Source organism: Rhamphochromis sp. 'chilingali' (assembly GCF_963969265.1).
Source record: "Rhamphochromis sp. 'chilingali' genome assembly, chromosome: 11".
NCBI lineage: Eukaryota > Metazoa > Chordata > Actinopteri > Cichliformes > Cichlidae > Rhamphochromis > Rhamphochromis sp. 'chilingali'.
In genome coordinates, this window is record NC_137938.1 from 11,340,568 (window position 1) to 11,412,656 (window position 72,089).

Genomic DNA, 72,089 nt, shown 5'->3' on the forward strand with positions numbered 1-72,089 from the left:
ATGTGGTGCTGTGCATACGCATTTGTTTTCATCCAACACAGAGGTTTTTGAGCACGTAATTCTTTTATTTGGTCCTTTGTGTGAAATTGTTGATATTGCCTTTTCTGTTGATGTTCCCATAGGTTTTTCTCACATAGCAAATAATAACAGGAGAGTGATTTGGAGCTGGAAATCCATCGCGCACACATACACACTCACGTATTTCTGCTCAGTCCACAAGGGGCCCATTGGAGCTCCATTGTAAATGCTTCTGTTTTTTGAGGAGTGCAGATGTAAATCCTCACATTCTCTGTGATATGTCTTTGGCATCCTGTTGTCTCTATCTTTGATCACCTATCTTGTGGGAAATGATGAGTGCTGAGAGCCAGAAATCTCAAACAACAGACACATTCGGCCACTTGAATTTATACCCATCCAGAAACAAAGGACCTGCGTCGGGGCGATTGTTCACCCCCCCCCCCCAAAAAAAAAAAAAACAAACAAAAAAAAACAACTCAGGGAAGGCTTTGAAAAATCCCCAAAAAACAAAAACTTGTGTTTCATGCAAGCCTGTCCCATCTTTCGCCACCATTGTTGTTCTTCTTTGATAACAGGCTTGAACAAAACCCCACGCTAATCTCACATGCTCTCATTCATTACAATCCTGGATCATAAAAATGGACATTTTTGCATTGTTATTCGACTGAACTCGTGCTTTTCTCGTGCCAGAAAATTTGGTGTTCATTCTTTGCTGTTTGCTGTATGGTTATCACTGCACAGTAGGTAATAGGTGTTGTGAGAAAGGGGCCTTTTCTCACTTTGTCCTTGGAGGGATCAGTAAAATGATCTGTAGGACGCACTCACCCAGGGAGAGGAGACAATGAACAGAGTAGATTGTCTTGTGTACAACGATAAACTAAGAGGCTCATTATTATCTGCAGAGTGATAAACCACATGGATAGTTCAGATATAATGCTTATACATCTGCAGTGCGGTTTGGTCTCATCCTTCAGTCGGAACATATTCCGGTGGATTAAACATGAACTTTTCTTCTGAAATAACTATAATAATTTTCATTGTATGCACATAACAAGCAGAAAAAGGACTTTTAATATAGCTTTACAACATTTTTGTCTTTTATTCCTTTTAAGGTAAAAGTAAAAAAATATCCCACCCCTATGACTTGTGCTTGATTTTTGTCTTCCTTTTACCCTATGGGGCCTACAATGTTTTATTTTAACACCTATAATGGTGTTTCACTTATTAAAACTTTGCCTATTTTTTAAAAAATACCACAAATAATGGGCACACATTCTTTCAGGCACACAGAAAAATCCCCCAAACAATAAAACATATTTCCTCTCGTCTTGTTAATCCTACATTTTTTGGAAACACTCCAACTGATCTGAAGAGTTGTGTGACTTATTTACCTGTTCAGCCTCTCTGTGTACAGCGTTGTCAACAAGATGTTAGCACTCAAAGGGGAAAATAACTGCAAATATAAACATGCTGAGGTACATCTTGAGCTGGAACAAACCTGCTTTTCTGACAGCTTGACAGTCACCTGAGGGTGAAACAGATTCTGAAATCACTGTCCAACCCAACACACATTGTCTTGCTTTGTCTAACTTATACACACACACTCACACAAACACACACACACAGCTGTCCGCACAGGGGCCAAGCCGGAAAAGAGGCCATCTCTGGCTGGGCAGCTGTACGGTCAAGCAGAAATATCTAGATGTTTCCCCTCCAGCAAACTGCTAGTATCACTGGTGACAGATAGACAGTCTGACAGGCAGTTTCTTTCTCTCTCTGTGCCTCATACACACACAGAAACATGCACAAATAAAGCACGGTGATTGACAGAGAGATGGTCAAACTGACAGACAAAGAGGCAGATTCTATAGATTGAATGTCGGATGGGAGATGGACACGAAGACACAGATTTCCTTGAGACACACACATGCACATGCACAAACAGGGAAACACAAGAATTAAGCTTCCTCCTACTTTTTATCCTTTAAGGCACAGACTTCAATATAAAAATCTGGGTGCTATTAAACCAGTTTGCATATACATTTGTCAAATGGTTTGGATATTCCAAAAAATAATAGTAGATGTTAAAAAGTTTACGCTACAATTATGGCACTTTGACCAGCTTGGACACCTAATGCCAGGTTTTAATTCAGATTGTCCAACTTCCAATTATGTAATTCTATTTTCAAACCACAGAGGTCACTGTTGCTTTATATACTACTTAGATTTGATAGGGTCAATGTAAACCTCTTCCCATCCCATTAGAGGTATCTGAGGTATTTTAGGTTTCAAATTCACTCTGGAAAGAGACTGAATTGCAAGGTGGCATTAGTACACAAAGCCTAACTTTAAACTAAACCCAACCACTTTATACTGACTTTGTGTGGTTCAACCTACTACTAGGAATACTGCTGTTTTCCAGGAATACCAATCAAAAAGAAAAATATAAGTTTTAACATTAATTTTCTTTTGCAGCTAAATGCAAGAAGTCCAAATTACAAAAACTGCAAAACAGCAGGCAAAGCAAATAGATTTAATAAAAATATTACAGTAGCAGCTACTTTAGCAAATGGCGAGTAGCTTACACTCAGTAAAGACTGCTGAAGCCCTTGCAATTAACTATTATCAGATCATGTGTACAAAAAATGCATAAGCTGCTTTAATGATATCAAATAAAAGGGACCATGGTATTATAAAATATTTTCCTATCTAGCTGACAAATATAACATGCTCACAAATATGTTTTTTACTGTAAGTTTTTTTTTTTTTTTGCTACTGCTTAGCTGAACAAAAAGAAAAAAAGAGCTGATCCAGTGAGATCAAACACAACCTTTGAAAGACATAAACACAAAACCACTTCCCAGTATGCTTTGCTTAGACTGAAGCAATGGGACACACAAGTGTGTGTGTGTGTGTGTCTGTGTGCGAGGCCTCCATAACTCAGACATGCTGTTTAAAAGTATACAAAGTGTGCAAGTGTCCATGGGACATGCTAAGCAAGTTCAACACACCTCTATACACGCTGACAACCATGCCCACATTTAACACATGAACTGCTAGTGCCAAATGTTCAGGCTCTGCTGGCTTGTTCTGGGGGTTTGCGCCCACATGGGCGCACACACACACACACACACATACAAGTGTACACACACAGTGTCTCATGGAGAAACTCACTAGAGACTCTGTGGCTTGGCATTCGGCCTATCAACATTCTATTTCCTTTCTGCCCCTTTATCCTGAAGTCTCATTTCCATCGCCTGACAAACACAAAGGCAGTATCCTCCCTGCCCAGTGAATCTGTTTATATAAATAAATAAATCTCCAGTCTGCTGTACATCAATTAATTATCTGTTTCACTGAGTGGCAGACTGTCTCTACCTTACTTTATGTCTGCACGTTTCCTTGCTCATGCACAGACCCATAGAACACACACAGACACACACAGAAACAGTGTCATAGAAAGGGAGGAAAGCAAAAGAGATGGCAGACTGCCACAGTGGCTTTCATTGTGAACTTGTTTAGTCAAAATAACGAGTCGGAGGATTATAAAAGTCTGTAATTAGAAGTTGCAGAGCAGTTGTGCAAAGGAGTGAGTGACTGCATGGCACACTCCTGACTTACCTTGTTAAAAATCCTTAGGGTTAGTTGGCATGTCATTCAGGCTGCAATGCCTTACACCTAGCAGGGGAGTTTTAAGTCATTTTGGCATGTAATTATCAAAGGAACACTTTGTGATAGATGGCAGAGTCTGCGACAGAGAGATCAAGGGAGCAGGAGGAAAAGTAAGCTTGAGACACCTAGTCTGAACCTCATCACAATTAGAGGATTTCTCTGACTTTGATCCAAAGGAAAAGGGTTTTCTTAGCCTTTCCGAAATGATATATTCTAACTGTAACTTGGACACATATGCGCACCTGTCAAATAAACAATTCTAATGAGATGTCAAAGGAAAAACTGAACGCTAACCTTTGGTGATGACAAATGATGGCGTGCTTATGTCAGTGTGCACGGAAAAGGCACAAATAAAGCTTGTAATAGCGGTAATCCTTTACTATGCCGCAATGAGTTATTTACCCAAAGTGTAAAGTTGAGCAATTCCAACAAGTGCTACATGTAAAAATCATATTTTCAGCATGTGTTTACTCAAAATTCATGATTTCTAAAATTCCATGATTTCTTACTGAGAAGGTTGAAAACTTTAGAGCGAAAGTAAAGTTCATTTGTGTCTCTTTGATAAATGTAGTTCTAGAAGATCAGTGACATAGATTTGCCTGTCAATTAAGTCAGTTTAAGGAATAAAGTTCCAACTTTTTGAAAAGACATTATCTGTCTCATAAGTGCCAAGAAACTACTCACTTTTGTGTAGCTCTTAAATACAGTTTTGGCTCCAGATAAATCACGATAACATAGTAAAATAAAACAGTTTGAACACATGACAAGATTTCACAATAATCTTTCAGGGAAAGTTTTTTTCACAGTCAAAGAAATTCTAAATCTTTAGCCCTTGTTTCTACTACAAGTGAATCACTGCATTTCTGCATGTAACACACTTTTGAGCCATCTGTAAATTGCAGCTACCAAAAATACGGGATACATTCTCCCTGACTGCGCATTGCACTGATATTATAAAACCCACACTTTAGTTGATTGTCAATCAGACATATACAGAAAGTCTGCTTTATTCCTGTTAGACTCTTCAATCCAAGTTACAGTTCCAGCTGACAGCCTTTTTCAGAGTGTTGTTTTGTGTTTTTGAGCTCTTTGTCGTCTATAACAGCAGCTTGGCAGATGGTCTGTTTTGGACTAATTTTTACTTGTCACGAATTTCTCTCTTCTATTGAAGCACAGCATGTTTCATGAGCTAGTTTAAGTAATGCTATTAATACTAAAAACACAAAAAAATAGCATAGAAGCTAGGGTGCTGTTCTGGCATTACAGTAATATTGTTTCCAAGAATACGTGATATCTTATGTGCTGTCAAATGAAATGCTCTTCAGTAAAAATTTCCATCAAATTTGAAGTTGGTGTCTTTTCAAGCATAACCATGATCAAGGCAAATCACTAGCAATGAACTGATATAGAAATGTTAGTTTTCAATGCTTTAGTCACCCTTCTTTTACAAGCAACAATATTTCAACACTGTTGGTTCCCTGCACACATATTTCAACTCAATCAGCATCTCTGCATTGTTATATGCCCCTTACTTCCTGTTGTGGTGCTATCATTGAATTGCTGCCATGCAGAGGAAAGGGCATAATGATTCAACTCAGAGATGCCAGCCAAATCTGTTCTGTACATATGCATGGCATTCCTGTTTAGAGGATGAGTAAATATAGGACAGAGGTTAGTGCAAACACAGACCCTGTGCAACCTTTTGCTCTGATCTGCAACATTTTCACTGAGCGAGCGAGAGCGTTGACAATTCAGTTCAGTTAATACAAATCAGCCTGGGTTGTAATATGTTGCTCCACAAGAGCCCATAACTGGAACTTGTACAGCCAAATATTTTTACCTTTACCTTATAATGTAAACAGAGATTGCTTCCTTTATGAATTGGCTCCATATAAATAAAATGTATTTTAAGAGAATTCCTTCAGTGCAGTTTCCTTTCCTTTCCCTTCCTTTCCTGTTTTATCCTCAAACAGATAAATCCTCAAATTCTGTTTAGAGGAAATAGCCATTTAATGTCAGGATTTATTTAGAATTAAATACAACAAAGACTTTTCTGGGAACATCCCTTTAACAATGCAGGAGAAATGCCAAGCCACACAGAAATACAATACATTACGTTCTCTGAAAGCGATGTGCCAAGGGACAAACACTTACTACTTTTTTCTTCATCCAAGTCATATTTATTTTATTAGGTGTATTCTCCATAGGCTTCATGGTGGAAGGATAGCCATGCACTCAGACACTCACTCACATGCACACACATACACAGACGCACACAACAAGACCCCAGATCTCCACTGGTGCATGTAGTGATTCTATTTTTTTCCTTTTGGAGTTTTTCTTTCTTTCTTCCAAGCAGGGAAGATAACAACCACCAGTAGCCAGACATAATTAGTATTGGAGAGGACACAAAGAGGAGCTCCTAATGACTACAAACATCTAGGTGGTTGACTTTTGTGTATGTAATTGAAAGGGGTTAAAAATCAATAGTATTCAATGAAAACTAATTGCAAGAGGAGAGAGTGGCGAGCTATGAGGCGTCTATTAGGACAGGCAGCAGCACACCACTGTGATTCGTCAGTTGGTTAGAAAAGCGCTCTGAGCAAAAATTGGGGTGAAACTGTGCGTAAAAAATGGCTGAATAAAATACACATAATTCTTCTATTATTTAGTAACTTTCAGGCGACGTGGAGTGATGGGAAGCAGATGGAAAAATAATGTGAAGCAAAAGTCATTGTATCTGAATTTCTGCAGTTAGTGCTGAAAAAGAAGTGATGTCGAACAGGAAATTATTTAAACTTGAACTCTGTTTTTAAAATAAAAAGTAGGAGGCATTGCTATTATAGGAATGTCAGCTAAAGGTGATTTTAAAAATCGTTATCCTGCAGTAAGAGATTTGCATCATCAGATTAGAAGCCTTTTTGTTTAGTTCATTAGTAAAACAAACAGATTGGAGAAGAACCCTTTACATCCATTGCATCCTTTGCACATTCTTTGTATGCATGCGCAAACTTCTTGTAGTGTTTTTGAAAGTGAGCATGTTAAAATTATATAGAATTACATACCAACAAAGTGTTGGAAAACTCTTCCGACCTACAAACCTACAAATCCTGCAGAATATCAGACATTTACTGAAGTGATTATTCCTATGCAGACTGAATAAACAGGATATCGATGTAGTCACAGTCAAACACTCGGGCCATCAGGAGGATAGATACTAGCTACAGACATCTGCCAAGTTCACAGGGCTGCGTGTTTACACTATGACTGAGTTTAAAGTCTGGAGTAACAAAGGGCTACCACTGGCAAGCAAATTAATGCACTCCTAATCATGGAAATCTGCCATTTTTCTTTCGCGCGTGTGTTTACATCAGTAATTGTATTCTTATTAGGCGTTAAATTATGACAAACAAAACTATATTGGCTAATTGTATTCATTTTTTTCAGAGACTCCATATTTTCATTACTTGGTATCCTGGCTCTGTTACACTTCAAACATCACCTGTGGACCTGTACACACATACGGATACATGCAGAGATTATAGGGAGGCCACTGCACAAGAACCATGGCCAGCTCACACTGACCCACTAACATGCACACACAAAATGTCAGTTGGCCATGGTTGTTGGCAGTGGCGTTGCCATAATCTCTCTCTAATTATATACACAGCCAGGCTTACTGTTTTAATGCAGAGACCTGAGAAAATACAACCTGCTAATCTTATTTGCACATAGCGGCAATAACCTGCTGGGAGAGGAGAGGAGAGGAATGGCGATGATTGATTACTGAGTTTATGTCATTATAGTCGGATTGGAACAGTAACGATTAAACCATGAATTTTGGAATTTAAACTGTATATGTATATTTTCTAATTATTTCCCATCTTTTCTTGTTAACCTTTTGAACAGCAATTTGGCATTTCGGAGGATCTTACAAGATCATAAATTCTGCAGCACTTTGTCAATATGTTATGTTTTTATTTCTATTTCAACATAGTTTAGTTATAAACACTAGAGGGCTACATGCAACATCAAATCTAGCATAAGAGAAAGGGGAACAGGTCTTAGGTGACAGGCTTCAAGATGGACATTTATATATATTTTTTGATCTCATATCTCCATACATCTCTCCCTTTAATCTGAAACACTGTAAATATAAAATATCTGCACAGTTTTCTCTATACTTTCATCTTAAATGCTATCAACTGTTTTGACCCTTGTTCCTAAGACTTGATTTCTGTTTGACTGCAAGTGTGCATTAGTATGCACGCAGTACAAAAACACTGTTGATGTCCACTAATTAAGTTGCATGTTACTGGTTAAAAGTAAGTAAAGTAAATTTCTCCTGCCCATGTCAGACATAAAATATGATTGAATATCTCTTCTTTATTTACAAAAAAACTTGTCCTTGCCTCTTTACCTAAATTCTGTAAGGTACGCTAATTACTTTTAACAATATTATGAATTAAAGTGAACTTAACTGCACTCTGTCTGCTATTGGTAGCTTAGCAATGCACAGCTAAAGTACCAGAGTACTTGTAATTCCTTTCTTTCCAGTCCTAGTTAAGTATAGTGTCAATGACAATATTTCCATTTCGACCGTTCTATATGGAGAATGGATGAGTCTTTGTTTCCACTTGAATGCTTTGTGATAGAATATATTCCTTCTCCAAAGGAGGTGCATTACAGACAGGGTGTCTCTCTGTCTCTCTCTCTCTCTCATACACACACACACACACACACACACACACACACACACACACACACACACACACACACACACACACACACACACACTATGTAAATAATGCATGTGTCTTAAAGGGTTTTACCCCACCACAGCTGGCCCACTTCAATTAGAATGCTTTGCACTCATCTCCCCCTCCTCCTGTCTTATGTGTCCTTTCCTCTGCGTTCCTTGCTCATTCCAGTATATTTGTTTTTCTTCAGTTTGTACAGTATAATTGATTTTCTCTATATGAGTTCTCCATTGTACAGTATCTGTTTTAATTCTATGTTGTGGGGGTCATACATGTAATAATATTTACAGTTGAGAGCATTGTTACAGTAACATTAATTTTCTAATGTTATAAAGTGTTATAAATGATGTTAATGACCTGACCGAAGCACGTGCCTGACCGTGCTGGTATGTGTTTCACTCAAGTTCATTAGTCCTGTGTACCTTAGAAGTAAAACAATATTTAAAATTAAATTACTTTCTTCCTTGATCTATTTCTGCTTCTCCTTTTTGCCAGAGCTCCTAAATTTAGCAGCAGCCTTGTGTGATCCTTGTTACTCAGTCACACCACCCTCCTCTTTGACTGTCCCCCTTCCTCCGTCTTTACTTTCACTTATCATATGTGGAGACCTTGGCCTGGTCTAGATTCTTCCAAACACATCTAATTACGCCAATGCCAAGCATTTCCCATCCATCACATAATCTTTCAGAGACAAGGTATTAGCGCTCCCCGTCCCGTCAGCCAATTACTTTCTGCCTTCTGCTTGAGTCACCTGCATTGCAAATGTGACCTTTACTTAGAGGGCTGATTGCATGTTTCCTTGAGTGTGTAAGAGAACGCAGGCTTTTGAAGTGTGTGTGTGTATGATCTTTGAAAAAATGTGTTAAGAGAATGAAATTGTGCTAGTGCATGTGTGTGCATATGCATGCATATGTTAATACATAATAGCCAGCATAGGCTGCAATTGCATGACTTCAGGTGTATTAAGGTGAGTGTAATGTGCAATGTGCATCATGTTTGCATGTTTGTGCAGGTCTGAAAGGTACAGCTACTTTGTATAGCCGTCTGTTTGCATGTGTGTACCCTGATGCGTTTATGTGTGTGTGCGTTTGTGCGTATGTGTGTGTGTGTGTGGGAGTGAGTGGGCTGGGGCAGTGAGCAGACCCTCTCAGACACCCTTCTGACCCCCCTCACCCGCCCTCATGTGATGGGCTGTCGTGAATGTTAATGTTCTGTGATGGCTGTGGAGCAAATAAGTGTTTCTGACACAGTACAGGCTCCCATTACAGGACCAGGCCAAATGGGCTCGCCAGTGCCTTAATGAGCAGACAGATCAGTCAGCCGCAGCCGCTGTACCAGTCCAACACACTGCTTATGCAGGGACGGACCTCAACACCCTTGACCAGACCCAAGGAAAAACTGACTTTAGCTTCTGCCATCTGAAAACCTCCTCAGTTCAGTGTGTTTCTTTAAAACTGCTCACTTAGAGGCCAGAAAAAGTTCTCTGACTCGAGACGAGTTTGAGATGATAAAGGCCTACTTTGTGGAAACAAATACCAGCATTCACTGATAAGTATACTTCTTATTAGTCAATAGCCCATATTGTAAGAAGTGTACTCATCACTGCTTGGGAGTTGGAGTTGAGAGAACTGCTGCTTTGCTGCTACCTTTATGGGAGCTGTGGCTCAACAAATAAATTCAATTTTGGGATTTAGAAAACACTCCTAGATAATCTGATCCATCTCTAGTTTTGCGCTAATTGCTCTATCTAATTTTGCTCTATTTAAATAACTAATGTTTGGATTGGTTGTTCAAAAAGTTTACAGCTGATGTGTACAATCAGGTACACTCCATGTGTTGTACACATTAAAACAGTCACAAAGATCCAAAGATTCCCAGTACTTCTGTGTCCTATAACAGACACAAAATTCTTACTGAACCAGTCTTCCACTTACTTTCTGTCACAAATGTTATTTACAGATTTTATGTCATCTGTATTCCTTTAAAAATATTTATGTATATTAATCTTCAAAGGTTATCCATGCATTTTGGTACGGAGGAAATTTTGATGTCAGTAGTGTCAAATTTATAGAACAGGGTACAAAAACAGAAATTGGGAATACTTGCAAAATATTCCACTGAAAGGAAAACTAGGACTCTTGTCCATTGTGAAGTCCCAGTTAGCTGGGCAGCCTATGGACACAGTCACAACCAGTCCACTGCAGTTACAAGCTTGTGAACAAAGACACTGTCTCTCTCTTCTCCTTCTGGGTTGTCAGGAGAAAGTACATCTTGTAAGTTGAGTCAAACAGTTATTTCAGAGGAAGGTGGAAAACACATCGCTTGGCTGACTCATCACAATTTGGATAGAAAATGAATCTACCCTTCTTGCACTTGAGGAAAGATCATAAAAAAAAAGAAATGCTTAGAGGAAAGAAGGAGCAAAGGGTAAAGATGGAGAAGCCAGGAAGCAGACATTACACTTGATTGAGACGCATGGCAGATAAAGAATCACGTAGCGCGTCAGAGCACATCCTCACAGTTGGCCGGGCTGTCTCTCAAAACTCTCCAAATAGTCTAAAGTCGACCTGTTGGAGTTACTGAGTCGTCACACTACATGTTGTAGCCCAGGAGCAATGGGCCCGCAAAGGTGTCTCTTTTCCTCTCTCTGTGGGACTTGTTAGAGGAGCTATTTTGGAATCCACCTGCCTTACTCTAAGTGCTGGAAACACATTGTGAGATTTAGCACACACAGTATTTCATACAAGCCTAGTTTCCAGTGAAAAGCAAAAAGAAACATTGGATTTGAATGTTAAACATTTAAATGCTTTTTCAAAGCAGCAAGTGCAAGAGTAACAACTGGTTTTCATTCATAGCCACAAAGTTACACTTTGTATTGGTGTTCATACAGCTCAGACCTATGCTGTCTTCAACATGTACGTCAGAAATGGCTCCCTCAGATATCTACAATGATAAGATGCGTGTGGTTTGCATGTGAAACGCTGTTGCTTAATGTACACACTTATTGCTCACACACAGAAAAAGCTGGAGCTACTAAAGGATTGTTTGGAGATTTGTGATGGAAATGGAGTGAGAATTTGAAGAAATCTTACTCTGTAAATGGGCCGATTAATTGTTTATGCTTTCCTGCCTGTACCTTAGCCTTGAGGTAGAGGCAGACCTTGAAAGATTCTTCTTGAACTTCTGTAGAACATTTAACTTTCTTCTTCTTGAGAACAACAGCTTCTGCTGAGTGTCAGACAACACTCTCTTTTTGCAATACATGCAGACAGCTGTATACGTTACATACCGGGTGCAGTAGGTCTTGCAGAAAACTCTTCAAATGTTAGCGTAAGAGAAAACAATTCTGAAATGTTCAAACAGAGACAGACCAGCAAAACAGTACTTCACAGTCTGGTCTTAAGTTACTTCTGTTTGGGAAAAGCTCATGATTAAGGCACAAAAATTATTGGTAAGGTTGGGCAAATGAAAGTTTGTAGTTGGAATTGCTGATAAGGCAAGCAGTATCCAGAGGTCTCTGACAGCTGATGAACTCCATGCTATAATGGATAATATGTAATAACAATGTATATTTCCCAACATGCCAGTCTGACTTATGGGGCACTTATAGTAGCACTTAAATACAGGTGTCAGGTGTGCACATTCCCATACTGTAGCCAGACATTCAAGTTAAGATATGTGTGTTCACCAGTAATACTGTAGCAGATATGCATTGGGTTAACTTATTTTCAGCTGCAGTCTACACACCATTTGTTTAAACAATGTGTAAACACTAAGATGGCTTTGGACTCCTGCAGGTGTAGATATAATAATGCATTATACATTACTAGTGAAATTATACTGAAAGATTGTATTGTTTGAGATGAAAAAGAGAAAATTAACAACATATATTCAGAGTGAACATCATTGTGACTTGCTAAATGTATTTAGTTAACTACTGTGTGTTACCTCAAACTGCATAGTAAACATGGTGATGATAATAAGCAGTAGATGTTGGTCAGTCTGTAACAACAACAACGGCCCAGCAGAGCGGAGAAATAATGAGATATAAAAATATCCCACACTTTCCACAGCTAACACTGGCCCGTTACTTAAAAAACAAAGAAAGAAAACAACAAAAAAAGAAACTTTTCTTTCCAGAGAAACCTGAGGGCCTCATTTATATGTTTTGTATGACCTCCTGAACACGATGGAAAATGGAACCAAAGGTCAGTGTTAAGTCTCCCCTGGCTTTTGTTCTTTAAAACAACAATATTGTATTGATCTGTCCTGAATGATAAACACAAATGTCTTGGTAAAACACAGCCTCTTTTGACCTTTAGCAATTACTTCTACATGGCTTTAGTGGTACTGTAGATGAAAAAAATAACAATGTCCAACTCATTTTCTTTTGTTTTTGTGTGCAACTACACCTACACCTTACCAGAGTGGTAAATTTCACAGAAGCTGCTACTTCCATTATACATGAGAAATGATTGAGATGTTGCAGGATATTTACATTTAAGTCGATTAAATATTAGAGCTCTACTTACTGCTCACCACAACATTGTCACAGCAACAGGATTCCTGGTTCTCAGCTGGGGGAGCGATGTGTGAAGTTTTTATGTTCTCTATGCACTTCAGCTTCCTCCCACAGTTTCGAGACATGCATGTCGGGTTATAAGTGATATCAAAGTGGTTGTGAATATGAAGCACAGAAAATGCTTGAAGTTTAGAGAATACAGTGCTGCATGAACATTTTGTAAAAATGTAACTTCTATTCTTGGGGGCTTTGAGCAAGACTTATTTCAATGCAGTGACACAAAAAACCAACCTATGTGTATATAAGTTTGATTACTTTTTAACTTGTGCTTAGTAAAAATATAAAATATACATGCATGTTCATGGTGACTGGTGACTCTTTCTCGATTAAACTAAGAAAGCTGCCTTAGTAGCTTGACTTTTATGAACAAGATTTCCACTATAGAGATATTGGACATCTCATGAAACTGAGATCTGTTAGGCTTATGCCGGGTTATAAATAAAAATTGTGATTCATCCTCAAGAACTCAGGTGCTTGCATGTAAAATATCTGTTATCTAGTGGTGAGCCTAACTGAGTCTCACTTGTCTGACAGAGTCAAAGTGTGTTGCAGTGACCCACGATTAGATCCTCTTAACCTTTCCTCTGACCTTAACGAGTGTGAGATTACACCCCTGGACTTTTCTGTGGGCGGCTGCAACCATTGCTAAGAATGGTAATGCAACCAGGTAAACCTCCAAATCAGCTCTGTACAATTTATATACTTATAAATAAATATATATCTCTATAGATATACTGTATAGTGATTCTAAAATACATTGAAGAGTAGAGAGTATTATATACCATGATTAGTATTTTTTCATTCATAAAAGTAGTGAATATGAATTTGGGAAAGACAGTTCACCCGTGTCGTCACAGACAGACAGCAGAGATGATGATGAAAAGCAATGCACCTCAGGCTGGAACCTCTTGACCTGTGGAAAGACTGCAGGGAGGTGATGGCAGCAAGGGGCTGATAAAGGGCAGTCACTGGGGCCTAAAGGCACATCCTGGACATGTCGTTTTGGCAGTAGGGGTCTTGCCACAAATACACAAACAATCACACACAGACCATATCTCCAAGCAGTGAAGAAAGAATAGTAGGTGGCACTTCAGCTCCTAAAACAGTGGAGCGTGTGTGTGTTGGGGGGTGGGGGGGTGGGGGTGGGGGGGGGGGGTATTCTGCACCTCACCCTTGTGGCAAGTGAGAGATGACAAGACAAACAACTCTTGGATTTAGTCCTGTCATTCACCACCAAACATGGAGCTTCTGGATCCAAACTAATTTCTGCACTACTCTGACTCAACAAACTTCTTCAGTGCATAGCTCTGTTCTCTATCAATATATTAATTTGCTAAGATCAACCATGCCAAGCGTTCACACCAACTGACATTTAGATGTAATTTAATCCTAATAAAAAATGTGTTTTTTGGAATCATATGATTACACACCGACAGGCTGTTTTGTTTATCGTGGCTTTGAGAGTACCGCTTTAATATTCTTCATTATAATTGGAATTAAAGGCCATTGCATTGATTCTTAAGGGCTGCTAAGGCAAAGTCCCATACTGCTCATATTTGTATGTGTGTGTGTATGTGTGTGTGTATGTGTGTGTGTGTGTGTGTGTGTGTGTGTGTGTGTGTGTGTGTGTGTGTGTGCACGTGTGCCATTTCTCCACGCTACCCTTTGTGTGTGGTCATGCTTCACATTTTCATTTAAGCTTTGATCACATTAAAGCTATTCTCACCATATTAATGTTAGTCAATGAATAGATTAAATATTCAATTAAGCCTGATGCAGGCATGTGTGGCAGAGGTTTTGAGACTGACTGTGTGTGTATATGTGCGTGTGTGTGCTTGTGTGTATGAGATACAGAGAGAGAAAGAGCGACAGTGAAAGAGAGAGAGTGTGTTTAAATGTGTATGTTGATGTGTAATGATGTGTAAATATATTTATGGCTCAGGGTCACAGTGGTATTAACCTGACCCAGGCTGGTTTTCTCTCTGGGGAAACTCCACAACTGCTGATTGTTCCGAGTTTCTGTCAGCTTTTGTGGGCCTTCTAGCACTGTGGACAGAGCAAGAAGCCCCTTTGAGCTATGCAGGAAGGAAGATCATACAAAGATGAGTAAAAAATGAAAATAAAATAAACAACAGATGCTTCCACAACTTTTATTTTGTTCTGTTTTTCATTCGTAGCTTTGGGGAGGGGGGGCAATATCTTACAACTATCCAGTTGTTTAAGACTCGTGGGCATTTTTTTTTCTCATAAAGTGAGATAAAGCTTATCCCTTGACTCGCCCACCTCACAGGACGACTACATACTGTGCCCAGTTAAGTGCTGCTTTTACCAAGTGGAGAAGGCATTCAGTAAAATGTCCCATCAGCCAGGCATATGCCAAAGGCCTACATCTTATTCAAGTTTTAAACCTCTAATTGGAAACGTTTAAAAGGCGTTTAAGAGTGCCCTTTCTTCCCTCTTTTCTCATTTCCCATTTAATGTGTTGTGTCAAAGTCTATTACCTCAGTTGGACGTTTCTGTCCCTTAAGTTGAAAAAAAGGGAAAGGAGAGAGGGGGAGGGGGGAGTTGGGAAAAAAAAAGAGAAGCCATCAGCTGAGGTTTGCCAGGTCGATAAAGCTTTTTAGATTTGGAGATGTTTTCAGGGGGAGCCCATTTCCTGCGGCTAAGAGTTGTTAATGGAGCTTAAGGAATTATCTTATGACTCTCGGGTTGAGAGCAGTTTATTTCAGCCCGGGCCCTGCTCCTGTGTCGGAGTGGCTGAATATGCTGCTGTCAGAGCCGCTTAATGAAAAGTAACGCGTCGCTGATTACAGTTTTATTTGGTCTCTATGTAAAAAGCTCCTGTTAATTTACCATCCCGCTCCCTCTGTGCGTTCGTATTTGCCATGGCTGAATGATTTAGTTATAGGTGGCCCCTCTCTCTCACTCTCTTTTTCTCTGTCTCTCTCTCTTTGAGTGCACTGTGCGCACTGGTCTCTCTCCCAGGACACCCCCCCTCCCCCCCACTCCCTTCTCTCTCTCTCCCTCTCTTCTGTCTTACTTCATGTCTCTTTCTGTCAAATAAAAAGCCAGTTGGTTCAGAGGTCTAATAAAATCTGTCTTCATGGTAAATTAATTAAATGTCGGGGCTATCTGATCTTCGGGGATTTTAACTATGCGCTAATTTTCTATCAGAGGCCATGAAAATTTAAATGCACCATTTTGTATGTAGGTTAAACAGGTGTACGTCAAGTCAAATAGGAAAGCATTTTTTTCTCCCCTCCCTCCCAAGTAAAAAATAAGCACCCTCACAACATGTATGCCTTTCCTTGATTTTTATTCTGAGGTTATGTCAACGTTGCTACTCGAAATGCTGCAGGCAAGGTTTTTTTTTTTCGGCCCAAGAAAGAAAATAAATAAATAAAAAATACAAGCGGTATATAGAAAATTTCTTTTGTCCGCCGTTGCACTTTCTTTTAAAGGGGCGCGTGGAGGGCGGGGTGATCTCGATCGTTGGTGCTTTTCCCATTAAAATTCATCACCGAAGCCCCTCCACACCACCACCACACCCCACTCCCTCCTCACAGGACAGAGTCCTCGGAGAGCTCCTCTTTCGCCATTACTGTCAAGTACCCTTGACTCCTTTCTTTTTGCCCTTTTATCTACAACAACTAATTCGAGTTCCTTTGCCCTTTTCACTTCCAGACGACGTGAGTGCCTCTTTCGTAAAAGCCCTTTCACTTTTCAGCGGAGGAATCAGCATCCGCGCTGTTTTTCTGCCGGATCCCCCACCCCTGTCTCCAGGAAAATCGAGGGGTTAGTGTCAAAGCGAAAACTCCTCACTTCAAAATTATTTTACGGGCCTCCGTTTTGAACCCATTAAAGGACGTATGGCGAATAACTTACCCTTCTGACAGCCGCATCATGGAAGATGTTGAAATATTTCGATAATATTATCAGAGAGCAGAGAGGGGAAATCAATAGCTCGACATGAGATATGACTGTGAACATCCCAATTACAGCCTGTTTAGAGGGAATTAATGAGGCAGATCTTAGATACTGATATTGTTCTGTCTTGTGGGGATGAGCTGCCTCATTTTCTTCCCGTCATTGCACAAGAGTGAGTGTTTTCTGGGGGGGGGGGGGGGGGGGGGGAGGGTGTGAGATGTTAGATCGTGAGAGTATTTTATGGTTTAGGAGTGATGGGAGTGCTGTTTTAAACTGCAGGATGCTTTTTAAAAGGTTTTCTCCCCTCAGCCTTGCAGCAGGCCCCATATTGCGGGGGAAGGGTTAAGTCATTGTTTTAGATAAAAGCAAACGCAAAAGTAGAGCAGAAGGGGGAACGGCCTGGTTCAGCACCATAGACAGCAACTCTCACCATTAACCCGACATCACAAGCGCTCTTCAGAAACCGACTGTTTTTATTTTTCAGTGAACAAAGTTGAAACGCTCTCATCCACTCCCAAGGAGAGCAGTGCATTAGTGAGACTTATTTTTCTTTTATTGGTGATACTCAGCTGCTGAGACCTAAATAATATTCAATTACATTAGCATGCGCATATATTAAAGAAAAAAAATTAAAAGGAAAAGGCTTAGGCCTACATTTTTTTGTTGTTGTTTTTTTCCCAAGATGTAAACTTTGTTATACATTTTTGTGCGTGCGTTGAATCGAAATGTTTCCCTTCTGTAACTCGAGTGTAACAGTTTATGGCTACAACTGTTTTAATAAAGAATAAAACATAACAAGGGAATCATAGACACGCAATAGTTCTCTCTCTCTTTTCTTTTCTCTTCCATCCGAGTTTTAGTCACAAAAAGTCTTCCACTCTCTTTGCAAGAAAGGATCATTTGGTTTTGTTAGGAGCAGAAAAGTTTATTGATAGTTTTTGGAAAACTCATGGCACTGTCTTTGGAGGAGTTTTGATGCTGCTGCAAGGCCGACGTGCTTCTCTCAGCCTCCAGAATTGTGCCTTTGGTGTTCGTGGTCCAAGAGACGGTGGTGTTGGTCAGGGCTTGGCTCAAAGTGCTGTGCCTGAACAAGGGGTCGTGAAAAACCCCGTCCACCCAGTTTCTCAGGGTTGTGACCGGCGAGTCCTGCCTGTCCAGGCCGGTCACGGGGGAGGTAGCGGCGGGGGACGGGGTGAGGGAGGAGGGCGGGGGCTGGCACCTCAGCATACAGGATGGGTACTCTGTTTGGTTCAGAGACGTCGCGGTCTGCGCCAAAGACCAGATCCGAGGTTTGCCGTCTAATATCTGGTGCCCTTGCTGCTGATTATAGCACGCCTTTTCCTGCTGTCTGCTGTCCGACTGGAAGCCGTCGTTATGATTCGTTTTGAGACAACTCTTGCTCAAGTCCTGCTCCTCACCGAGAGAAACGGGGATGGAGAGTTTCAGAGACGCGTCCTTGAGGAGGTGTTCGCCTGGGCAGTCGGTTGTCGTTGTGGTCATATGTGTGTTCATGTGATATCGGTGCTTCAGCTCACACTCAGAGCTTTCAGACTCCAGCGTGTCGAAATCGTCCAAGTCGCTCAACTGGAGGTCCTTGTCGGGCCGGCTTCTGGTCTCTGGAGAACAAGAACAGAAAAGAAACGAGGGGCGTGTCAGTCAGTGTCACACAGCAGGACAGAAAATAGGCTTCCAATCAAAGGTGTAAATTAATGTTTCACACCTGCAAATTATAATGTTTGGGGAAAATAAAGGTTCCCTTAAGCTAAAAACAAACAAACAGAGTTTTAATTCCAATGTATTCAACTCTATCACAATTAACTGCTTAATCTGATATCAAAACTCCAGGAGTCTAAACTTATTTATATATCTGACTCTTTTTTAACTCTGACTGAGGCCTGTCTCATGTTCCTCCATTAGTAAGTTCTTAGTGTTGGCCCAGTCTGATGGCAGGCCTGTGCAGCATAGTTCAAAAATAATGTTGCTGCTGACAGGTTTCACGTGTCATATAGTAAACGTGATTAAGCCTATAATGTGGCACAGATCATTGGTAAACCTTTCAGTCAAACAAATTATTTATTATCAGGATGTAGTGTCTATCTATAATTACAGTATAAAACCTTCTATTAAAAATATATTTCTTTGTAAGAGATGTCAGAGTAAACTAAAATATGAGTGTGGTCAGGTTTTATAGGACTATCTGTACAGTCTGGTATGGAATTCAAAATGCTGCAGAATGCTACAATTTGTAATTTAAGGAAAAGTCTATTTATTAAGTGTCTGTCTATAGCTGTAAAGGAGCAAATTATTTATTTAGTCTTTATAAAAAAACTAAATAAAAAAAACATAAATCTCATCTTTGTTATTGTGAACTATATGAAAAGTCAAAAACTTCCCTTAGAAAGAGTTCAGCTTTGGAGTTTTACAGCTTTACTTTATCCTTGCAAAGCACTCTGACACTAACCATCGTCATTGTTCTCGCTTTTTATCTGCTCCTCTTGAGATCCATCCTCATCATCGTCATATCTTTTCTCCTCTGAGCCCTTGTTTCTCGGCGGCCATGTCATCTTGTTCTCCTTCTTGAGCCTCCTTCTAGCATTTGCGAACCAGGTGGAGACCTGCGTCAGGGTCATTTTAGTGATAATGGCCAGCATGATCTTCTCTCCTTTAGTCGGATATGGGTTCTTCCTGTGCTCCTGTAGCCAGGCCTTCAGTGTGCTGGTTGTCTCTCGTGTAGCATTCTTTCGTCTTGTTCCCCCATCCATGGAGCCATATCTGTTAATGAGAAGAAGGCAAGCAAAATACTAATGAGAGAGTAAATATAGTATGTAACGCTTGTTGCTTGACAATTTTTAAAGCACTGTCCTGGCAGTTTCTCTCCTTACAGCCATGACAGAGCCATCTGCATCTTGGAATTTTTCTGAGCTGATGCGTATCATGTTTTATAAGCCTTGGAGTCACACTCCTGCCTTCGTCAGCGCAAATAAAATTTAAAACTGAATATCAGAAGCATGTTTCACTTAAGAGATATAATTCCGAAGCTGTAGCGAAAGGCATGCAAGCAGAAGATCATTACCCTGTCAAAGGTTACATACTGTACACGCTAATATTTCTTAGAAAGCTGCAAAGTCATGTGAAGTCCACAGAAAATGCTTTATAAGACTGAAGGCATCAAAAGCAACAGAGACTCTGACAACGTCCCTAAAACCCCCTCAGATAATGCAAAGCTCTCACAAAGTTAATATGCTATTACTGTCATTTAAAAAAATATAAGCTTAGTAAAGATGAAGAGTGTAAATTATGGTAAGCATTCTTTTTTTCTGGTCATTTTTGTTGTGCCACCTATTAAAACCATTCTTAGCACAGGCTACAGCTCTTTCCCTACCCTCACCTCTCCCACAAATATCAACCATAAGCCTACATTTAAAATGCATGCTGTTGATTTTCAGTCCGCAGTGAGCTGTAAAAGTCCTCTTGGGAGGCTTTTATGAGGCCTTTATTGCTCCGTATAGCTTAGAGCAGGTCATGCACTGAAAAGGGAATCAAAAGGAGACAAGTGCTGCACCTTTCCTTAGCCTGTGTTGTTCTCAGATAAAATAGACTGTAAAATTGCTTTATTGAGTGTAATGATGAGCCCTCAGGTAAAAGATGAGTGCAGACAGTATGGTGCTGCTGTTGGCCTGCTTGCTCATCTGGGTGACACAGGTTATTTAGCTTTTTGCAGTGTGTGCACTTTCGAGCATCTTTTGCCCTTTATGCGGTATTAAAAGTGATTGGCAAAAGCACTTGTCGCTTAGGTTTTGGGCTACATGTTGAAAAGCTCGAAGTCTGCATAAGACATCGAGTACCGCCAATACAATATCGAGTGTGATCAACGAATGTGCAATAATAATAAAAGCAAGCATGTGGTATCACAATGCAGTTCTGATACCGCTGCTAGGTTCTGTTTTAAGGTAAATGCACAGTCACATATGAATCACGTTCACACGCTACCTTTTCACCACATCACAGACTTATTGCGGATGTCAGCTGATTATTGGGAAGACCTTTCAATATGGCAGGCATGCTCTTCACAACAGTGTACAGGCCTTATGTTTTGATGAAAGGGGCATGGGTCCTCTGAGGCAATTCACCCCATCAGAAAAGAAATGTGTCATGAGATGAAGGTGATCACCCAGTGTTGCTTGACGCGATGAGAATGGCCTTGACCCCTCAGGAATGATTGATTTAATGCCAGGAAACTGACCCTAAACTACAGCTCAATATTTACCTCTCGCTTTCATTTTAGTTACATCTTGTGTTTGTTGCTTAAGAAACCTGGGATAAGTTTTCACTTTTTTGGGATAGCAGACTTAAAGCGCATAGTTCAAAATTATTTCTGATGTAACTGACTTCCCTCTGTTTTTCTGCCTGTACCACATTTTACTCAAGCAGGATATTGGGTCTACATCAAGTGGTCTGTTGTTTGAACTGATAATGAGCTTTTTTAACATGTCAAAAAAGAAAAATCAGCTGTCACAGAAACCTACCTGTCATACTGATACTGCCCCAAGGTAGGATCATAGGGGTAGTAAGCTGTGGCCTGGGTTATTCCCGCATGCGCAGAAGCTGTGGCATCTTTAGTATCAAATGTACCCTGCAATCATACAGCAAGACACATTTTTAGAAGAGTGACACACAAAAAGGGGAAGGTATTGCAGCATTTTAAACAATCAACTTGACAAGAAGAGATGCGCATTGGTTGTACTTTTAGGTTGCCATCAACAAGGATAATGATTCCCAAAGAAATCCAAACTATCACAAAAACAAAAGCCCAATAATACAATACAACAATAATGTTCTGCTAAAAGTGAAGAAAAAATCCATCTCATATTTTGTGTACATATAAATATGATTGTATACCAACTGCAGGGACAAGACTTTTTTTAAGGACTGAAAAGTTGGAACTCTGATTATTTTTAAAAACAAATCAGACAAAATAAATAATTAGAATTCACAGTTGTAGGTAAAATAATGTCTAAGAAGATTCCAACCACCCCTTTACTGCCAACAGTGATTCCACTACATGGAATTTTATATGAAACCAAAATGAAACAAGCAATACTTTACTTTATATGAGCATGTCTTCCTTTTAGAATCATTCAATTAAAATAAAAAAAATTAATTAAATAAAGAAGTTATTTGCACTCATGTTCTGACAATTTTATCAGGCTGAGTCTTCAAATTCACTTTTGCAGAGATGAAACAGACTGAAAACGACGGAAATCACATACGTTTAAAATTAACCTGCATCAACACAAGCTGATACGAAGTGTGTTATTCTTTGGAGTGAATTTTTAATTTCCTTGAAACGGTTGTCGTGAATATAAGAATGCATCTTCTGCATTTAAAGGCTAATGTTTTGCTACGTAGAACATTAAAAATGAGAGGGAGAAGAGAGGTGTGCCTGCTTCAGCTTCTGAACCTTGCAGGTCCATAAATCAATGCCAAGAGGGATCAGATGAAGGGCTTACCAGTGAGTAGAAAGCGGATGCGTCCGTGCCATATGTAACGTAATTCCCATAGCCTTGACCACTGGTGTAAGGGCTCCCGTACACTCCCAGCGCAGCGGCTGAGCTCAGCTCGTGTCTCGCCGTGGCCAGCAGCCGGCTCTCATACACGGGACAGTAGACAGGTGTCTGTCCGGAAGCCGCTACTCCGGAGTCGGCTATGGATCTGCCGGTGGACTCGCAGCAAGTGGTCAGAGAGTTAGTTGTCATCAGGAACTGGGTGGAGATCAAGAGAAAATTCATCGGCTGTTTTTTCTTTCTTTCTTTTTTTTTTTTTTTAAATTAGAACATAGGCTGCTTAATTTAATGTTGCACTGAAACAGAATGACAGGTGACGAAGTTAGTTTAAAACTTGTCTTAAAAATTGTCTTGATTAAAAAAAGTTCTACACGTTTCACTTTCACAGATCGCGAAATTAAACTTGGCTATAAAAAAGTTCGTTTTTAAAATTATACAATTTACTTCTTTTGAAATGATCTACATTGTCTGCCCCTTTTTTGTGGATTGCCCATTTAAAAATGGCAGATCTATTGGCGACTAAAATAGATCAGAGCAGACCAGATCTAAAGTCGAACGCCACAACTCTGTTCGCGTGATAATATGCGCGTAAAACTGTCCAAAATGTGCCGTCTAACAGGCTTGATTCAAAATCAAAATCCATGCCTTGCAAACAGATACATGCTTTTCCCAGAGATTGCTCGGTAATACCTAAAGTAAAGAGCCAAACGATTTTTCATGGCTCACAGCCAAAATAAAACAGCTGCTGTTATAGCGCAAAACACACATGGCGTGTGCTGAACAAGTTGCCATGTGTGTTCCAAAGCAGATAAACATATGGTTAACATTACACAGCGGCTATTATCTTACAGAAATCAGTGAACAGGAGGTCGGGGGTCTCGATGGTTTCTGGATACCTTCTTTTCACCCCCTTTCTTTCTCGCTTTAGCTACACAGGTACCACTGGCTGCAATGCAATACCTTTCCGGTGCCCGAAAAGACATTAAAAGTCTCCCGGAATCTTGGCTAAAGTGCGTAAAGGGATGAAGCTTAAATCGATGAGACAATCACCCGTTGCGACATGAATACCACAGCATCCTATAAACAAACGTAGTTACACGAACTTACTTGTGGAGCAGACGAATAGGGATATCCAAATTGTGGATATGACATGGTAGAGAAGTCCCCCAATATCCAGAAATAAAGCGAGACTGAAGGTCTCCACTCTAACGCAGGCTGCGGCTCTGTTTGACTGTACCAATTGATTGGTAAGCACAGGCTCCTAGGATGCTTATAGGGCGAAGCAGAGTAGCATGTTTAATTTGTAAAAAGCCCCCACTCAAACGACTTTAAACTGCATTAACTAAACCACCTAAACAAACCTGTCCTTTTCCTTTTTTAAAACTCCACTAACAATAAATAAACGCATTAGGGAAACACGAGCTTCTTTGCCAAGAATAATCACTTTGTTGTCAGATACATATTTTTGCCTATAAAAAGTAGTATAAAAGACGTCAGCAGCAGAGGCAGGTTGTTTTAAACGCCGGTGACTGTGACGTCAGAAGTTTCCCACTCTAAAAATGACCAGACTGTAACTTTAATATGCATTTTCTTTCTCAGGATGACGAGAAAAAAAACTGAAAGCACGATATAAAGAGGAAATGTTTAATAGAGTAAAAGGCACGGAGTACCTTTATGAACACGAATATGTCCTGGAGATTAATTTGCACGAGCAATCAATCAATTAGGCCAATCAGTGGCTTAAATATGCACACGTCTGTATCCGCTTAAATGAATTAGGCCTAATGAAGCACATTCCTATCATTCCTCCGAACAACTTCTAATCACACTGGGAGCTAATTGGTTTCAAATTAATTTGTGAAGAATATTTTCATACTAAAGATAGCAGCCAAAGATGAAACTAATTAATTAACAAAGTGAATGTATTTTATAATACTAACATTCCGTGCAATATCTATCTATCTATCTATCTATCTATCTATCTATCTATCTATCTATCTATCTATCTATCTATCTATCTATCTATCTATCTATCTATCTATCTATCACTTGTGTATTTGTTAGGAAGACTCATCAAACTGCTGTAAAAAACCCCCCAAACTGGCTCGCCACCTTGCCGGTGCGCGTTGCCCTGCTTGGAGAATCCCGGGTTGAGACATGTGGATAGCCCCAGGGGTCACTCCTCAAATTAATGATGATGTACTCCTCCTCCTTCTCCTCCCTCCCTCCTCCTTCCTCTCTCCTCTCCAGCTGGATCTCTGCCTGCCGGTGACAGGTCGATTGAGAGTGATTGATGACTATCTAGGGGACCCGGGCCAACATAATAATATGATTCCGGCACCTTGCAATAATTGCTTGCTTTCATTTACAGATGAAAGAAGTAATAAAGAGCTCTGAGGACGAAGACGTTTGTGCTTCGGTTAAGTAACTTTTGCCTCGTGTCGCTCTTTTTTTTCTTTTTAAATAATTTTTGTGAAGAAGTTGGGTTTCTGTGGGAGGGTGGGCTTTATAAGATGTCTGTTCTCTCATTCATTTTGACAAATTGAATTATAGGGGGTTAGTACCTCCAAGCAAATGGCCGCATTAACACAGTGAACGGGGGGGTCAAAAGGGATCAGCCAGCCCTTTTTAATTTGCATTAACTCTAATGCCAGCTCAACATTAACAACCCGTCTGAACCGCTCAAGCATACACTCACTCACAGCTCTCACACACACACGAACACACACGGAGGGCCTACTGCTCCGTTTTGTCTTAAAAATTTAGACTTTTTTCCTTTATTGAGTTTATGTGCGACGTAGTGCATAAAGGCAGGGCGGGACCCAATTTATCTTCAACATCACACACGGGACGAAACGAAGGAGAAAGTGATGACACCTTCATTTTGGATTGGGGTAAACACAAATACACACGCGCACGCATTATAGACTTACCTGGGCGTCCAGCTTTGTCTGTTTCTATTTGCATACACCTCTACACATGTGTACAGAGGTAAGGAGAGACACATCCACTGAACTATAGGCTACGGCTCACACCTCCTCCCCCTCCCCCTGGGTGTATACCTTTTCATTATCCACTGCGCTACCCAGTTTTATCATGCGCCCCTGATAAAATATTTAGGCGCATTAGTGTATGCCTTTTAGACGGAAAATAAAGGAGGTTCATGCTTGTTTAGCGTTTAAAGATTAAAAGAGGAGATTCTTTTTCCCCTTCCTTCCAGATGTGAGGAAGCAGAGATGCTCTGTGGTTAAAGTGGCGCAAGCAGGGGGAAGATGCTGTTCCATTTTAGGGCAAAGGAGTAATGCTTATGGTCTGGTTGCACTTGTGTGGTTCCTTCCTTTTTTACTGAGGATAAACACGACAATCAGAAAAATATATCAGTTACTAATGATCTAGATTAATGAGCCACTTGAAGGTGGCTTTACTGTACAGATTAGGATAGATAGCTGTGTTCAGTAGAGACCTGGTGTAGGAGCATCCATCATGTTCACAGAGCAACATAAATCAACCCCTTCACTCAAATTAGACTATACATCACTATATTGCAAATTACTCTGCATAAGAATACCCACAGAGAGCTTGAAATTGTGCTCATCCACATCAGATCAGCCCAAATTACTGCAATTTGAATAATCTTTAGTTGCACTTTGAATCGAGCCTGATAACTTGCATTGACTTTCCAATGGAACTCATAATACAAAGTGTCAGTTTCCTGATAATCTGCTGTTGATTAATGAGCCAAGAGGAGGAGGAGAGTGCGCGGGAGATATATGTGTGGGACTGTTTACGTCGAAAGAAATACACACAGGAAAGTGGAGTGGGAGCTGAGTTTACTAAGCGAACTATGTTGTGGGTTTGTTAAAGCCATCTGTCAGTCTTCTGGTTTGAGGTCATATGAGGAAATCTTTAAAAAAAGGAAAGTAGTTTGTCCATATTTAAATCTACATGGTCTGGATCTGTAAGAGCTGGGAAAAAAATGTAATTTACTTGTAATTCATTTTTTCATGTTGATTTTTTTCAGATAAGAATTTTTTTTAACTTTGTGTGAGCAGTTTATACTCCCAGACTGAAGCAGCAGAGGCAAAATGTGTGCGTTCTGCTCACAATATGAGAGCTGACTTAGAACTGAGACAGGAAACTTGTCTGAATCAAGTGTGGTTCAGTGATAGTTCTGATGTTAACCTCTGCCATGTTCAAACTCCCAGACGTGGGTTAAGATCAGGTGAACAAACTCAGTGGATCGTCTTTATGTCTCTTCTCTTCTCTTCTGGAGCTATGAATGAAAACGGAATGTTATCCATAATGGCATGTTATTTCTTTTAAAGGCATTGGTCTTTTTTGTTGCAGTATAGAGTGCATTTTGTCACATTCTGTTTCACCTTATGTGGACAATGCTCCAGTGCTCTGATGTCTTCTGGTCGACTGTCTCAATAACTGTTTTTTCAGTCAGCAGTGTAGAAAACCAACAGTGACCTCAATAGTTGAAGACAGCTGCACAGACAAACTCTCTCTATGACATGAAGCCCCGAGCAGCTCCCAGGCTTTCCAATAGTGTCCATGTTTCTCCTTCTGTAGTCGTGGAAATATGTCTAAGCATTCTTACACACTAGCAATCAAACAGAATGCTTATCCAGCACAACATCAGTCTAGATACTGTCTAGTCTTGGTGTCCCACTGGAACATTGATCTCTAGTGATCTTCTCAAAGTATAGCTTATTTCTCTTTTAAAGTAAATTAACTGTTTTTCCTCAGTTATCATTGGGTTCTAAAGCCTAAGTTTATTTATTTTTTATATAAGTGGAGCAGAAAGCTTGGCTTCTTCAAGAACTTGGTGTAAAAAATAGGAATTCTTTGTTGTTGCTAGCAGTGTCTTGGTGGTTTTTACACTGTGACCAGCAGTCTTTTCAAACTGGAGTTGTTTTTGAAGTTGATTCCTTCAAAGTACTGTTTTTCCAGTTAATTCTAAAAATATCAGTCAATTAGTAATGGATACCTGTAATGGGGCAAGTCTATAAGAGACAAGATAGAGAATAAGCTGGTAAACAGCTATTTTTATAAAGATTTCTTTTCTTTCTTCCTTTCTTTTGTGATTTCCTACTTTATTATTTTTGTTCATAAGAAACAAAATACTAAATATTTTCTTTTACTGCAGGCATTTTTGCTTGTCAGAGGGGAAAGGTAATGAGGGCTCAGTTCCATTAAGTGTCCCATAAGTGGAATTCATTGTGTTTTCCCTACTGTGATAAGTCAAAATGTTTGCTGTGAAAAAAAGTCTACAGATGTTTACTTAATGAATTATAGTATAAAGAAAAGTGTAGCATGCTTTTTATTAATTAAAATGTTTTGACCAGATTTCATTAAAAATATGAGACAATGCTGCCTTATAACGGTGTAATTTCTGGACTGTACAAGCTGTTAATTAAAGCAATCCTTTGTCCCCATTTTGGGGGGTATTTACAGCTGGCTACAATGTTAGACAAAAGGCAATATTTGTGAGATGTAATTTATGGGCTGTAATCAAAAGCATTACAAAGCTGAAAGAACAGATTGTAATTTCTGTTAATGTTGCACAACTCCATGAAGCAACACTTTAGTCACTCAGGATGTGGTGGGAAAGATTTGATATTTACTGCATTATGCATATTATGAAGATGGACTGTGATGAATTATGCAAATTATGCAGAATTAGCACCTTGTATCCAAGTAGGGTGCAAAGCAATGATGGTAAAATCCAGTGAAATGGAGCTTCCACTTTATAAAAGTAACATGATAATATGCTTGAGATGAATGTACCCGACCCTCTATTTCTCAGTTTTCCTCTAGCTCCCATCTCTCCGGGTGTTAGTCTTCTTCAGCCTCTCTAAGAGGTTTAACATGTCAAAGTTCTCTCAGGTCATTCATAATTGATCACCACTACGGCAGCATCTTCGCTGCACTTAGTTAACTAGCTATCTGCAGGTGTTCCCTTAGCAACTGGCCGGGCACTGAAACACGGAAGTACTATATGTAGACTCCCAGGTCCCCAAAATGAGAACCCAATGTGTCTTGTAAATCCTGGTGTTGGTCCTATGTTCACAGGTTGTGTTCTTGGACAGACTTTGTATGTATGCCCATTACGTAGACAAGGATATGAGGGAACACAATAAAATCTCCTGTAAAACAGGCAGCTGTTTTGTTATCCCTGTACTGGAATCCCCCCCCCCAAAAAAGACAAAAATGTTTGAGATCATTTGTACAACATCTGACCTCATTCTATGTTTATACTTATTTAATTATTCTTTAGACATTTCATTACTAGTCATTTACTCTACCACTTAAGTGATAAGATCTTGTCATAATTATTTGACCGCTTCTAGTTCGAAAACATTTATTGTGCTTAAGTGGCTACTCAACTGCTACAGTAATCTTGATATAACATTTTACAATCTAGTGGAAAACTGCAGGGATAAAAAGTTAATGTACCTTGAACTTGCAGTAGAGGCTGTCTCCACAAGACCATCTCGGTGTCTATACAATTCAATTCAATTTTATTTATATAGCGCCAACTCACAAGAACAGTCACCTCAAGACGCTTTATATTGGATGGTAGAACCTACAATAATACATACAGAGAAAAACCCAACAATCATATGAGCAAGCGCTTTGGCAAAAGTGGGAAGGAAGAACTTCCTTTTAACTGTACGAAACCTCCAGCACAACCAGGCTCAGGGAAGAGTGGCCATCTGCTGTGACCGGTTGGGGTGAATGGAGCAAGAGTATACAGTAAGTAATTTTCTTTAATTAAGCTTGTAAATTTAAATTAGAAGAAAACTTTAGGCACTTTCAGTGCCCTAATAACTGACTACAGCTAATTTTGAGTTACTTAACTTTATCAATGGATGATGTGTAGCACACTGGTGTCTTTTGAATTATTTTTAATGCAAATATTTGAAAAGAAAATGTTTAAACAAAACAATGTGGCTTCTTGTTTCATTTACTCACAAAATGACCAAGGAGTCAATTTTTAGTGAAATTCTATTTCATTTGCTGTAGTGGTAGTTATCAGATTTTTGGGCCCATGTAACGTATACGGTACTTATACAAATTTAGCTATTCTTATTCCATTACTGATATCACTTATCGATTTGATTCCCTATCAGTTCTCTTATTGATTCTCATTGAGTTTTCATCGGCTCTGCTTTAAGAGTGACAACCATTGGATTACATGCTGTGTGGTCAAATGTTTGTGCATAGTGGAGGTATTTCCCTCTTTTTTGTGATTAGTGGTGAGGTCATTGAACAAAAGCAATTATTACACATATTACGTGGAACACTTTTCTTAAAAGTAATGCAGTACGATACTTAATTAATCAATTGATTAAAGTAATGTTGATATTCATGTTGTAGACTGCACCACTATTTTCCTGCTCGGACACAACTGTAGGAGTGCAATAAGCAGGGTTGATACCGAAGCAGACTAACAATTCCAAGGAATTGGACTAATCGATTCCCATCCCAAGTATATAGTTTATGGATGCTGCTTAAGCTCCATAAACTGAGCTAACACTAAGCTCGCTAACACTAAGCTCGCTAGTGTTAGCTCTAACTTAGCACAGAAACCACACTTTCAAATATGGTTACTTCTGATTCTATAAAAAAAAGAAAAAAGAAAAAAAGAACGTAGCATAAATCTCTTTATTGAACACATGTAATTCCCCATTTTTCGTAAGTTAAATCTACTCTCATATTTTATTTTCTGTAGCAAAAAAAAATGCATTACGTTGTGCAGTATAGGAGCAACAAACACAATTTACTTTACCCTGAGACCAAATCCACCAAAACAAAAGTTTGTAGTTTATTGTAACATTTTAATTTTGGGGAGTCTTTGGATGCTTATTATATAAGCATATGGTTTTGACTTTAACTATATTACCTTTAAAAATTAATCTATTTGGTAGGGCAAATCTATGTGTACCAGATACACTATCTACATTTACTGTTCAGTGAAAAACTATTTGCTCCCCTGTTGATATCTTCGGTTTTTGCATTTTTTTCACGCTTACGTGTTTTAAATCATCAAACAAATTTTAATATTAGACCGTGAAAACTTGAGTAAATATGAAATGTAGTTTTTAAATGATGACTTCATTTATTAAGGAAAAAAAGATATTCAAACTTGCCTGGCCCTGTGTGAAAAAAATGTCCCCCCTAAACCTAATACTGGTTGTGGCACCCTTGGCAGGAAAACTACAATCCAGTGTTTGCGATAAGTGGCAATAAGTATTTCATATCAATATAGAAGAACTTTGGCACACTGTTCTTTACAGAATTGTTTTAATTCAGCCACTTTGGAGGGTTTTCCAGCATGAACATTCTGTTTAAGGTTGTTATTATTATTATTATTTATTTGTTATTATTATTATTATTTAGAGAGATTCTGAGGTGGACTAGCTGGTGTGTTTCACATCATTTACCTGCTGCATGATCCAAGTGCTTCTGAACTTCAGGGCATGAACTAACGGCTGGGATTCTCCTTCAGGATTTTCTGGTATAGAGCAGAATTTATGGTTCCATCAGTTACAGCAAGTCATTCAAGTCCTGAAGCAGCAAAGCAGCCCCAGATTATCACATGACCACCACCGTGTTTGACTGTTCATTTGATGTTCTTTTTATGAAATGTTATGTTAGTTTTTTTCTCTAGATAACAGGACCAGGATCTTCCAAAAAAATTAACATTTTGTGAGTCCAGAGAATATTTTCGCAAATGTTTTGGGGATCATTAATATGTCTTTTGACAAATGTGAGCTGAGCTATTGGTTTATTTTTGGTCAGCAGTGGTTTTCTCCTTGGAACTCTCCAAGAAGAAATTTTTGCATATCGTCTTTCTCATTGTTGAATTATGAACTCTGATCTTAACAGAGACAAGTGAGGCCTGCAGTTCTTTAGATGTTCTGCATTCTTTTGTGGCAATTTGGATGAGCTGTCAGTGTGTTCTTGGAGTAATTTTGGTAAGTCAGCCTGGGAAGGCTCACCACCATTCCCAGATTTATCCATTTGTGGATAAAGGCTCTAACTGTAGTTTGCTGGTGTGACCTCTGTAACCTTTTCCAGACTGATAAATGTCAGTGATTTTTTTCTTGATTTTCTTTCCATTGTGGAATGCTGTGTTGCTTCTTAACATCTTTTAGCCTGCTTCACTTTGTCAGACAGGTATAGTTTATATTTACTCGGGTTGTCTAATATTAAAATGTATTTTATAATCTGAAACATTTAAATGTGAAAAATAATTTTAAAAAAACCCAGGAAGGTGAAAATACTTTTTCACTGCACCACATCTAATAATGGTAAAGCTTTCTTTGTCTGCCCTTCTGGAAAATACAACCAGCCTAGTCAGCAAAACAATGATTCTTGTCAATCAATCTGTGTGTGTATTCGTGTGTGTGTGTGTGCTTGTGTGTGTGTGTATATCTGTGTCACTAACAGCAGACCATCATGTCATACATTGGAATCATGCTGATCATAGCATTATGCACACAAGGGGCCAGGTGGCAGATTTCTTTGTCATGGCAGACCCTAGACCAGAAAACTGACTTCCTTGACTACTCCAACACCTGCGACCACCAATAGTGCAGCCAACCCATCTGCAGCCATGTGCAGCCACCAGTTATTGAATATATTTTCACCACATGAAATTTGCAATTGTATATATATATGTACTAATATATATATATATATATATATATATATATATATATATATATATATATATATATATATATATATATATATATATATATATACATATATATATATATATATATATATATATATTAGGGGTGCAACGATATTCGTATCGATATTGAACCGTTCGATACAGTGCTTTCGGTTCGGTACGCATATGTATCGAACAATACAACATTTGTAATTTATTTTATCAATTTTCCTTCTGACGATGCTGTCTGTGTTGAGCGCTCAGTGAATCTGTGTTCGACTACTCCGCCTAGGCTGCACTGTCGAGCGCAGATCCACTGAGCGCTCAACACAGACAGCATAGTCAGAAGGAAGAGCGCAGGGCAAGCTAGCGAGACAGAAGTTAAGCTCTCCTTGCAACAGGCAAATTGAACCTCATTCAGATCTGGCGTTTGGAATTATTTTGGTTTTCATGTGACGTATGACCCTGAAGGTAAGCGAGTCATGGACTAAAGTAAAACAGTATGTTGGATGTGCCATGCAATGCTCAATTACATTGGTGTGAACTAGTGTGTTAGCGCAGTTAGCTCGTTAACGTGTTGGCCGTCTAGCCCCATGCTCTGAGCGATCGGCGGTAGCTCGTTAACGGAGATTTGCCGTGTTGTGGCGTTAAGGTCATTTCAACGAGATTAACCTGAAAGCACTAGTGGGAACACAACGAATATGACTGCACATTTACGCCGACATCATCCTAGTGCAAAGACAAGTGGAAGCAGACAAAAAAAAGCAAGCATGCTACTAACTTTAGCCGAGTCATTTAGACAGCTGTTAGCACATGATTCTCCTTATGCTACTGAGAATATAGCCCAGAAGAAGCGGATAGTATAGCTTTTATTTTGGAAAGAGCCATTTCTCTGTAATAAACTCTCTTTTCCAAAGATGAGTGATTCCTCAATCAGATACAGGGCTTGCAATATCGCTAGCCCGACGTCCCGGAGCTAGCGATTTTTTCAGTGGGCTACCAAAATCTATCTCTTCCCTGCCCGTCGGGCTATTGTAGGAAAAATATATGTCAATGCTTTTGCATTCTTTCAGAAATGTAGCTGGGTAATTATGTCATTGGCATCGGTGAGCCACTGTCAATATGTGACATATTGAAATCGCATTTGAATTTGCGCTTGTTTTTTTGCTTTCACTTTGCAATCGTGCGAACTGTGTATAGAGAGCGACAGCACTGATCTGTGAGTGATGATAATTTGTGCACCAATTCCTCTGACATCGTCTTATTAATCGTTAGCTTACTATGCAAACATGACAAGTGAAATCTCCCGCAGCTTAAACATGTGAGAGGTTGATTGCGCAGAGAATCGCTGAGCTTATGTGAGTGTGTGTGTAAAAGCATTTCAGTTCTGCTGAGCCAAATAAGACAGGTCAGGGTGAAGAAGTGACAGCCAAAGAAAAGCTTACCACAAAACGGAGAAGTTATGACAAATCAGACTATAAGGCAAAAAGAAAGTGCAGCTTTATGGTTTCATGGACAAAATAATTTCTGTGGCTGCAATATGATGAGCTAAATAACCAGGGCTGCACATAAGTGGTCCGCAGGTGCGCATTCGCTGTCAAAATAAAAAACACGCACAAGGGTTAGGGTTAAATTTAAAAACTGTACTTTTGAGTTAAAATATATATTTATAATTTTAATAAATGACAAATTAAAAAGGCATGAACATTTTTTTGTATCGAAAAAATATCAAACCGTGACACCAAAGTATCGAACCGAACCGAACCGTGAATTTTGTGTATCGTTGCACCCCTAATATATATATATAAATATATGATTTTATGTACAAGACTATCTGATGGCATTGGTCTTACTGACAAGTACTCTGGATAGTTTGAACAATGTTCAAATAGTCTTAAGAGCAATGTCAGTACATCTGTTTAGACATGTATAAGCTCTGATGTAGTTTTAAAGAAATAATTCCTCTGTCTGGGGTTTCGCTTTCTCCCATTCTCTCTGTCTAGAAATAACCTGAGCAATAGTTACCAGAAACTGCCCTTTTCCATTTTCTTCCACCATTTTCCATTTGTTTCTACTTGTGATGCACATGGGTATTATAAAGTCATGATCCTCTTTCAATATTCACCTACATAATAGAACTAGTACACTGAGTGTAGCTGTGTTAAGGGGCAGAGAATGTGTTGTAGGAAGTGATTATGTTCTTGAAGACAATGCAGCCTATGCAGGCACTTACAATTATTTATTCATTATGCATCCACTAAAACACAAATGCACTTTATTGTCTCATTCTGCATCTTATTTTACCCATAAACCAGAAAATGGGCTGGGTTTCTAATGAAAGAGCCATGTTAATATCAAGGCAGATAAGGGCTGGCATGTGCAGACGGGAGCACAACGTGGAAACCCAATCACAAGTTCTTTCAATCACTCAAAACCAGAACAAGAGAAGTGGATGCATTTGAATATTTTCCTCTACCTGGACATATTAAAACTATACAATTTTAATACCTATTTAACATGCAGCAGCTTTCTGAGCCTCTCATTTTTGCAGTTCTGCACAGAAAACAGGCAGGTAATGCAGGAGTAACTGTGGCAGTTTTGGGCATGACATGGTTTTTCAACCAGGCACTTCTGCAGTATTCCATGGCTTTAATCGCTGCATTAAGATCTTACTCACCAAATGGACTATTCTCTCCAACCAGGTCAATCTTGGCTTTTTTGTGTTGCCTTATTTATGGTCCAAAAATTGGGCCACATAAAGTGTACTTTGCTCTTTATGATTCAGGATTTTATTCCCTTTTTCTGAAATGTTTTTGACATATAAGCAAGCTGCTGTTTTAATCTTTGCAAACAACAAGGAAACAGCAAAGATAATTCACATATGATATTTTCTTATAGCTTTGACAAAGTTAAATCAATATCAGGTGACTTTAGATTTGTTTATATACTAAAAAAACAATACTCTCGACTGATAGCTTCTTCTGTTAATTTTTAAATATTGTAATATTTAAGTTTCTAAGAAGCCATGTAGTCAAAATCTGTGTTTACACCGTATCACCAAACAAGAAAATTCTGGTCTTATAGGTTAAACACCTAATTTTATTTAAGGAGAATCCCTTGATCTGGGGTCTAGAAAAGTACAGTACAGTTGTGTCTACATAGATTTACAGATAATGTCTATACAGTTGATTCACTGGGCATTAGGTATCAACTAACACATCCTTTACAGTCCATCAGTCGAATTAATGCCAATAAATGAAGCCTAAACTTTGCTTTGCTTCCTGTGTGTGCACACATTTAGGCTTGGAGGGGGTAGGGTAAACCTGTGCTTTATATAACTTAATTAACCCCTTGAAACACCCTATTGTTTGTTCCTCCAGTGTTAGGGTCACTTTGAAAAACAAAGTAAAGGAGAAAATGAGTGGCGATATGAATATTATGATGGAGTATAGAGAAGAGGGAAGTCATTCCACCCATCCACGTTGCTTTATTTTCCACTCCGCCGATCACATTTGAATATTTTGAAAGGAGTGCCTATGTTTGCCTTATCATGCATTATTCTGAGGCATTACCTGGGCCTTAACACCGCAATAAAGAAGGCTAGGAAGTCTCTCTCCCTTTTTCACAGAGATGCACAACAATAATAATATTCATACACTAGCCGCCTCTAGAAGAGGGATATTTTGTTTAACTTTATAGTCCTTTTAAATATGTGCATGTTAGTAGCGGATATTTACCCACTATAAATGATATCGAGGTTGTATTTAATTATGTTGATACAAGAGCAACTTTTTGGAGATGAGTGATGTCCCTTCAACTGGGACATGAAATGCCAAACTGTTTGCTACAATTTCTATACTGTGTGATAATCATAAAAAGTGAGGAATTAAAGCATAGAGCAATTTAAACTATGTGCAAGCTGCACTGTGGTGTTTGAGTGATTGGCAGTTTAAAATGAGACTGATTAACAGAATTTGAAATCAAGTATTCAAAGCATGTTTTGCTATAAAAGCAGATGTAATCAAAAAAAAAAAGGAGGAACAAATGTAAATAAACTGACCCCTAAATTTTTCAGTGTTACTATAGAAGCAAAATACAACCTGTAGACAAAGTTCTTCAAATCTCCTTAGGAGCAGTTTTTACTTTAACAATGGCAACCTACAATTATGGTTACAATGCTTTATTCAGTAAAAGCAGTCGAGCATATCTCTGTTGAATTAATTAATTCACCCACGTCTACCTGTACAGAGACACAGACCACCTTCTTGTCTGACACTGCTAGACCTATCTCCACAATACTGCCCAACTCCATAGTCATTTAAACACACACACATTCACAGCAAGTTAGAAAAGGCAGACCATTATTTCTTATCTTTAACTTGCTTCATTAGGATATACAATGCTCTCAACATATGTTTTTTGCCAAAATGATAAAAGAGAACATTCTGCATTCAGTCCTGCCAAGCAACGAGACAACTTAACTTTGGTATTGCATTGTTTTATTCTATAGATAGACAGCCACTTAAAAAGAGGTGCACAGGGAATCTTTGTCCTGCCAGTCAAAGGATCTGTAGAGTAGCAATGTGGAAATCTGGATATTTGCATGTTCATGTGACACAGCTCCCCTATTGCTTCCTCTGTTCTTTTTGCCCCAGTGCCCACAGACAAATAATACGTGTTGCCCTTTGGCCTGTGTCTCAAATTTATTTGAGCTGATACCCCCCCTCTCAAAAAAGTCACTTTTTGTATGGAGATAGCTGAGGAAAATAAGAAAGTGTTCTTGCTGGGTGATAATGTGTGTGTGGGTGAAGGCGGCGGCGGGGGAGGGGGGGGGGAGGGGGGTTTGGTTGTACTTTTACTTTTCCTGAACAAAAAAAAAAATTCTTGTGTGACATTAGTCTTTGAACAAGTCTAGTGCTCTGAAACCATGAATAGAAATACATTCCCTGCTTTCACCCTGACCCTGAGCCCTATAGCCTATGGCCATTGCTGTCACACACCCACAAAGGGTCAGCTCTCAAAACCCCCCAAATAAAACCTTTTCTACCTTTTGGAGAGAAAAAAACAAAACAAAACAAAAAACGCAGAAAGAATCATTCTTTTATCTGATGAGCTGTTGTTTGTCTCTTCGATGTCACCTGAAGCCTTGATGCTTTTTTGTCTAGCCTCTGGACCTGTTTTACTACCTCCTCTCCATCTCTCTCCCTCGATATTTCTCACTCTTGCTCCATCTATTTCCCTCATTCTCTCCATCACTCTTCCTCTGCTGTTTTTCTGCCTTTCTCTCTTTTTCTCTCGCTCTCTCTCTCTCTTTGCCCACTTTTCCTTCTGAAGGCTAAGGATTCCTGCTGCCCCTCTGAGAGAAGTGTGTGAAAATGCACAATGCAGGTCCCCCAGCGTGCCCACCCCAGCACAGAGTGTGAGAAGAGGGCCGTGCATTTGATGCCTGACTGACCAAATCTTCTGCCAGATAGCTAGGCCTTTCTATTCCCAGAGCGCACCGAAAGCGTGGCCAGAAGTGGTGCGGAAGGAGAGGGGAAGGCACAGTAATTGTATCAAAGTCTGTAGAGATTGCCCCACCATCACCCAGACCCCACCACTCCTATGCACACACACAAACAGACACACATACTCCTAAACCGCTCCTGAATCGCTTCTCAGTTAAAAGGAAAAGGGTCCCTGGGTAGCAAGAAGCAACTTCTCTCTAGAATAACCAAAAAACAGTGTGCACTCATATACGAATAACGTTCAATTTATCACATGAAAGCCCATTTATTGAATACAACACCTTGCTCTGTCCCCAATTCCATCTATTTTTCAACACTCCAAAGAAAAAAGAAAGAAATAAGAGCCGAGTTTAATTCCCAAAGTTACTTTTGGATTGTGTTGTGCGCAGGAAATCTATACAGTAAACACAGATTTTTTTTTGTCGTAAAATTGTCATGACAACCACAGCCTTTACACATCTGAGGTTTAGAGCAGGAATTTTATACATTTTGTATTTGATCCTGTGTACCCCATGCTTCTTATTCTCTTTATTCCCTTTTTAAAACACAACAACCCAGTGGTTAAATGAACATTGTAGGTAAACTTAGGGGCAGGACAGGATATGCTACTGCTTCTTCCTGCTTTCGAACACCTTTTGTTTTCACTTTACTGATCATTTTGTTGGAATTTTTTTTATGTTTTCCATTTCCTGTGTTTGTTTTGTTAAACTTTTAATCATTCAAAATGAAAAAGAAAGAAAGAAAGAAAGAAAGAAAGAAAGAAAGAAAGAAAGAAAGAAAGAAAGAAAGAAAGAAAGAAAGAAAAAAACCCTAATTGCAAACAGTTGTAAAAAACACACAATAACAACGCTGGACACAACAATAGGCCCAAGCCAATGACACTTATTTTTTTAACAGGCAGGTATTGTAATGCTAAATATTTCATCAGTTGACTGACAGAGAAGTTCAGAGGCCCCAGGAGAAAATACCAACAACTACAAGAGACTGTCAAAGCTGTTCTATGAGGAAAACATTACAGGATTATACAAAATACCACATTCCATTTCGTTGTACTGTGTTCACTATGAGTGCATGTACAGGAAAAAGTCACTCTATAAGGAAATTAAAAAGGTACAAAAGCCACCTGAATGATCTTTAGGAATACAGTCCCAGAATGCTCAATGATCCATGCCAGCATGTATACACAAGAAAAAAACAAGTAAAACAAGTGTAAATTAGAAAAAGCATAAAACATTTGCAGTTTAACAACTGCTACCATTACACTGAACATAGACCTAAAAGCATTGAAGCTCCTCATGTGTGTGTTGCCTTGTAGCTCACATGTTTTCAAGTAGGGTGTGATGCTTTTGTCATAAACAAAAAAGTTGCTACAAAAATCACAAAGATGACATACATGTGTATATTAAACTAAGCAGAGCATGCAAACGTCTTGCTAAATTGACAGGATAAATGAAAATGTAACAGCACTTCACTCCAGTTCAAGTAGGCTGGCTGACAAACAAACCTCTAACTTGTGTTCTCAAAGTCAGCCCCAACCACAATGCTTACTCTTGGCTTAAAAGATAACAGTTTTTAAAATCCCATCATTGTGTTCAAATACGAAATCTCTGAGAGCCACAGGAAGCTTCCACTGTGTAGCCAACAATATGCTCTTTCTGTATAATGGTGCAAACCAATGTGCATATCCATTCCTATCCAGTGAATAGAGAGTCATACCATTTAAATTAGCTGGAGGATACTCATTTCATGTGGACGAAGATGTTTCAGAGGGTAACTGAGCAGTATTTTCTGTGAACTCCCCATCCATTTCAAAGGGCCATGCACAGCACTGCACATTTTCTGCATCCCTTCCAATTCATTACCCCTTCGCCCACATGTATTATTCTGCCTGCTACTCATTCCCTCTTGTCTCTGGGGGCAAATTTATTGGTTGAAGCATTTTGACTCCATTTACCTTTTAAAAGCTACCGTTTAAAGCTCGATATTTTCACTCTGAACTCTATTCCTCGATAGCAAGGGATCTATAAGTGGCTTCCTTCTGCTTTTATGAGCAGTGTTTTTTTTTTCTTTTTTGTGAGGTTCAGGCACCTTATTTAATAAAGAAAAAAAAAACTTTTTTTAATCAATGGATTAACCAAGTGTTTTAATTTTATTGATTAGATTTTTTAATGTTTATTAGATATCCTGCATTTTTGAATTACAGTTGAAGTCCACCAGACAACCATGTGCAGGCTTAAATAATCAAGTAATGTTATAGAAAGCGACATGTCTATCTCTATGTCTCGCTTTCTCAAAATAGTCAGAGAGATGGCCAACACTATGCATATTTAAAATGGATTTAAGCAGTGTCCTGGGAGTTCTTTAAGAGCCCATCATATTTATGAGGACGACATATTATCGGCATCAGGAGAATGTCACATAAACTTAGAGAGAAGATAACTCAAATTATTGCTGGCATTGGAGAAAGCACTATAGTGGTGCCCATTCTGCTCAACAGGATGATAGCGATGTCTGAGCACAGACTTTTAAAAGAGAAGGGCCGCAATATTCTAACACCCATCACTTACAACATAGGTTCAGAGTTCAGAGCACCATTTTTGTTTACTAACTCAATTTAAATTTAGACATTAACATTTCTGTGCAATGCAGAACATTAGTAAGGCTTTACATCAAAGTATCCCCATGACATATTACCTATTAAATATGATATTGCATATCACCATTTCAAGTTTGTTTATTAAGGTCTGTGCTGTAAAAATAAAATAAAACTATCAGTTACTTAGTCTAAAATGAATTAGACCTTGAAGTCCCTTTTCACAGTTTGCCATTAGTTTGCCATAGTTTTCAGAGCTTTCCATCAGGTCATAGTACCTGGTACCAGGTACTAAAACAGAACCTGCTTGGCCTGAGTTCCAAGCGATCCGAGCAAGTACTGAAACGTGACATCGTCAGACTGCATGCCACCAATTGGCTGGTCAGTGACGTCACTTAATGAGTCAAGAGAACGTCTCTTTCACGAAAATCGAAACCACCATTTTTGAAACCCCACAACAAGGGAAAAGGCTACAAAAAACAACGCTGGTGTCCTCGCGTCTGACGAAAGCCGCAGACCAAGCAGCAGGTATATCGTGGCCTCGACGTTTCATAAATCATGATCTACATGTTAAAGGGGCCGTGTCAAAAATATCTGGAACAACTGATGTGGGCCCTTTTCTCTTCTTTGTGTTATTGCTGGCATTTAACACATTTCATAGCTATGATGGAAGTAATAACATACAGGGTTCTTAAGTGCTACAAGTGCAACAAAAAATGTAAACTTTGGACCGAAGCTATTATTGGTACTTCACATGCTGCTTTTCTGTTTTTGATGTAGTGGAGTGACTTTTATAGAGAACCAGTCTTCCTTCACTATTTAACACTTTTCTTTCATATATGCTGACAGCCTCATGTATCTTGCTGCACACTTCATGGATGTCTTCACCTTTCTACTCTGACAATGATAAGTGGTAAAATATATTTCACAACCTTTCTTTAATTAAAAGTAGCAATACCACTATAAAAATACCTCACCACACACAAACTGTGTAAACTTTTCACATTTTACTTAAAATTTCAAAAATCAAAGCCTTTATTTTGTCAAAAAATACCCCCTAAGGATCATTTGGATCAGTGTAAATGCTGCAGATGTTTAAATCTGAGTCCCGTTTAAATAGTTTATATTGTGTAAAATTTACAGTAACGCATTATGTAGTGGGTAGTGTTGCTGTACTATCTCTAAAAAAGAGCTTTTAAGATGTAAAAGGAGAGGTCACTTTCACTTTGTTGAAATCTATTTTTAGATTTTGCCATGTTTGCCCTGACTGAATGCCATGACTTTGATGCTTTTACACTTCTTTCTCTTCTTGTTTGAATTTGCTTTCTGTGGTCACTATTTCTGGTCAAACCCTAGAAAACCAATTAATGGGGTGGTCATTTTTGAGTTTTTCTGCTCAGGGAGAGAAGTGTCCCAACAGAGCGGTGTTATGCATTGTTAGTTAAAGTGCATAGTTCATTGTTTAGCCAATTCAGAAGTTTAACTCTCCCAAGACATGTCCATGAGTAAGATTACAAGTTTTCACACACTCATATACATTTACTCTCATACACATAAGCACACACAGCAGGAGAAAGCCGAGACTACAGCAGTGCATTGGCAGGACAGAGACATAAATCTTGGTGCCCCGAGGACAGGTGTTGGAACCAAGGAGGGAGAAGTTTAAAGGCCCCCACACAGCAGCTTTGATTCATTGTAATTGTCACAGTACAGTGGAGAACAGCACAGTTACCTCTCTACAGAGACCACCCCTGTTCAAACATCCTAGAAAGTTTATCTTTTGTTCCCATTGTTCAATGGGATGAAGTTGAAATGAAATGAATCTGTTCTGATGTTAAATAAATGCATTAGTGGAACTAAGGTGAGAGAAACATATTTTGTCATTATTTTAGTGGTGAAAGTATTTTAAATTCATTTTACTGAGTCTTTCCTATAATAATAAGTACGTTTAGCAAAGTCTGGCAGTAAGACCGTTTTGCACCCACAGGGTTGTTGCAGTCATTAAGAAATAAACTGAATTCCTACAGTAAGACAAAAGCGTCAGTTGCTGAAGCTGTCATATGTCCAGTGACAAACAGCATTTTTGTGTACCTTTTTCTAAAGAATTTGAAAAATAAACCAAAGAGGGAATAAGCCTACAGGAAAAGAATAGTAATAATAAAGTAATAATATACATGAATTCATAAACTAGCTTCATTATTCATGTTTGGTCCTTGTGATGAGTTATATCCTGGAGATCTATAACGTGATTGACATGCAGGAACGTTGGTGAACAACGCTGAATTTGTCCAAGCAGGCCCCGATTGCATCAGTCACACCTGGTGACTGCCTTGGGCTTACCAGCCTGTAATTTCATGGCTCAAAAGTACAATGTCTCATTCTGTCAACATTCACTCCTGATGGAGGCTTGCACCTTTCCTGTGGAATCTAGTATGCCCTCCTGCTATTTTTGATTCAAGGAGAATGTTGCACAATTTATTTACAGGAACTTTAATTTTGCTTAAGTTTTATCTATTATGACAGGGACAGAAAGAGACTTTAAAGTGTTCTACATTATTTTGGAGACTTAAATTATTAAGATTTAATCCAGCCTCTTTTTTCACTCTCGTTCTCTCCCCCTCTCTCTCCCTCTGTGTGTGTTGATTGTATAGTATATTACTGTATTTACTTTCCACAAATGAAAATACAACCCCAAGGACTCTACAAGAACACACTGCTTCATGCATCATAAACAATATACATTTATCACCACTTTTTTTCTCCTTGCATAGCAATTAAGCTTTACCGACTGTCCCATCCTACTATCGGTATCTAAGAAATAATTAATTATAAGATATGCCTCTCTTTTTTCAATCATTGTGTTAATGGTTTTCAGATAATCAATATGCATATAGTTGTACATTTAAATTAGGATCAATATGCTTTGCATAAGTAATACTTTATGCTAACAAGACATGTCATTAGGTAATTTAGGAACGGTGTTTAAGGATCTTGACAAGTTTAGTATAAGGACCTGAGGAATTCACGTGATTCAGATAAGGGTAGGTAACAACTCATTCCCCTAGAAAGAGTGAGCTATTGCACTCTTACGATGAGACTGAATCCCATATGTTGAAAATAAACTAACTTACTCTTTTGCTGTAAACATCATTATTTGTTAAATTTTTCATCAACCAATGCATTTGCTCCCATGGGGTTTTAATCAGTTACTCATGGAAAAACAACCGTTTAATTGCTTTCAAAACATGAGAATGTTCATATTTGTCTGAATGTCATGTTGGACTTTACAATTCACAAGTGGCAAAGAGCCAGGGGCGACAGTGGCACGAGTTCAAAGGTTAGGCAAAGTGCGGTGCTTTATTACTGGTGAAAAAGTAATTTTCTATCAGTCGATTTCAAATGATCATAGACCCCAGAGGGCAGCGATGCTTTATTATCGTCTCCTTCAAACCAATTTAAGAACACAAGTAAAAAGAAAAGACAAAAAAACAAAAGGAAACTACATAATCAGCATTTAACTGAGTTTATGGATTCCTCTCATTTAATTGCTTTGATGGTGGATCAAATATTTAAATTAGAAACAAAAATAATAAATAAACAAGTAAAACTATATTGTATAAATCCTTTTTGACGAAAATATACCTTATATAACGACTCATTCATGCATATATTTTTTTTGATATAGTCCTCTGCAAACTTCCCTGCTGGAAACGCCCCCCCCCCCCCCCCCCCCCCAATAATAAAAAACAAACAAAAAAACAGGTAGGTGTGTGCATAGTAATGCAAAACCATGTGTGAGCTTTCAAGAATATGTGTGTCCTTCTGTGTTTCTCTGCTTTGACAATGGAGCCCTCTTTAGATTTGCCGCTGATGGCGTGTCACGCTGAAATAGATCCCCCTCAGCACTGACACCAGAAGTCAGACTGCTTGATGGTTCCCAACTTGGGTTGCCTCTTCTTGATTGACGGTTGGTAGATTGCTTGCCGACCAAACGCGAGTGTGAGGAAGACACAGGCTAGTCAATACCCCCTCACACACACTTGCCCCCACCTCCATCCAATCTGTTTTAATGCATGCGCTTGCATAGAGAACAAACACCGCCAAACACACAAACACACTCATTGCCCTTATCAAAGTTAACTTTCTGTCTTCTTGATTTAAGTTGCACTTAGCTTAATGAAGATAATTTATTTTAAAGTGCTAAATATGTACAACTGTTAGTGTGCGGAAACAAACTGTTGGGCAAAAAATATAGAGACAGTCATAAGAATATAAGAAAAAAAAAAGAAAATGAGAAATATTATGAAAAAGTGGTAATTATGTAAAATTACACTATACTCAAGTAATAATTATTTTTTTTCATTTCAAAAAAGGAGGTTGCTAAATCACATATGCTTAGGCACCAGACACTTCCAAAGTGGAACTGTGTCTAGATGTGCACACACATACACACACAGACTGGTGAACTGAGGCCATCATCAAATCACGCTGAGCATTGTTACATTTGAACAGGAGAGTCAGTGGGCCAGAAAGACCCCGTGTAAGTCTGAGAGAGGGTAAGAGAGGGAGCGGTGGTCTGTGTTTGTGTGTATGTGTGGTGGTTGTACGGTGGAGCAGTAGGGTGGGGCAGATGATGGAGGGAAAGCGTGAAGTATGAGGCAAGAGAAATGCCAGATGGGGAAAAAAGTAAAAGAAAGAAATGGCCACTAGACGCTGAAGAGGGAAAAGTGAGAAAGGAAGAAAGCGTGGTAAAAAACTTATGGAAAGACAAGAAGGCTACAGAGAAACAGAGCAGGGAGGAAAAGACGAGTTCTGAGGAGAGGACAGAAGAAAAAAAAGGAAGACTGGGAAAATAAGTGGGAGATGGAAGTGAAAAAAAGAGGAGAAGCAGAAGAAGGTGGGGGGTTGTGGAAAGGCAAGGAGGAACCCAAGGGAAGACAGAGAAAGAGGGTTGAAAAGGTGGGAGCAGAGGAGAAGTGTGGAAAAGAGTGGGTGAAGCCTGGGGGGAATAGCTGCTGTTGCCTATCTGTGCTGCTCCTGCAGGTCAGCGACAAATTCCTCCTGTTTTGCTTTCTAGATGCACACTCCTGTGCTTCTGTTTCTAAGCCATATGTTTCTTTCAGGAGGATTGTCCTCCATTCCTGTATGGATAAAGGGGATTGTAGGGGTAAAGAAAAAAAACATGTAAGTATATATATTTATTTGAAGATGGATTGACAGTGTTTAAATCACATCAGGGAGAAAGAAAGAAGTGGGGGAGAGAAAGACAGAAAGAAAAGGTCGTTCCATTGGTAGTGACCAGAGGGGGTATTTTGTGCAGGGAAATTGCAGTATATTGCTTTTGTGTGAGAGGAAATGTAAACTGGCCGAATGGGTGTGTGACCTCTCAGAGTGAAAGAAAGGCGACTAAATAGACACAAAACACCCCCTGGGAACGTTCTCAATTTCTTTAATGTAATCAAAACTGGTACTGGTATGGACATGGAAATTGCTGACTGTTCCTTTATGTGCCCTTAAGTCTGTCATTGCACAAGGTTTCCAAATCAGATGGCAGTTGTAGTTGTGAAGAGGTTCGAAAGTCGTGCCAGTCACTTTGAAAATAATGTAAGAGCAGATTTTAAACTGAAATCATAGAAATATTCTTATATATTACATGGTTTTCATTATTATTACATTATTAGAAATAGTGGAATTCACACATTTTTAAATATTTTGAAAAGCAATTAATTGGCAGATTTTATCATTAAGATAATTATAAAAAAGTGAATAAGACAATTTTTCACATATTTGCTGCTCATGAATTAAAGTTAATTAGACAGTTAAAGTAATGCAGTGCTGCTGATAGTCTAAATCCCCTCAGTAGATGGCTCAGAAGCTTGTGGAAAGAGTATAGGAGCTGCCACCTCCTGGTTTCTTAACATATTGCAGCTGGTCTTCTCAAAATCAGGAAATACTATGCTGCAAGTCCCCAATAGATCAGAGGGTTGTGTTACAGCAGCCTGCTATAGAAACACAGAAAAAGGCATAAAGTATTTATAAAATGACAGCTGTGGAGTTCAAATTAGGAAGTATATGAATAATTTCTGACACTAAAGTCCTACAAGTCTAAGCATATTAGAATAAAGAATGGAACATATAAATTTTTTTAGGTGTGAGTAAATGCCAAACAATATACAGTACGTATTAATTATTATCGTATGTTCCAGGTATTTGTCCCATTATTATCATTGAGAATCTCATATACCCTAGAACAATAAATTTTTATGCACAAGATAAACAGTGGAAAAGTCTCCTGCATGTCCTACATGGTGCACAATGACTGATGTGACTGCAACATGTTCTTGTGCAGCAGCCCATTAACACAGAACTAAACACTCTATAATGCAACATCGAAACCTTAACAGTTGACTGGGCCCAGTCACACCTTATCAATGCTGCGACATTTAAACACAACCGTGGACATCACATCTGCTCCATGCAAAACTAAACGTGATTTAATTCTACTTAAACATCTGAGGAGCACACACGCACTCATTTCCATTTACAGTCGTACACATAAATTCACGTGGAGGCACAAAGAAGTTCATGTTTCTCACACAAACATGAACAGAAGACGTGTTGTAATTTTATGAAAAGTTTAGCATGATGCATACGTGTCTGCGGTGAGGTAAACGTGTCTGACTCTTTCCCATTACTGTTGCTTCGTTAACCTTTAAGACACCAGACACTGGTGTGTAATAGGTCGCATGTTCCCCTCTCAGTCCTCTGTCAGGAAATCAATAGAGTGACAGGAGAAAGAGAAGAGTGAGTTCAAAAATAATCCTCCAGTCTTCTCTGATTATATGGGAGTAAGTTGTAGTTGTGTAGGTCTATGTGGGCTGTGTGTGTCTTTCTGATTTAAAGTGTAGCCGGGTAAATATTTAGACATCCACACGTATGTTTTCTTTGTTCTGGTTCATTAGATCTGACATAAAAATACTGACTTTCAGCAGATTTTTGAGAACTGAGCAGCAAAGGAATTGTAACCCTTTAATTGTCCAGCTTTTCAGTCCAAAACTTAGGGAAAAATCCATACTGCCTAGATGGTTGTATGTGGACACTGCTAATTTGAAGAGGCAAGTCAGCACTTGTACTACATACATAGCTTCAATTTAATTGTTTAAGTTACTAAAAGAGAGCATAATAAAAGTCTCTTTCTGTTTTACTTCATTGATATGATGAGGATAAACACAACTGAGCTAAATTAGGAAGTCAACATTAATTAAAAATTAAGGACATTCTGGAAATTAGTTGGAAGCTATAGCAACATGAAGCTCTTACACCAAGTTTAACAGTTTTACATGCTGTTGGTAATAAAAAAAAGTGATACTAGGCCATTAATTACAATACATTTATAGTTTTTAGTTGTCCCTCATTTTGTTTTATTTCATTTTTGAGCCTAAATGTATAACTTTATACTTTCTGTTGTTAGTTTTAATTCTCACAGCATGTAAGCACCACAACCCACACACAAACAAGGGATTTAGTAACATATTCAGTGCCAAGATTTACAAATGATGTTATTATAATCAAAGAACTGACTGTAATGAACTCTATATATCATTCAAGATTAAACTGAAAACTGTTACAATGTTATATGCCAGGAGTATGAAGAAAAGTTTAATTCCTGTTTAACAATTATTAAGTAGCTGGACATAAATATTACGCAGGTAGAATATTAGGCCTTGCTGTTTAAAAGAAAAGGATTTGGATGGTTCCATCTAGATGTTCTGTAATACCACAACAGTACCAGTGCTCTGCTGTTTTTGGTTGATTTCATTTCTTATAGCTTCAGTAGAGCTGATTGGTTTTCTGAAAACAAATTCACTGATTTTGAAGCCTTAAGTGTTTGATCCCCATCATTGTCAATATTGGCACCTGCCAGCACACTACTGCTCATTGATTCTGTTTTACCACAACCAGGATAGCTGTTTACAGACAGAAATCAAATAAGAAGCTAGTATAGCCTTTCTCCAATCCAAAAGTAATGATTTAAATGCCATGTATCTGCATGTTTTTATGTCTGAATATTTAAACACAATAAATAAATGTATTTATTAATACTTGACTGCTTTCTTTTCACAGTTTTCTTTTTTTATGAGAGTTGAACTCTTTTGTTCTGCTGCCCAGGTTTACAGCACTGCAAAGTGTCAGCAGCAACTCACAGAAGCAACAACACACACTTGGGGACAGTGACTTCATATACATCCATACGTGTGACAAACTGTGGTAGAAAGAGGACTTGTGTTTTGGAATTGAATTGATTTTTTTTCTTCAAACAGAATTACGTGGTTGCCCCTGTTTCCCATCCAATGCATTACTATTTCATTTGTTCAGGATCAGTTCACTGGGACCCTCCTGACGTCTCCCACAGATACAACATGAGAAATACTAAGAGATCACACACATGTACACACACACACACACACACACACACACACACACACACACACACACACACACACACACACACACACACACACACACTATACAACTTTATTTATTTGTGTATTATCTATTTTATTATTACACTCACACACTTCTACTAAGTATATGATCAGGTTTAAGTCCCCACAACACAAGTATTAAATGCACCACATGCAGTCTTTAACCAAGTGTTAGCTGTATATAAGAGCAGCTTCACATCATGGAATAACATGTAAAAAATAAAGCAAGTATTTATTTTTTATTATAAGTACACATTTCTTTTTATATGTCAATTCGCATTATGTATAACGCCATAATCCTAACTCTACATTTACTATGTGCTACTCGCTGCTAAAAATGATGCACAAAAAGTTGCAATTTCAAATTTAAGCACAATATTACATTGGCTAATGCTCACACAGATCTAAAGGAACACTCAGGGAATACATTGTCCCCCAATGTATAAACCATATTCTTTAAGTTGAAGTAACATGATTTTGAGCTGGAGCAAAGTTGAATGAGTTTGTAATTTGGGCTATTCTACTTTCGTTTTGTGAAATTCAGTTTGGTAGTTTTTGTTTACAGACAAGGAAACAACATTGAAAACTCAGTCAAGTTTCATTTTACTTCTGCTCTGTCAGTTATGCTGTCTCATGCAGAGGTCTGCAGTTATGTAAACCAGCTTCAAATGCCGTGTGTAGCGACTCATCAATCAAACAATAATAATTAAATACTGTATATTATATAAAATATTCAAATTTTCTGTCAATCAGGTTTACTTCAAGCAAAAAAGACCTTTACAGGTAACAAATTTTAAGAAATACAAGATACATTTGTTCAAAATGACAAAGATAAATTAAGACAAATAGACATTCTGTTCTATTTTGGTTTATACTGTGTTTGGTAAAATACATTAAAAGTAAAATCTGCTTTTCTTTTTTCTCCAAATCTTTAAATAATTTTTCTTCCATTTATTTGCAGCACTAAAGACTCATGTGATAATAATCACCTCTGCTGCCTCCACTAGAGGCAGAAAAAAAATATGGTGAGATTTCCTAAAACTTGCCATCACTCTTTCTGTCGCCTTAAAATGTTTTTACATTGTGTCTCTGTGAGCCAAACAATCCAAGCATCTTGAAGGAAGTTGAACCCCTGGCCAAGCTTAACCCTGTGAACCCCTCCAAGTATTCCTATGTTCCTTGTTTTCAGCAAAGTTCAAGCACAGCTGATACTGATAAATGCCATATCAACATTTCTGCAAAACAACTAACTTTACTTTTATATAAATCTCTGGAGTTCTCTGTGTATTGCACTAAGTATCCCAGCTGTCTCTGCTGAGCAAGGTTTTTAAGAACATATGCTCATTAAAAATATACCTACTACAATGGGACACAGAAATCTAAGTGGCCTTGCTGTGTCAGCACTAATGCAGAACTCACTCAAAACTTTGTAAAATTTTCAGACTTTTCTTCTGGTTAATAACACTGATGGTTTAGATTTTTATTAATGTTTGCTTTATATGTATTTATTTTAACACTGATTATTATTTTTTTTTTTACTGAAGAATATATATTTTTAAATACTGCGCTCTTCTGGACAGAGATCTCCCATGTTGTTCCTGGGATCTGCTGGAGCCACTCGCCTAGTTTGGGAGTCACTGCACGTAGTGCTCCGATTACCACGGGGACCACTGTTACCTTCACCCTCCACATTTTCTTGAGCTCTTCTCTGAGCCCTTGGTATTTCTTGAGCTTCTCGTGTTCCTTCTTTCTGATGTTGCTGTCATTAGGAACCATTACATCTATCACTATGGTCGTCTTCTTCTGTTTGTCTACCACCACTATGTGCGGTTGGTTAGCCACCACCATTTTGTCCATCTGTATCTGGAAGTCCCACAGGATCGTAGCTCGGTCATTCTCCACCACCCTAGGGGACGTCTCCCATTTTGACCTTGGGACTTCCAGGCCGTATTCGGCACAGATGTTTCTGTATACTATGCCAGCCTTTGGTTATGGCGTTCCATGTATCCCCTGCGATACATGGAACTCCCACAGGTTTATCTATTTTACAAAACTTTTCCATCTTATTTAATGTTAGTCACACGATTCAACTCACTTATTCTGATTTCTGCTCCAAACATTTGCTGCCAAAGATAATCAGTGGCAGTGGAAGAGGCTCAGTATGGGATTTAACAGGATATGAAGCATTGTATACTGTGCACTGACAGAAGTTATTATGGAGGGAGATTAATTTTGGCACCTTTAAATAGGCCAGTTGAAACTTAAACTGTCTAGTTGACATCTGGTGCCTCTGGTGGGATGGGATCATAATCAATAATGGAAATGGTAGAGTGCTCTTTGGCTCCCACTGTTCTCCATACCACAGATATCTATTCAATTTCTGCAACTCTTCTATTAATCCAACTTTTTCTCACTCATACTGATTTTACCCCCAACCTTTTCTAGTAAAAGTAGCACCACAGACCACAGCTTCACATACCAGTATCTCCACATCCTCCTCCTTAAAGGTTCTTTCATGATATCTTGCCACTTATTTCAAATATTTCTTACTTTGGAAAACAATATCACAAACTTCCCCTTCCCTCGCTACTTTACTCAAGTAATTCTTTTGCCATGTCTGTCTGCCTATTGGTCTTTGTAGACCACCCACAGCAACGGATCATCCAGTATCTCTGTCTGATTACTTGTTACTCATCTCCTCTTCTGTCATTCTAAACTCCCACCCACCTTTCGTCACTCCACTAAAATATTTTAGTACACTCTGTATCTCTCCTGGCCACTCTGTCTCTTCTGTCTCTGTGTCTTCTCTCCTTAGCAAGACCTCCCACACAAGCAGCAGATTGCTGTGCTATCATCCTCTCCTCTATGTTGCTCTTTGCTCCTCTCCAATCCCCTGGCCACTCTTTAGGTTTCAAACTCCATTTGGCTGATCTATTGTTATCCCCATGCCAAATGACTCTGAAGTGGTTTAGACAGTTGTAGACAGCTTGTTGGAAGGCCAGCTGCCACATATCCCACTTGTTTATTCATCTTACATTGATTAATGGAGAGATGGGTCAAGGGTCAAGCTCTTATTATAGACAAAGCTTAACACAAAAACAAATAAATACTGATTATCTTTCCTTAATTCTATTTTTTTCTTGGCTTGGTAACATTCAATAGTTAAAGCAAAAAAAAAAAAAAGGATAACGTGGTTTTCTAATTGCTGCCCAAAAACTAGGTTAGACATTCGAAGAGCATTGCTTGAGGTTTGCCTTATAAAATATTGAAATCACAAATTCTGATCAACTGACTCTCCCCTTTATCTGTTTTCTATCCTCTATTCAGCCACAACTTTGTATAATGTCATAATGTGATTTATTTGTAATTGCTGGAATGATTTGCTCTGGTTTAAACTCTCAGTGTGTATGGATGTGTGTATATGTAGGTATTTTAGTGTATCATGCCATGTCCCATTTACATTGCACTAGAAAAAGCAATTATAAAATGACTTGACTTTTTAATGATTTCCAAGTTGAGTTTCTTAGTGTGAAGTTCTGCAGGCATATATGGCACATGGGCTTACACATCAACTATTACAAACTGATCTGTGCTGCTAAACAGGAGAAATTAGGTCAACTGCACATAACTGGAATTTTGGGGAATAGTCAAACACTGGTACAGGAACGCATCATGTTGAGGTACAAGGTCTGAAGGTACTGTCCCTGATCAAAGACAGCTTATACACACTCCAGCCAGTGGGGTCCAGTAGACCTAGTATATGGATAAACAGCTGAAAAGAAAATATGTATTAAATGTAATCATGTGAAATACTATACTTTGCAAAATGGCTTGAGCCACCCCTCATTCATCGATAATTAATAGGAAAGTCAATACTAGTTATGATCACCTTTACTCATCGATACAGTCTGAACTATGGCAAGCTTTCTTGTAATTTCTTTGAATAGTCTTCAATAATAGTTTTCAGGCTTCATGAAGTACATTCAGAGCTCTTCCTTGGATGTTAGGTGCCTTTTGTTACATTTTCAGTCAAGATGATCACACACTAGCCCTGAGACAAACTGGTGACATGTCCAGGGTGTACCCCGCCTCTTGCCCTTTGGCAGCTGGGAGAACCCTCCACCCCCTTGACCCTGGACTGGATAACTAGAAGAAAACGGATGGATGGATGATCCCATATTACTTCAATAAGTAATAGTAGATGCTTTCCAGATCACACTGCATGGTGGATCAAAATCTGTTGGTACAAAATTTTGTTCACAATTCTATAAATTTTGATGAGCTCTCCAACACCGCTGACTGAAATGCCACTCCAAAACATGAAAGAGCCTCCACAATATTTTACAAATGGTTGTAGATATTCACTGTTGTAGCGCTCCTGATCTCTTCCACACATACTGGTGATGACTTGAACCCAGAATTTCAAATTTGGCTTCACCATTCTATAAGACCTTTTGCCACTTTGTATGTGTGCCAGTTCTCGTGTAATATGGGATCCCTCTTTTCTCTGCTTTTTCCTTCCTTAAGAATGGCTTCTTGGCAACCGCCATTTGACTGAGACTATTTCTGATGAAGCTTTAATGAGCTGTAGATGGATCAGCTGATGGCCCAGTGAATTTTGCAGGTTCTTTGTTAGGTCTTTGCTGGATTTTTCCCATTTCCTTCTGTTTATCTATTGTAGATAGATTTTTAGACCTATCACTTCCTCCTTTGTCCTCTACTTGTCAAATTTATTTGATTTGTTAAGGACACAGCATACACCATGCAGAGATGTGCTAGGTTTTTAGCTAATTTTGGGAATCAATGTCTGGGTACAAAAATACTATTTTATGTCTGTCATTTGTGTTATCTTTGGTATTTTCTTATAGATTTACCTAAAGAAATGAGAATCTGGGGATCTGTTGACACAAGAAGACACAAAAATGGGTTGTCTATAATGTATACAATTGTTCATCTTATGAGTTACATGGCTTGTTTTTTTTAAGTTTAACAGATTCATAAGTCAGTCTTAAGTTGCTCTAGATCACTTTAAAAAAAGAAAATCTGGCTCCTTGGAAACAAAATAAAAATGATAGGTGGCTACTACTACTATTACTACAACTACTACTACTACTAATAATAATAATAAGCAGAAGAAGAAGAAGAACTAACCCTACAGATGGTCTTCATTCCATGTTTATTGGTGACTCAAACAAAATTCCATCACCAATACAAATTTTAGTCACCATTAAGTCATGCATGGGTGAAGTACGTTGAACGTTACTCAAGCATAAAATGCAAACAGAGACAATATTTAAAAGTTGTAAGGAGCATATAGGGTGCATATACATACATATGCTAAGGTTGTTATACATAGATAATAAGAATAATGAGAATGGTCAATGGTAACTTTATTTGGTAACTCTAAAAAACAAAACAAAAACAAAACACACAAATAAAGAAATGCCCCAGTTTTATCAGTAGGATCAACAAATTGCAATAGAGATGGCAACAGCGCTTATGTTTTAGTGTTTTTAAGCATGCTAATGGCAGCAGGTATAAAAGACACTCTATGTCTCTTGGTCTTCACTGCAGGCACTTTATACCGACGACCTGAGGGAAGCAGCTGAAAATCTCTAAAGAGAGGATGGTCTAAACATAACATGACGGAGGTTGCTTTCCTGTTATAAAAGTGGACAAGCTGGACCTGAGTCCTCACTGAAGTCTTTTAACAGCCACTTTAACCAGGTTATCAAGTGTGGTCTTATTGGTTAAGGACAGATTACCGTATCAAGCAATGATACAAAACATTAAGACAGATTCCAAAAAACTTTTATAAAAAAAGGAGGTCATCATTTAAAATGAAATGTTAAAAACTCTCAGTCTCTTTAAAAAGTACCTTTCAAATGTAGCAGCAAAATGTGACTCAAAGGACAGCACATTACCAAGAACAACCTCCAAATAGTTTCAACTATCCACCAGTTCAATGGCTGCACCGTTTACTACTGTTAGTGCAGGATGGGTTGGGGGGACAGCTTCCTGAAGTCAGTTACTATGTCCTTAGTTTTCAAGGTGCTGATCTTTAAGAATAACTTAACAGGAAATTTCCGTATGTTTTGCAGTTTTATTTTGGAGAATAATTCCTTCAGAGAACGTGCATAGCGAAATGTGTGATGACACACTAAGTTGAATGCTTGTCAACAGTACTGGAAAAAAAATCCACAGTCCGTATGAACTGATGCTCAGCATCTTGCTTTGCTGATTGGCAGTAATGCTATTTAATCAAATGTCAAACAGCTTAGGTTTATGATACACAAGCCAACCTTTGAATCACTGTTTCAAGCGAACAGAATTTGTGCGCACACACACAAATAAACATGCTGAAACCTACACAGTAGCCTAAGCACACACGGTGAATGCTTTTACTAAGCGGTCAGAGCTTTGGAGTCAATAATTTTGATATAAGAAACAATTTTCTCTCCACTGCGTGTGTGTATGTTTGCGTGTGTTTGGGGAAACGAAAAGGGGAAAAAGTCATCGCTCCACATCTTGTTTATGTGCTTGTCATTTATTTGCTGTCTGCGGTATATATCCCAGGAAACATTCTCACATTTCAAAAACTCCCTTGCCATTTCAGAAATAATTGGCCAGTTCCTTGTGCTGAGCAGACTCCACGTCCAGTAGATTTTTTTTTCTCATGCAACCAAGCTGCCAAAATGCTCCCTCTCTTTCTTTTACTGCTGACAATGTGTCAACATGTCGATGTCAGCAACAATAACAATAAAGCTGTTCTGTGATTGAGATCTCAGTTTGGTCAGATGTCATACAAGATACATTAGAATGAAACACAACTGTGTGAACAGTCGAGTCTTGAAATACGGTGCAATGTGAGCTATGTATTTTGTAGCGCTTACACTAAAATTACAATTATAGTGAATCGGTATCACCATATTGGCTTTTATTAGAAGTGCTTTTTATGTAAAGCAGCAACATTCAATTTTTGTACATTAATAAATCTTACCTGGTAAGCTGAAATGTTTTCTGCCATGTTAAAGAAAAATTCCCTACGTTCTGACATTTATCCTCATGTTGAATCTGGTCAAATTTACACGCTAAGGATTGCTGAGCTAAGGACAAATAAGTACAAGCTCAATGAACTGGGCTGATTTACTCCCCAGACTCGCTTCTTTCATTATCTCCTCATTTGTTCCTTTCCTCAAAGGGAACTCACAGTACACAACCTGCTATCAATCTTGAAAGTTGTCACCGTTTTAGAAAAGGAAACTTTGAGAAGTCACCACAATATCCCTTTTAAGGAAACTAAAAAGTCAGGTCAAAAAATTTCCTCAATACATTCCATGTACATGACGTATCATTAAACTTAACAACTTAACAAACCCGTTAGTCGAACCTCGGATACAGGAGGAACAATGCGGTTTTCGTCCTGGTCGCGGAACACTGGACCAGCTCTTTATCCTCTCCAGGATACTTGAGGGTGCATGGGAGTTTGCCCAACCAGTCTACATGTGTTTTGTGGACTTGGAGAAGGCATTCGACCGTGTCCCTCGGGGTGTCCTGTGGGAGGTGTTGCGGGAATATGGGGTGTCTGGCCCATTGCTACGGGCCATTCGATCCCTATACAACCGTTGCAAGAGCTTGGTTCGCATTGCCGGCAATAAGTCGGACTCGTTCCCGGTGGGTGATGGGCTCCGCCAGGGCTGCCCTTTGTCTCCGGTTCTGTTCATAATTTTTATGGACAGGATTTCTAGGCGCAGCCAAGTGGCGAAGGGCTTTCGCTTTGGTGGCCTCAGAATCTCATCTCTGATTTTTGCAGATGATGTGGTTATGTTGGCTTCATCGGGTGAGGGCCTCCAGCTCGCACTGGAGCGGTTCGCAGCCGAGTGTGAAGCAGCGGGAATGAGGATCAGCACCTCCAAATCTGAGGCCATGGTTCTCAGCCGGAAAAGGGTGGAGTGCCCACTCCGGGTCGGGGATGAGTTCCTGCCCCAAGTGGAGGAGTTCAAGTATCTCGGGGTCTTGTTCGCGAGTGATGGGAGAAGGGAGCCGGAGATCGACAGACGGATTGGGGCTGCAGCTGCAGTAATGCGGACGCTGCACCGGTCCGTCGTGGTGAAGAGGGAGCTGAGTGTAAAAGCGAAGCTCTCAATTTACCGGTCGATCTACGTCCCTACCCTCACCTATGGCCACGAGCTGTGGGTAGTGACCGAAAGAACGAGATCGCGGATACAAGCGGCAGAAATGAGCTTCCTCCGAAGGGTGGCTGGCCTCTCCCTTAGAGATAGGGTGAGAAGTTCGGCCATCCGGGAGGGGCTCAGAGTAGAGCAGCTGCTGCTCCACATCGAAAGGAGCCAGCTGAGGTGGTTCGGGCATCTGACAAGGATGCCCCCTGGGCGCCTCCTGGTTGAGGTGTTCCAGGCATGTCCCACCGGGAGGAGGCCCCGGGGCAGACCCAGGACACGCTGGAGAGATTATATCTCTCGGCTGGCCTGGGAACGCCTTGGTATTCCCCCGGATAAGCTGGAGGAGGTGGCTGGGGAGAGGGAGGTCTGGGCCTCTTTGCTTAGGCTGCTGCCCCCGCGACCCGGCCCCGGACAAAGCGGATGAAAATGGATGGATGGATGGAACTTAACAAACAGACAACTTTTTATTCTCAATCTTGTGAGTCTATCTATAGTTTTTCAAAAGCACTGAAAAAGCTACCACTTTCAGCTGTTGTTTCTTAGGAGCCTGAGATATTCACATTTCACAGATTCTAAGCTTTGTTTCCTGTTACTGTGCACACAAGACAAGTTCTGTCTCTGCTGAGCTGGAAATTGTTCATCAGCATCTGCAGTTCAAACTGTCCTCCTGAAAGACTAACACCCATAGGTTACTTCACCAAGCAGCCAGTTATGTTTCACTTCCACTGCTTTATGGTCTTTAGGTCACAGCATGAGATACAGTGCTCATTAGCACTGATGATCCTGTAAAGTCATGTGAGTGTGACACAGAAGTTGTTTGTAATGGTCCCATTGTGCCTCTGAGACCTTTTTTTTTAAACCTTTGAGCCAACTAAATTACCACCAAACCCAGCTTTTCCATCCTCTCCTTACCAGGTTATTTCATCAACAGTGTGCCAGCCTTGTCCTCATTAAGTCCTCTGCTTCTCACTTTCTTGGAAACTCACCTGGCTGGTCAGACTCCACCAATCATGGTCTCTTTTGTCCTTAGACCTTTTCCCACCCAAGGAACCATCACTGCACATGTTTAAGCTTTCTCAAAAAAATTGTTTGTTCTTCTTCTTATAATAACAGGAAGTATAATGTGCAGAAGAATGATTTTTATTATTTGATTAGTCCAATTATTAAGACAGTTTTAATGTCATCGAGAGAAACTGAGTGAGATGTCCTCAGATGACCCTCTATGCTATATTTCTATTGGCAGGCCTTTAGCATAAAAGCACAGGCTGAATATTACAGGGAGAAGAGTTAGTACTCTAATAATTGCACAGCGCTTCAACCCAGAATTATTACGACTCATCCACTCTTCAGTCATACAATCCTGCCTTAAGGATATGGAATAACCATGAATGAAAAAAGAGAAGCAGTAAGGTGAAGTACCCCATATCACAGCAACAGAGAGGCACCGAGAGCTATAGGTTTTTCTGTGTAGAGCCATGATTAAATCTTATCTCTGCAGCGTTATAAGTAGTTGGATTTGAGAATTCTTGACATTTACCTGGAGAGTTTTTCTGAATGCCTTTCTGTACCTCTTTCATTTTTTCTGTTGCTAATTCAGTGCTCAAAAATGGTTTATTGGGATCCAAGATAGCACATTCTGTGTCACCGTATATGACCATATTTCAATAATCATTAAATAATCATTAGAAGTGGAAATGAAATGTAGTTAGATACCACGAACTATTACACTGAGCGGTGCTAATGCATGCTACCTATCAAAAGATCAATGCCGTTGTATAGTTTAGTTGGTATTTGTTGTCTTTAGCTTTAAGACAAAAAGGGCAACTAGAATACTTCTCTAACATCCTCCTTGTGTGTGTTACGATGTTCTGCTTCAGTTAAAAACATTTTAGAGAGGTGTTTATTTGTGGTTATTTTCCAGGCTAAATCCGATGAATGTCAAAAAACAATGTGCTGGCTGCTGATCACACCCTTTAGGTCACAAGCAGAAACCCAGTCTGAATCACTAGTGATAGTCTGGTCAGTTTGACACAGAGTGTGATTTTTCAGATGAAATTAAGCACATACCAGTATAAGTGGGCATAACAGAACTCCGAGGAACCGTTCTAAAATTTAGAACAGCTTCCATATTGACATTTACCAATAATTCTATCTATTAATAATATTGTAATCTACTATAGTATGAATATTAAATGCTAACCCATTAGCAAAATGAGCAAAAAGAGTTATATTTAATGTAAATACATAAGATACAATGATATTTTAAATAAAAAGTGAAGGCTACAATAAAGCAACCATTGATATTGACTGAATGAAGTAACCAGACATTGTCTAATAAATAAAAACAAAGGAAAAGCAAAGCTGTTTTCAACAGATATTTCCACCAAGCCTAACTGCACTCATTACAGTTCCTCAAGGAACTACTTTTCTTCCAATCTGTGTCAACCCCTATATTCATTCAAATACACACACACCCACCCACACACACACACACACACACACACAGATGATCCCGCTCAAGTTGCTTAAATGGCTGTGTCAGTCCCCCACAACCAGCAGTAATAAAATATCTCCAGTGTGTATTCTGATCAATGGAGGAGAGAAGAGGCACAAGCTGGCAGGGTTAATGGGCCCCATTCCACTTAAATACCATATGAGTGACTCTGGGGAAACTGAGCTGGAGGGGGGAGCAGCATCAAGAAGAGAAGAGGGGAAAGGAAGTTTCACTGAAAGATGGGGGTGTGGGGGTGGGGAACAGAGTGGAAGGGTGAAAAGATGACATGATGTCATTGGATAAATAGAAAGAGTAAGCATAAACAAAAGAGTGGATAAGATAATAACTTCTGTGTGAGAGATAAATGAGAGAGGATGGAGGGAAAGAGGAGGACTGAGGAAGTGGTTAGGTGAGAAAAAACAAATACAGCGGGAAAATGTACATGATTTTGATTGGCGATTAAGGAGTGATGCGCAAATATATTGTAAATCTGTGGTCATCAAACTTCGGGATGGGGCCCACCATTGGGGTTTTAGAGCCACGGCAGACAGAGCATGGATTAAAAGGGGGGTATTGAGTCGTTTCTAGCTCATTTATATAAGAAACACAGTTACTTCCCCTATGATTACTGATATGAACTAGAATATAACAGGGTTTTACAGTATGTAAAAGTGGACAATTAAGAAACCCCACAGTGAAACGTGGTAGTGTGAATGTTCACCTGCACCAAATCAACAACAAGGAGACATCACCCAATAGTCTAAAGACATGCTACACCCTCTGGCATGCATCTTTGAGGTGAAGGACTCTTACTGCAACAGAATAATGAGCCCAAACACATCACCAAAACTCCAGCCAGAGGAGGAACAAAAAACAAAGAATTTAATCAACTGAAATGACAATTATTAAAAGTGAATATTAATACTCTACATATTTTTGGGGTAGTTCAGGGTTTTTTCTTCTTCGTCTTCTTCAGAATTATTGAGAGGTTCAATGAATTTCTTACAGTGTATCGAGCATTGCAAAATTGCTTTATTGTTTTTGCCATTGTTATCAATAGCAACATATTATAAGTTACCCTAATTTCTATGGGAGTAAAAAAATGTTTAACAGGGATATGAAAGCGGAAACTCATAAAATATTTAAAACAAAGCATTTTTATGTAATAATATGTAATGTATGTAATGTAATGTGAGATTAACAAATAGGTCAGGATTTTTGGTGTTAAACCAATTATTAGTCTGTTTTTGAATTTTCTAAAATGATATGTTAATTATCTAATTGCATATAACTCAGAATTAAAGGTGAATTATATGAAATTCCTTATATCATATAACAGACTTCTCGGTACAAACTCCCAGTTTGAATTTCTAAACACGCTTGGTAAGTATTTAAACCCTCACAGAGACACCCCTCTGAAACTCTGCGCCTGTATAGGTTGAACCAGCTGCATCTGTGAACACTGATACGAGCATTGATCCAACCTGGGTCTTTGTAATGGACTCCAATAACAACTCCATTATTGCTGGCACACTGATTAGTGTGTGGGGCCGACTATAAAATTAGCTGCAAAGGAGCCCTCCAGGTTGCAAACTCACACACAAACACACACGGGCACACATAAAACATGCATGCTTAGAGATAATACTCAGTGCACTATCCAATCAGGCATTGGGGAAAATATATGCATGGACAACACAGACAAATGCACACACACACACACACACACACACACACACACACACACACACACACACACACACACACACACACACACACACACATACATACTGTGTCAATATTCATTCAGCATGCAGGCAGAGATTAGCTGGCTACAGGAGAACAAAGGTGTCCCCTCCATTGGCAGCCTGACATCCTCCTTGTCAAATTAAAGCCCAAGTATTGATTCTTCTTAACTTCTCTTTTCTCCTCTCTGTCTTTCCTTTTTGCTCGTGTTCTGCAGACGAATGTGGGGCATAGTGGAAGTACATAAATACATATGTACCGAGGATGAAAATTCACATCTTGTGTGACAACACGGCAAAACCTCCCTTCTCCCAGAAACGCCCCATGACCACTCTCTTTGACCTCGAGTTCAATGAGCGATATGTGTATCTGTTGTCTCTTTTTTTTAAAGCACAAAGTGGGGCCCCAGTTGCATCAGGGGTAAAACCACATGGCAAATTAAATCAATGGGCTTCCCACTGGCAGATGGCTCACTTTAACACTCAGTTAGCCTTTAGATAATTGAGGCGTTGACTCTGCGGCGGCCGTAAAAAACGGATGGCTTGTTTATACGTTTCACTGGAATAGATCAGCAGAGGTTAAATAAATGAAATCCCATTTGTCAGGGAGAGGAACCCCAGTAATAATATATGCCCCCCTTCACGGCACCCCCCTCTGCAAACACCTCCACTGTTTGGCCTCATAAATAGAGAAGGAGAGGGAAGATGTTACCCACTCGCCCCAGCCATCCGCACGGCCTCGCCACAACGCCATCCTGCCATTGATAGGGTAGTCCTGCTTAATGAAACGGTCCTTCCTTCTCCTCTTCTCCGCTTGTTTTTCGGTCCTCCTCCCTCCTGCACACAGTGTGATAAGTAGCGAACCAGTGAAGCCTGTAATTACAATCTTACCGAGGAACCCTAGCCCAATCTGTGAATAAATCTCGCCATCCAATTACAAGATGTAATAATTTTGCAGTCAAGCTGGTAATGAGGTCTAATACTCATGCATGTGATAATCCCCCCTGGATGCTGACTCTATCAGATGTTAGCTTTGTAATTATACTGGCAGAAAATCATTATTTCATGTTCAGCAGAAAAATGAGCTTGGTGGGGGGAAGTTAATTTTCTCTATGCTCTGTGAAGCATAGACTAAATTTTAATGATCTAATCATTACCCCCGACTATCCCCGGCTGCAATTGACCCATGTAACTTGTGTGAGGCAACATTTTGCTCGTTTAAGAGTCCCTGATATGCAGTAAGGTTTGCCAGGTAAGAGCCTTTTTATTCAGTAATTATACCACAATAAAACTATTATGCTAATGATATGGAAATCGATATTGTTGGGCCACAGTGTCATTTAATAGCTGCATGGAACATAAATCACATTTTTAATTGTAAGTTGTTAACATTTCCACATTACTGCTTTCTGTTTTTTTCCCTCTAAGTGTGTGTGTTTGGGTGTGTATGTGTGCACGCATATTGTGTGGTGTTTGAAGGATTGATACCGACAGTGAGAGAAAAGGTCACCCACCGCTATCTATGAGCTGAGAACATCTCTGTTTTATCATTTCTTGTTCTCTTGCTTTCTGATGTGGACTGATGTAAATATCTCCAACAAGACAGACCTCGGATTGATATACCACGATCTAAACAGTATAAACAGTAAATGCTGGCTGCACGAGCCATCTGTATCTTTTAAAGTCAAATTGCACAGCGGTTTCAGATATTAGAATTATTGCTTAACCTACTTGTCACTACGGGCCAACAAGCTCTGGTAAACTATAAATTGTTATTGGAGCATTACAATATTCACAGTAGAAAAAAAATCATGTTGAGTCTCTAAAAGTATATTTTTCCATGTACCCAACAATGCTTCATCTAATTAGTTTATAGTCACAGACTTTGATTATTATGTTTTAACTCTCCACTGCAAGTAATTAGCATAAAGTACAGAACTGTTTTTAATAACCCTAAATAAAACACAAAAACTATGTCATTCTGAAAAATAACCAAGTAACTAATATGTATTTATACCTGTCAAAGTTACACTGAACAGGTTGCAGGTTTTCCTCTTACCATGCAAGCTTCTAGTGTGCAGCTTTGCAATTCACAGTATACATGCTCTAAAGCATTTTTTCGTGGACCTTTTTACTACTTACAATTGTTTTAATCTTTGAGATAAAGATTCCGATCTATACTGAAAAACTATACTAGAAACAGAACTATTACATAATAAAATCCAAGTTACATTCAAATCTTAAATGCTGCTGACTATCTTTACTGCAACCGTTTGCACCACTGTCATACCTGCTGCTGTTGGTCATTGCGCTGCTGTCCATGTACAACTTATAAGCTGCTCTATTTATTAATTTTATATTTTACACTGCTGCACTACTGCCGGACTTTGATGTACCATATATGTTCTCCAAATATTATAATTTTAGGCTAGGGTATTATTAAAGCAATTGCCTCTGTATTCAGTTATGTGAATGGAGTTCAGCTGTCTGATAAGTTTCAGGTTATTCAGGTTACCACAGGGCCACAATGAGCAATGGTACCAGCCTGATAAAACAACTACAAGACAACAGGATGCTTATAACACCACATGGGCAGACAACAGAGAGAGGTGTAACGCAACATAGGGATGTCAGGGAAAGTAAAACACGGCAGGGATGTGCTGATAAAAACTGAGCTCAGCTGTCCAAGGGTCACGGCTGGTGGAGCACGAGATATGGGCATTAATAGAGATGATTGATTATAGCGCAGCGACCCAAACGCGTCTGAAACATGAGAAATTATTAAACACATTGTCTAAATCTTTCATAAAAGCTGTTTTTGGAAATGATAGAGTCAGATGCGAAAGTTTAATATGCAGATAATATACGGACAAGGAAGGACAAAGGTTAAGCTTTCTGACAAATGTTGGCCTAATCTGAATGTCAGTAAATGTCAAAGATTACAGCTGGTTTTTTTTGTGTCCCAAGTAAAGTTCACTCTTGATACACATGCTTATTGCAGTTTCATTCTTTTGTGTTAGACCCGAACAGTTTAGGATTGTTATATGTTTAATACACACGTGCCGCTTTCATAATAATACAATAAAGCACAAAGTTATCTTCTAGTAGTTGAATGAAGACATATTGCTGTTTTACTGCTGTTTTGTGATGAGCACAAAAATGCTGTTGCCGCACTCAACACAGAACTGTCATCGTGAGTTTTACATCCACACTACAGTGCTCTAAACACAAAGTCAGTGTGCTTTTGTTATTTTTATCAACATGTCAATAGACTGGGTTTTTGGAAGAAATAATAGATCAGAACTGATGCATTATTATCTTTTTCATCCAAAAGTTAAAATAAAACGCTGCATGTCTAGTACTGTGATGTTTTTGTTTGTTTAAAAGAGGGCCTCATATCTCATTTTTGATATGCAAAAATGTAAACAAATTTGAGACTTGCCTATGCCCTTGACACAGTTATTGTTGTACCAGTGGTATCACAATCTAAGCTGATTATGTTTTCATATGTGGTCCCTCTAGGAGTGATACTAAAATCAGCATGCATTGCGCACTGGGGCGTACATTCACCTTTTTCTCAGTATGATGGATGTGCATCCTACTTCAAAGTGATAAGAGTCATTATTTGATGATCAACCATCCATGGTAAAGCATGTATTTAGTAGTCTCCAAATAAGGTTCGCTAAATCGTGAGCAATATTACATGAAATAGCAGCATTTGGACACTTGAGATTGGCATTTAATTTCACATTTGTTATATGTTCATTCAGCCCAAATCATCCTAGAGTTGATTTACTACTATTCAAATCAGTGAAGACCTTTTCACTGTTGGGGGTGGTGCCTTATTAAATCTTATTTAAATATTACTGAGGGTCTCATCTCTGTGCATCAAGCATCTGCATCATGCAAAATTTATGTAGTGAAACTTTTGGTCACACATGGAAAGTTAAGCAGATGGTCCATCTATAGCACTCAGAAGATAAACATACACACTGAAACACACACACACACACACACACGTTCATCAATAGAGTCTGGGAGACGGGGGCCCCATTTGTATCCTCCTTTCGCTCATCTGCTGCTCTGGATTCCTCCCCCTTCTCCTGATGCTGTTATATGTATTATCTTTATGCCTGCCCATCTCTGGACACGGACGACTCTTGTTTCGCCATTTTAAACTGATCTAATCAGCGGTGTGTTAAACAAGAGTGGATCTTTTATGCATTGGGTGTTAGGACAAGCAAATCACTGCTGTAGATCAACCGAATAAACAACTCCACCCTGATTCAATTACAACAGCTGGGGTCTGTGCTTTTATCTGGGGCGGACATCATTTCAATCAAAATGTAAAATAATCCAATCCAATAGATGCAATAGCTGAGATAGGATACAGACTGCTGAGCTTAGTTGTTTTATTAAAAAAAAGAAAAGAAAAGAAATACAAGGCATTCTCTACCTGCTCTCTAGCACGCTCTTTCTGACAGCTATCAAGAAGTTTCCATTCCCAAACTCCATTACCGTGTGTAATAGCATTCAAAACTGAATTGAAAGCAAGAAGATGGAGAGATTGTTGGCTATATTTTTATTACCGAAAGCTGTTTTCTAAGACACAGTCTGGTGCACTTTTATTCGTTTAATTAACAGTAGCATCATTTTTTTCTTGTACCCCTCATGGGCCTCCTCGCCTTTTTGTCTTACCGGCAACAGCTAACTATTGTATAAGATCATACTTAGTGGGAATTGAAAAGTTGGCATAGGCGGTATTAATGGCAAATTAATGTAAATGTTTCTCTCTAAGTTATGGATTTGATGTCAATAGGATACAGGCCACTGCACTTTAGCCCTCTTTAATTAACTGAGCAGAATGCACCATGGCAGAAATTTGGAACAATCTTGAGAAGGGAGCAAGAGAGAGGCAGCGCAAAAAGAAGAGAGTGATTTCTCTCAATAATAATGTTCAAGGAAATTGAATGTAGGAGAATGTACAACAATGTTAATAATATGGTTTGGTCTATCTACAGTAATGTAATCTAATAGAAAGTAATTAATTTAGGACACAGGCCACTGCACTTTTTGCTCATTTAATTAACACATGGGATATTTGCAAGGAGTTGGAATATAAAGCTTTATAAAGTATTACACCTCCCCTGTCACACCATGAGATGTGGTAACTAAACTCCCTGAAAGGTAAATTATGCATAGTGTAAGCTATAAATGAGCTAATTTTTCATGTATGTAATAAACTGCATTATCTGCATCTTTTTTTAAAGGTCAAGCATTGACCAGTACATTGTCTTACAAATTTCAGAAGACAATAAGAGCTAAAATCCCAAAACATTTCTGACTTTGTAGGTGTATAACAGTTGTATTAAGTGCACTTTCAAACATTTAAGGGCTGTTTTCCCCAATTTATGTTAATTATTATTTCATTACTAAAAGAAAACTAAATTATAAAGTCTTCCACATTTTTATTATGAGGTAGAAAATGTTGGTTGAATCAATTAGATGTGTCTATTTTCAGGTAATTAAGCACTGTAGTTGCTGACCCAAAATCTTATGATGACTAGCAATAGTGAAAACTATTTCTAGTTAACATGTAAATAAAAAAATATTTATCATCATTCTATAAGAAAGAACAAAAGGAGAAACAGGCTGTTCAGTAAGCGAGTGGTTTACATCATGTTTAAATCAAGTAGGTGTTTAAACCTTACTATTCTTTCTAGTTGGTTCCAGAAATACTAGTCAGTAAAACATGTTTTTTTTATTATTTTAATAATGTACAATGGCTGTGACCTAAGAAGGAATATTAGGACCACATTAAGAAAAAAAATTGACTATTTTGAGAATAAAGTTGAAATTTTGAGCTTAAAATTGAAATTCTGTTTTGAGAAAAAAGTCTAAAGTTGTTGTTGCAAGACAAACTGCCACACCTGCTATACCCTCTACAAAATTCCCTGTGTAGATGAGTTACTGAAGCACATTGAAAAGCCATCTTATTATGATGTATGATATGTCTTATGACATATCATACATCCTCTTTATTGCACGACGGTGTTACCATCAGTTTCCTTGCATCTGTCCATTGCCAGCTATTTCATTTTGTACAAATTGGGCCAACTCTTCCAAGATTGTGTGTTTTTGCCATCTGATCAGATGCAGCTTTCTGGACAATCTTTTCAACGTCCTTATACTTATATGACCACGCTGTATTTGTGTGCTAAAAGAGAAATGATTTACAAAGTACAATTTCACCAGCTCATCCACCAACTTACGCACCCCATAACAGCCACGGCTTGCTAGCAGGTGTCTACTACAGTTTGTGTAAAAAACTTTGAACACAGCATATTCTAATATATTTGAAAAAGATCAACACAATAAATCAGAAATAAAAACAGATATGTTCCAAACAAATATTTGCTGTTTTACATTTTACATTTTTATCCGCAAATCACCTCAAAAACTAATTTGTAGTGATTGTAGGCTGTTAATGTGTTTTTTACCTCAGCTGTTTATATGCCGGGTGAGAAGCATCTGTGTCTATTTACTTTGGTGGAGGCCTAAAACTTTGTGAATGGAGTCTGATATGAGTCAGTGAAGCTCACTTCTGTTGAATTCTGGATGACAGCAATACTAAGGTGAGTTGTTGAGGATATCCTAAATTTTTATTGAGAAGTGCTTGTTGGTGTTACATTATTTTTCAGTAATGCTTTGAAGTCTCTTTGAACTGGTTTTCAGCTTTGCTTTGTGTTTTCGACTTTGTGTTTTTATGTAAACTCTAAAAGAAAGTTTATATGTGTGTCCTTATTAGGAAAGAGATTTGTGTTGACGTGTTGAATTGTAGCATAAAGTTCATATTGTTAGCTACTAATTATGTGACAGTGTGCTTCAGTTCATTTTACGGAGTAACGAGGAATTAATACAAACACTAGTGGAATGAATTACTTTCTACACTAAGCAAATAAGTAACTGACTGCCATATTTTTAAGAAAAGTAACAATTAATGTGTAATAAATTACTTATTTTGAATTAACAATCCCACCACTGGTTGCACCTGACCATGATGCAACCACATGATGCTAATTTGTCTGACATTTTGGATATGTTATGCTGTAGGATCAAGTGAAAAACACTTGACCCTCGGCACTATGGTTTGTGTCCCAAGTAAAGTTCTTTTGAGCACTTTGGGATCAAGCAACTGTGTTTGATCATAAAGTCACAAAGGCCAAGTGACAATCTGGTAACCACTGGTCATGAGCTAAAATTTCCCAACTGGCTGTCAAATAGTTAAAAAGTGAAAAGTGTGACATAAACAAAAAATAGAGAATATTTGCCTTCAATTTAAAACTTGCACCTTCTGAATCATGTTGATTGCAGTTACGAGGCACAACTTTATTTTGAAGGTAACATTCTCAGTTTCTGTTTTGTGTCACATTTTTGCAAGTTTTACTACAGCTGGGTTAGTAGTGAGAATTTGCAAACAAGTCGGCACTTTCTATACAAATTACAAGTGATTATAGCAATTTGCCTAGTGACCAAAATAATCATAGCACCGCCCAAAAAAAGGAAAAACAAAAAAAGTGATAATTCGTACGTAAACAACATATGAGTACAGTGTCAAAGGTCATGTCAATAGGTTGTATTGCATCCGATTCAGCAGTCAACTCTTGAACAACGTGCACATGAGGTAAAGCACAATACCTGGATAGCAACAGCTCTCCTGTCACAAGATACAGTGGTACGTGCAGCTGTAATGGTTTCCATCTGTTGTCTTCATTTACGTCTCCTGCTACTTTGTGACACCTGAAAACACGTAAGCAGGTAATACCAATCGCAGAAGTCCATTATTTATTGAAATGTCCCAACATTGAATCCCCCCTCTATTCCACTACCTACCTTTTTTTTAAACATAGTTATAGTAAAGGTTATAAAAGTAAGGAGAAAGAGGGAGTCATACTGCCACTTTGCTAGCTCCCTCACACCCAAACAAGCATTTGATAATTCATCACCGGGCCATGACAGATGAGTCCTGCTGGAGAATATTAGAAAATGTCTCAAATCTCATATATATGCTAATGGTATGCTGGGACTGGTTGGGTAGTGTGACAGACTTTCTAATCTTTCTTGCTACTACTAGGACCACTGAGTGAAAGTGGAGGAGACAAGCCATTGCACTTCAACACTTTATGATCAAACAACTTTTGTTTTGGAAGCAGATTGAGACAGAATGAGGAAAGAAGATATCATTAGAAAAATAGTTAAAGAAAAAAAAGACATGGCTTTCCCCCCCTTCTTTTCTTAAGTTAGAAAAAGTATTAAACCACATGCAGTAATTGTTGTCTTTGACCATGAACGATGTTGTATTAGCCTTGTCACAGCCTCCTACTTACTCCGCAGCATTGTAATCCATTGCATATTCATTTTGATTTATGACATTTTGTATTCTACATGGTTGCATTATGCATTTACGTTGAGCTTGTAATATAGATATTACTGTGATACACGTACACACATTGGGCAAGCTGCAGTTATCTGCTGAGCTGATGTTTTCATCCCTCCGAATGTATTAATGATGATTTAATGATAACTGTAAGTAGTTACATGGTACAGTTCACTGAAAAGAAAAAAAATGCATACAATTATTACTTCACTGATAGTTGCTGACATTATTATATTGCACCACATGTTCTCAGTGATAAACTGAATTGAATAATTGAAATGGACTCCATGTCCCCATTTATCATTTCAAATAAGTTGCTCCCTAGAATATGTTGCCACATCTCTATATTGGATTCATTGGTTTCTCTAAACTCTAGATGCTATTTGTCAGCTATGTTAATGTCCCTTTTTTTTGATAAAAGTAAATAGATTTGCAGATGTAAAAAAAATACAAAAAAATGTTTTAATATATTACATCTGTATCTTGAGATATTGTTTCACATTTGCCGTCCCCTCTCTGAGTTGCCCCTTTGAAACCTGTGCACGTCTATGCAAAACATACACTAAAAGTGATAACATAATCATTCAAAGCCCACGATTCTTTGCTCTATTGGACCTTGTGACGAGGCATTAATAACAGAGAGCCCGGTGCTTTATTTTTTCATAAATTACATATGTCAAAGATAAATCTCCTTTGTCGAATGCCTATAGGTTCGGCTAGGCACTTGCTTAACAAAGATTCACACAAAGATTCATATTCTGATGACACTTTTTCATTAAAATAGGTTTTGATACAAAAATTTAAACTTACTCTAAACATCACGAACACAGCGATTTATGATGAGCATGAGCAGAGGGTGGTTGTGGGAAGATGACAAATAATTAACATCAGCTTTTTTTTGAGAGGCTAACCAAACAGCAATACTGGTTTAATTTATTAGAAATAATTAACTGCTTACGGTTGCAGATGGAAGGAAAAGTGGTTTGCCTTTCTGATTCTATTAATGAAAAACCTGTAGAATATGTAATAGAATATGTACTCTAACTTATACTAGTGTGTCTCCTGTTCCTTTTACATAGGCAAAACACTGCTAATTTGGGTTGCCTTTTCCCATATTACACAGTCTGTCCCCTCATCTGGATCTGCGGGTGACCCAACAAGCCACCAAAGCACCTCTCCCCTCCCTCTCCCTACATTCACAGCCGCCACACACACAAACACAGGCACACTTACGAGACCTGTCTTGTCTATTAACTGGCATACAGTGACATAAAATTATTACAAGTCATTAGACTTCTTAAATCGCAATTTACCCAACCTCAGCAAATTATTCTCTGGTGGGTGCCAGAGGTAATGGAAACTGTCTTTTCCATTTTACATTTGGTGCTTCTCCTTTTTGGTCTGAATCACAGCTGCCTTCATTGTTCCAAATATTTTTCCCTCTGTCCTTTATTCTTTCTCCTCACTATTTTTCAGTTTCCTGACAAGCTCCCATACTTATTATTCCCATTACTGTGCCTTTTTCTCCTACCCTTTGAATTCACATTTAAAGGATTCCATTGTTTTTCTACAGACTGACACTCTTTTGTTTTTTGTTTTGTTTTTGTGCTAATTTGCACATTTTGGTAATTGAAGGAGAATCTAGATGGAAGAGTGTAAAAAGAACTGTATTACTCATTTTTTATTTAACTAACAGAGAAAAGATAACCCTTGTTTCCCTTCTGTGTTAAGTTATGGTGTTTTTGTAGAAGTTTTCCAAGAATTAAAAACCTTGGATGCCTCTTAGTTATGTGCGTTCCCATTTCTCCGTTTGACCCATTTTATTGCCATTCTGGACTGCCCTTTTAACCTGATTTAAGCCCTCTAACTGTTTGTGACTCTGTTCAGCCTCATGCTACAGTGTGCACTCTTTGGGGGACTTAAAGAATATTTGAAAAAATGTAATAGGGATGACTACTTCTCCATGGACTGTAGTTGTGGTTGTTGACATCTACAAGCAGGTACAATCCCCACTATATGGGCTTCATTTCAGTTTGATATTCTTCATGAGTAAAGAGACTACCGATGGGACATTTGCCTCTTTTACCATAACTTCCCTCTTTCCTTTCTTATTCTGTTTGACTGCATCTCTCTCTCTACCACTGTGACTTCAACTGTGATTTGTGCAATTTGATTTAATCATTCTTGTTTTTCTCACTTTGTAATCTTCACTGACTTCATTTCTGGATTATTTAATCTCATTCCATCTTTACTGTCATCTGTTTTTCCTGTTAATTGTTCTTCCAGGCAGCTCAAAGATCTTTGTTGTTTCTAGAGTCCTCAAACCAGATACAAACCGAAAGCGCTGATTATCCTGCTGTCCCTCAGCTCAGCCAGTTTCAGAACAGAAGCTACATCTCCCAAACACTTGTCTCAGCCTTGCCTGAAATAATT

General features: G+C 38.7%; 1 protein-coding gene across 3 annotated transcripts; it reads right to left on the reverse strand.

The window, feature by feature from the left end:
* Positions 1-17,434: 17,434 nt before the first annotated feature.
* On the reverse strand, positions 17,435-23,971 carry irx4a (iroquois homeobox 4a). 3 transcript variants are annotated; one of them, XM_080895633.1, is made up of 5 exons: positions 23,631-23,971; positions 22,470-22,721; positions 21,486-21,592; positions 19,421-19,731; positions 17,435-18,575 (listed from the first exon to the last, which is right to left on the reverse strand). In XM_080895633.1, exons 1-5 carry the CDS (start codon positions 23,673-23,675, stop codon positions 17,869-17,871), a joined length of 1,422 nt encoding a protein of 473 aa, XP_080751759.1. In that variant the 5' UTR covers positions 23,676-23,971; the 3' UTR covers positions 17,435-17,868. The 3 variants fall into 3 exon arrangements, with proteins under 3 accessions (XP_080751759.1, XP_080751761.1, XP_080751760.1); XM_080895635.1 differs by lacking the exon at positions 23,631-23,971 and adding an exon at positions 23,373-23,441; XM_080895634.1 differs by lacking the exon at positions 23,631-23,971 and adding an exon at positions 23,214-23,312.
* Positions 23,972-72,089: the final 48,118 nt, after the last annotated feature.

Bases quoted from the DNA above. Each gene is read 5' to 3' on its own strand.
- irx4a (XM_080895633.1), bottom strand. From the start codon at position 23,675: ATGTCATATCCACAATTTGGATATCCCTATTCGTCTGCTCCACAA. The intron at 22,722-23,630 runs GTAAGTTCGTGT...ATCTCCACCCAG, and splicing joins CCTATTCGTCTGCTCCACAA to TTCCTGATGACAACTAACTC. The intron at 21,593-22,469 runs GTAAGCCCTTCA...GTATGATTGCAG, and splicing joins CATCCGCTTTCTACTCACTG to GGTACATTTGATACTAAAGA.